At 51.3% G+C, this 60,608-nt stretch overlaps 1 protein-coding gene and 4 non-coding genes across 5 annotated transcripts; 1 reads left to right on the forward strand and 4 right to left on the reverse strand.

Annotated features, from left to right (window-relative positions):
• Positions 1 to 8,820: 8,820 nt before the first annotated feature.
• On the forward strand, positions 8,821 to 56,977 carry LOC132565781 (arf-GAP with Rho-GAP domain, ANK repeat and PH domain-containing protein 1-like; the record flags this gene model as incomplete). Its single annotated transcript, XM_060230508.1, has 14 exons — positions 8,821 to 8,995; positions 22,449 to 22,583; positions 24,133 to 24,268; positions 25,927 to 26,029; positions 26,686 to 26,881; positions 29,059 to 29,104; positions 29,718 to 29,881; positions 32,474 to 32,686; positions 36,441 to 36,546; positions 43,585 to 43,732; positions 47,198 to 47,284; positions 51,470 to 51,538; positions 53,416 to 53,533; positions 56,864 to 56,977. Coding segments are annotated over 14 exons (1,810 nt in total), but the record flags the coding sequence as incomplete, so codon positions are not given.
• On the reverse strand, positions 33,236 to 33,307 carry TRNAT-GGU (transfer RNA threonine (anticodon GGU)). The gene has a single exon. It is a non-coding gene; the product is annotated as a tRNA-Thr (tRNA).
• On the reverse strand, positions 33,373 to 33,444 carry TRNAT-GGU (transfer RNA threonine (anticodon GGU)). The gene has a single exon. It is a non-coding gene; the product is annotated as a tRNA-Thr (tRNA).
• On the reverse strand, positions 33,510 to 33,581 carry TRNAT-GGU (transfer RNA threonine (anticodon GGU)). Its single transcript has one exon. It is a non-coding gene; the product is annotated as a tRNA-Thr (tRNA).
• TRNAT-GGU (transfer RNA threonine (anticodon GGU)) lies at positions 34,001 to 34,072 on the reverse strand. The gene has a single exon. It is a non-coding gene; the product is annotated as a tRNA-Thr (tRNA).
• Positions 56,978 to 60,608: the final 3,631 nt, after the last annotated feature.

The following is a 60,608-nucleotide window of genomic DNA, read 5'->3' on the forward strand; positions in this document are numbered from 1 at the left end:
TCCCTTCCCTTCCCTTCCCTCCCTCCCCTTCCCTTCCACTCCCCTTCCCTTCCCCCTTCCCCTCCCCTTCCCTTCCCCTCCCCCCCTTCCCCTTCCCTTCCCTTCCCCTCCCCTACTCCCCTTCCCTTCCCTTCCCCTCCCTTCCCTTACCCTCCCCTTCTCTTCCCTTCCCTTCCCTTCCTTCCCCTCCCCTTTCCCTTCCCTTCCTCCCTTCCCTCCCCTTCCTCCTTCCCTTCCCTTCCCTCCCTTCCCCTCCCTTCCCTTCCTTCCCTTCCTTCCCCTTTCCCCTTCCCTTCCCTTCCCTTCCCCTTCCCCTTCCCTTCCTTCCCTCCTTCCTTCCCCTTCCTTCCCTTCCCTTCCCCCTCTCCCTTCCCTTCCCTTCCCTTACCCTTCCCCCTTACCTCCCTTCCCTTCCCTTCCCCTCCTTCCCTTCCCTCCCTCTCTTCCCTTCCCTTCCTCCTTCCCTCCCTTCCCTTCCTTCCCCTTCCTCCCCTTCTCCCTTCCCTTCCCTCCCTTCCCTTCCTTCCCTTCCTTCCCTTCCCTTCCCCTTCCCCTTCCCTTCCCTTCCTTCCTTCCCTTCCCTCCTCCTTCCTCCCTTCCCTTCCCTTCCCCTTCCCCTTCCCTTCCTTCCCTTCCCTTCCCTCCCTTCCTTCCCCTTCCCTCCCCTCCCTTCCCTTCCACTCCCTTCCTTCCCCTTTCCCTTCCCTTCCTTCCCTCCCCCCTTCCCCTTCCCTTCCCTTCCCCTCCCCTTACCTCCCTTCCCTTCCCTTCCCCTCCCTTCCCCTCCCCTTCTCTTCCCTTCCCTTCCCCTTCCCTTCCCCTCCCCTTCCCTTCCCCTTCCCTCCCTTCCCTTCCCTTCCCTTCCCTTCCCTTCCCCTTCCTTCCCTTCCCCTCCCCTCCCCTTCCTTCCCTTCCCTTCCCTTCCCCTTCCCTTCCCTTCCCTTCCCCCTCCCCTCCCCTTCCCTTCCACTCCCTTCCCTTCCCTTCCCTTCCTTCCCTTCCCCTCCCCCCTTCCCCTTCCCTTCCCTTCCCTCCCTTACCTCCCCTTCCTTCCCTTCCCTCCCTTCCCTTCCCTCCCCCTTCTCTTCCCTTCCCTCCCTTCCCTTCCCCTCCCTTCCCCTTCCATTCCCTTCCCCTTCCCCTTCCTTCCCTTCCCCTCCCTTCCCTCCCTCCTTCCCTTCCCCTTCCCTTCCTTCCCTTCCCTCCCCTTCCCTTCCCTTCCCTTCCCCTTCCCCTTCCTTCCCTTCCCTTCCCCTTCCCTTCCCTTCCCCTCCCTCCCCTTCCCTCACTTCCCTTCCCCTTCCCTTCCTTCCCTTCCCCTTCTCCTCCCCTCCCTTCCCTTCCCCTCCCTTCCCTTCCCCTATCCCTCTCCCTTCCCTTCCCCCCTTCCCCTTCCCTTCCCTTCCCCTCCCCTTACCTCCCCTTCCCTTCCCTTCCCCTCCCTTCCCTTCCCTCCCCCTTCTCTTCCCTTCCTTCCCTTCCCTTCCAACTCCCATCCCTTCCCCTTCCCTTCCCTCCCACCCCTTCCCTTCCCTTCCCTTCCCTTCCTTCCCTTCCCTCCCCTCCCTTCCTCCACTCCTTCCCTTCCCCTTCCCTTCCCTTCCTTCCCCTTCCCCCTTCCCCCTCCCCTTCCCTTCCCTTCCTTCCCTTCCCTTCCCTTCCCTTCCCCTCCCTCCCTTCCCTTCCCTTCCCCTTCCCTTCCTTCCTCCCCTTCCCTCCCCTTCCCTCCCTTCCCTTCCCCCTCCTCCCTTCCCCTCCCTTCCTTCCCCTCCCCCTTTCCTTCCCTTCCCTTCCCTTCCCCCCTCCCCTTCCCTTCCCTTCCCTTCCCTTCCCCTCCCCTCCCTTCCCTTCCCTTCCCCTTCCCTTCCCTTCCTTCCCCTCCCCTCCCCTTCCCTTCCACTCCCCCTTCCCTTCCCCTTTCCCTTCCCTTCTTCCCTTCCCTCCCCCTTCCCCTTCCCTTCCCTTCCCCCCCTTACCTCCCCTCCTTCCCTTCCCCTCCCTTCCTTCCCCTCCCCCTTCTCTTCCCCTTCCCTTCCCTTCCCCTCCCCCTTCTCTTTCCCCTTCCTTCCCTTCCCTTCCCCTCCCCTTCCCTTCCCTTCCCTTCCCTTCCCTTCCCCTCCCTCCCTTCCCCTCCCCCTTCTCTTCCCCTTCCCTTCCCTTCCCCTCCCCCTTCTCTTCCCCTTCCCTTCCCTTCCCTTCCCTCCCCTTCCCTCCCTTCCCTTCCCTTCCTTCCCTTCCCTTCCCTTCCCTTCCCCTTCCCTTCCCTTCCTCCCTCCCCTTCCCTTCCCTTCCCTTCCCTTCCCCTTCCCTTCCTTCCCTTCCCTTTCCCCTCCCCTCCCCTTCCCTTCCACTCCCCTTCCCTTCCCCTTTCCCTTCCCTCCCTTCCCCTCCCCCCTTCACCTTCCTTCCCTTCCCTCCCCTTACCTCCCTTCCCTTCCCTTCCCCTCCCTTCCCTTCCACTCCCCTTCTCTTCCCCTTCCCTTCCCTTCCCTTTCCCCTCCCCTTCCCTTCCCTTCCCTTCCCTTCCCTTCCCCTTCCCTTCCCTTCCCTTCCTTCCCCTTCCCCCCTTCCCCTTCCCTTCCCTTCCCCTCCCCTTACCTCCCCTCCCTTCCCTTCCCTCCCTTCCCTCCCTCCCCCTTCTCTTCCCCTTCCCTTCCCTTCCTTCCCCTCCCCTTCCCTTCCCTTCCCTTCCCTTCCCTTCCCCTTCCCTTCCCTTCCCTTCCGTCCTCCCCTTCCCTTCCTTCCCTTCCCCTTCCCCTTCCCTTCCCTTCCCTTCCCCTCCCTCCCCTTCCTTCCACTCCCCTTCCCTTCCCCTTCCCTTCCCTTCCCTTCCCCTCCCCCCTTCCCCTTCCCTTCCCTTCCCCTCCCCTTACCTCCCCCTTCCCTTCCCTTCCCCTCCCTTCCCTTCCCCTCCCCCTTCTCTTCCCTTCCCCTTCCCTTCCCTTCCCTCCCCTCCCCTTCCCTTCCTTCCCTTCCTTCCCTTCCCCTTCCTTCCCTTCCCTTCCCTCCCCTCCCCTCCCCTTCCTTCCCTTCCCTTCCCTTCCCTTCCCTTCCCTTCCCTTCCCTCCCTCCCCTCCTCCACTCCCCTTCCCTTCCCCTTTCCCTCCCTCCCTTCCCCTCCCCCCTTCCCCTTCCCTTCCCTTCCCCTCCCCTTACCTCCCCTTCCCTTCCCTCCCCTCCCTTCCCTTCCCCTCCCCCTTCTCTTCCCTTCCCTCCCTCCCTTCCCCTCCCCTTCCCATCCCTTCCCCTTCCCTCCCCTTCCTTCCCTTCCTCCCCTTCCCTTCCCTTCCCTTCCCTTCCCTTCCTTCCCCTTCCCTTCCCTTCCCTTCCCTTCCCCTTCCCTCCCCTTCCTTCCCTTCCCTTCCCCTTCCCTTCCCTTCCCTTCCCTTCCCCTTCCCTTCCCTTCCCTTCCCTCCCCTCCCTCCCCTTCCCTTCCACTCCCCTTCCCTTCCCCTTTCCCTTCCCTCCCTTCCCCTCCCCCCTTCCCCTTCCCTTCCTTCCCTCCCCTTACCTCCCCTTCCCTTCCCTTCCCCTCCCTTCCCCTCCCCCTTCTCTTCCCCTTCCCTTCCCTTCCTTCCCCTCCCCCCCTTCCCTTCCCTTCCCTTCCCCTTCCCTTCCTTCCCTTCCCTTCCCTTCCCCTTCCCTTCCCTTCCCCTCCCCTCCCCTTCCTTCCCTTCCCTTCCCTTCCCTTCCTTCCCTTCCCTTCCCCTCCTCCCCTTCCCTTCCACTCCCTTCCCTTCCCCTTTCCCTTCCCTTCCCTTCCCCTCCCCCCTTCCCTTCCCTTCCCTTCCCTCCCCTTACCTCCCCTTCCCTTCCCTTCCCTCCCTTCCCTTCCCCTCCCCCTTCTCTTCCCCTTCCCTTCCCTTCCCTTCCCCTCCCCTTCCCTTCCCTTCCCTTCCCCTCCCCTTACCTCCCCTTCCCTTCCCTTCCCTCCCTTCCCTCCCCCTTCTCTTCCCCTTCCCTTCCCTTCCCTTCCCCTCCCCTTCCCTTCCCTTCCCTTCCCTTCCCTTCCCTTCCCTTCCCTTCCCTTCCCTTCCTTCCCCTTCCCTTCCCTTCCCCTCCCCTCCCCTTCCCTTCCCTTCCCTTCCCCTTCCCTTCCCTTCCCTTCCCTTCCCCTCCCCTCCCCTTCCCTTCCACTCCCCTTCCCTTCCCCTTTCCCTTCCCTTCCCTTCCCCTCCCCCCTTCCCCTTCCCTTCCCTTCCCTCCCCTTACCTCCCCCTTCCCTTCCCTTCCCCTCCCTTCCCTTCCCCTCCCCCTTCTCTTCCCCTTCCCTTCCTTCCTTCCCTTCCCTTCCCTTCCCTTCCCTTCCCCTCCCCTCCCCTTCCCTTCCCTTCCCCTTCCCTTCCCTTCCCTTCCCCTCCCCCTCCCCTTCCCTTCCACTCCACCTTCCCTTCCCCTTTCCCCTTCCCTTCCCTTCCCCTCCCCCCTTCCCCTTCCTTCCCTTCCCCTTCCCTTCCCTTCCCTTCCCCTTCCCTCCCCTCCCCCTTCCCTTCCCTTCCCCTTCCCTTCCCCCTTCCCTTCCTCCCTCCCCCTCCCCTTCCCTTCCCCCTCCCCATTACCTCCCCTTCCCTTCCCTTCCCCTCCCTTCCCTTCCCCTCCCCCTTCTCTTCCCCTTCCCTTCCCTTCCCTTCCCCTTCCCTTCCCTTCCCTTCCCTTCCCCTCCCCTCCCCTTCCCTTCCCTTCCCTTCCCTTCCCTTCCCTTCCCCTCCCCTCCCCTTCCCTTCCACTCCCCTTCCCTTCCCTTTCCCTTCCCTTCCCTTCCCCTCCCCCTTCCCCTTCCCTTCCTTCCCCTTCCCTTCCCTTCCCTTCCCTTCCCCTCCCCTCCCCTTCCCTTCCCTTCCCCTTTCCCTTCCCTTCCTTCCCCTCCCCCCTTCCCCTTCCCTTCCCTTCCCCTCCCCTTCCCCTTCCCTTCCCTTCCCTTCCCTTCTCTTCCCCTTCCCCTTCCCTATAATATCCTTTTTGAGGTGCGGCGACCAGAACTGCACACAGTACTCCAAATGAGACCGCACCATCGATTTATACAGGGGCATGATGATACTGGCTGATTTGTTTTCAATTCCCTTCCTAATAATCCCCAGCATGGCGTTGGCCTTTTTAAAATTGCAAGTTGCCCTTCAAAGACTAGGCAGGAGGTGATCTCCTTGAATTAATTAATTTAATTTTTAGATTTATACCCCACACTCACCTGCAAGAGGGCTCAGGGCAGCTCACGGCAATAAAACAACAGTTTAAAACGATATCATAAAAACAGACATTACGAAACAGCAGCAGCAGCACAGTAAAGAGCCTTACAGACATAGGCAGTAAACAGCATGCGGCTGATGGCTAACAGCATTACGTAACACCATCGTGGTGAAATGCTGGAGGAAGTGATGACTTTCAAAGGACGCCCACTGGATTAATGAAACGTCTGGCAGAAGAGCCGCGTCTTACAGGCCCTGCAAAACTTCGATAAGTCCAGCAGGGCCTGGATCTCCAGCGGTAGCTCATTCCACCGGGTAGGGGCCTGGACCAAAAAGGCCCTGGCCCTCGTCGAAGCCGGCTGGGTGTCCTTAGGACCAGGGACTATGAGAAGATGTTTCGCAGCAGACCTCAGAGCCCAGGGGGGTTCATACGGGGAGAGGCAGAAGACCTCAGCCTGAGACCCTGGAATGTTGTAGAGAGAGGTGTTTTTTTAGTGGTAGAGCCTCTGCTTAACATGCAGAAAGTTCCAGGTTCAGTCCCCAGCATCTCCAGTTAAAAGGACCAGGCAGGAGGTGATGGGAAAGACCTTGACCTGAGACCCTGGCTCAGTGGCAGAGCCTCTGCTTGGCATGCAGAAGGTCCCAGGTTCAATCCCCGGCATATCCAGCTCAAAGGACCAGGCAGGAGGGGATGGGAAAGACCTCAGCCTGAGACCCTGGAGAGAGTGGCTGCCAGTCAGAGTAGGCAATATTGACTTGGATCGACTGATGGCTGGATTCATCTCTCCATGTGTGTATGTGGGGGGAGGCCCTCCAGTTGCCTGAATGACACCCCCCCCCCCCCCCGGTCTGCACAAGCTGCCCTTCCTAAGAGACCCAGTCTGGAGTCATGGTGAAGTGCGCGGACTCTTATCTGGGAGAACCGGGTTTGATTCCCCCCTCCTCCACTTGCAGCTGCTGGAATGGCCTTGGGTCAGCCAGAGCTCTCTTTTCTGGGAGAACCGGGTTTGATTCCCCACTCCTCCACTTGCAGCTGCTGGAATGGCCTTGGGTCAGCCATTGATCTCGTGGGAGTTGGCCTTAAAAGGGCAGCTTCTGGGAGAGCCCTCTCAGCCCCACCCACCTCACAGGGTGTCTGTTGTGGGGGAAGAACATAAGAGAAGCCATGTTGGATCAGGCCAATGACCCCTCAAGACCAACACTCTGTGTCACATAAGGACACAAGAGAAGCCATGTTGGATCAGGCCAATGGCCCATCCAGTCCAACACTCTGTGTCACATAAGAACATAAGAGAAGCCCTGTTGGATCAGGCCAGTGGCCCCTCCAGTCCAACACTCTGTGTCACATAAGGACACAAGAGAAGCCATGTTGGATCAGGCCAATGGTCCCTCCAGTCCAACACTCTGTGTCACATAAGAACATAAGAGAAGCCCTGTTGGATCAGGCCAGTGGCCCCTCCAGTCCAACACTCTGTGTCACATAAGAACATAAGAGAAGCCCTGTTGGATCAGGCCAGTGGCCCCTCCAGTCCAACACTCTGTGTCACATAAGGACACAAGAGAAGCCATGTTGGATCAGGCCAATGGCCCATCCAGTCCAACACTCTGTGTCACACAGGGGCCAGGAGCTTGGGGGTGCTGTTGGAGCCTTCCCTAAAGATGGAGGCTCAGATAGCAGCCGCTGCCAAGTCCGTGTTTTTTCATCTTAGGCGGGCAAGGCAGTTGGCCCCCTTTTTGGAGCGCGACGACCTAGCAACAGTGATCCATGCCACGGTCACCTCGAGGTTAGACTACTGTAATGCCCTCTACATGGGGCTGCCCCTGTCCCGAACTCGGAAATTGCAGCTGGTGCAGAATGCCGCGGCCCGGCTGTTATTGGGTCTCCCAAAGCGGGAACACATTCAGCCGGGTCTTCGGACCCTGCACTGGCTTCCAGTAATATACCGAGTCCGGTACAAGGTGCTGGTTATCACCTTTAAAGCCCTATATGGCTTGGGACCTGTCTACCTGAAGGACCGTCTTTCCCCGCACGTTCCCCAGAGAGTACTGAGGTCGGGAACACAAAATCTCCTTACTATCCCTGGGCCGAAGGAAGCCCGTTTGAAGTCCACCAGAGAAAGGGCTTTCTCTGTTATGGCCCCTACATGGTGGAATCAGCTGCCGGAAGAGGTGAGGGCCCTGCGGGACCTTGTTCAGTTCCGCAGGGCCTGTAAGACGACCCTCTTCCGGCTAGCCTATAACTAGCTTGAGAATTTTAATGTAACTTGCTGGATTTCTTTTATATACAGTTGAAATATTTATTAATGTGTATTAATAACTAAGGTTTTATCTGTTTTATCTGTTTTATCTGGTTTAAATACGGATCCCTTTATATGTTTAACTATTGTAATTTTGTTGGATCTACTATTGGAAGCCGCCCTGAGCCACTTGTGGGAAGGGCGGGATATAAATCTTAAATAAATAAATAAATAAATAAATAAATAAATAAATAAAGTGCCATCCGGAGGTCCACCAATGGGGCCAGGACACTGGAAGCCCTTCCACTGGTGCCCCCCCCAAGCACCAAGAATACAGAGCATCACTGCCCCAGACAGAGTTCCAACAATACGCTGTGGCTAATAGCCTCAGATGGACCTCTGCTCCATATGCTTATCCAATCCCCTCTTGAAGCTGGCTATGCTTGTGTCAAACAGGCCAAAAAAACCCAGGTGTCATCAGGAGGTCCATCGGTGGAGCTGGGACACTAGAAGCCCTCACACTGTTGTGTCTCCCAAGCACCAAGAATACGGAGCATCCTTGCCCCAGACAGAGCGTTCCAACGATAAGCTGTGGCTAATAGCCACTGATGGACCTCTGCTCCATAATCTTATCCAATCCCCTCTTGAAAGCTGGCTATGCTTGTAGCCGCCACCACCTCCTGTGGCAGTGAATTCCATGTGAAGAAGGTAAAGGAGATTGATTCAGAGAGAAGGGTGGGGTATAAATCTACTGTCTTCTTCTTCCTTCTTGGCCGTTCAGAGAGGGCGGCTTCTGCAATGAATGCTGGTTTCATTTAGAGGTTGAGCAACTTTTCCGGGCCAGGTTGGGGGAAGGAAAGGGCCTGGGGTGTGTGTGTGTGTGTGTGTGTGCGCTAATGTCCTTTTTTTTTTGGTGTGTGTTCTGTCAGCGACTGTGGCAGCCCCAAAGAAGCAGGATCAAATTACACCGCCCCCTTCTCTCCCTCCTGGGGCTTTTCTATTTTCCGCTCCTGCGGAAGTCTGGTCCCCACCCCAGGCCCTTCTGGCCAGCAACCGGGGCCGGCTTGGGGCCTCTGGAATTCCACCCGTGGGCTGGCTGGACTCCGTTCTCCCAATAAAGGGACCTGCACTTCCCCTCTGGCCGCCTGACCTCATCCAGGGCTGCTCTTTCCAAACCTCTCCACTTTCTTTCCAGGGCTTTATCTGGTCAGGGGGAGGGCGGGTCCTCCTCCTTGGCCCCCTCCCCAGAGCTCACAGCTGGTACTTGCTGAAGAATGTAGGATTGCAGCTCTCCTGGGGGATGCTTTGGTTTCCCCCCCCCCCCCCGTCTGAATCTGCTGGTTTTCGGTTTCCTGCTCCGCGCTCCGTCTCTCTGACTCTCCTCCGTCACATCTCCGCAGGCTCTGTGTGCGGCGGTGACCACCAGCGATCTGGCCGAGACGCTGTCCCTTTTGTTCTGCGGGGCCGAAGTGAGCTGTGATTCGGGGGAGCCCGGCCACCCCACCCCCCTCGCCCTGGCGGAGGAGGCCGGCCAGAGGCTGCAGATGGAGTTCTTGCTGCACAACAAGAACTCAGGTGAGAGGGAAGGAGGGCTTGCACTTCATGGGGAGAGGGAAGGTGAGAGGGAAGGAGGGTTTGCGCTTCACGGGGAGTGTGTTGTGTGCGTTGCGTTGTGTGCGTGTGTTTGTTGCAGCAGAGCCAGAAGTGCCTGAAAAGAGAGCGGTTGTGGAATCCGGTCTCGATGTGAGCCGAAACACCAGAGCTGAAAGTCTTCAGAGGCAGCGTTCCGTTCCTCTGGTTATCTTGGGGAAGGAGACCAGAGATGGCCTGTCTCCTGGAGAGCCAGTTTGGTGTAGTGGTTAAGTGTGTGAACTCTTATCTGGGAGAACCGGGTTTGATTCCCCACTCCTCCACTTGCACCTGCTGGAATGGTCTTGGGTCAGCCATAGCTCTCTTATCTGGGAGAATCGGGTTTGATTCCCCACTCCTCCACTTGCACCTGCTGGAATGGCCTTGGGTCAGCCAGAGCTCTCTTATCTGGAAGAACCGGGTTTGATTCTCCACTCCTCCACTTGCACCTGCTGGAATGGCCTTGGGTCAGCCATATCTCTGGCAGAAGTTGTCCTTGAAAGGGCAGCTGCTGGGAGAGCCCTCTCCAGCCCCACCCACCTCACAGGGTGTCCGTTGTGGGGGAGGAAGGTAAAGGAGATTGTGAGCCGCTCTGAGACTCTTCAGAGTGGAGGGCGGGATATAAATCCAATTCTTCTTCTTCTTCTTCTTCTTCTTCTTCTTCTTCTTCTTCTTCTTCTTCTTCTTCTTCTTCTTCTTCTTCTTTCATGCTTGTCAGCTTTCTGGGGCCAGTGGCTCAGTGGCAGAGCATCTACTTGGCATGCAGAAGGTCCCAGGTTCAATCCCCGGCATCTCCAGCTAAAAGGATCAGGCAGGAAGTGACGGGAAAGACCCTGAGACCCTGGAGAGCGGCTGCCAGTCTATAAGCATCCCCGGGGCAGAGCGGTAAAGCTGCAGTACTGCAGCCCTAAGCTCTGCTCACGGCCTGAGTTTGATCCCGGCAGAAGCTGGGTTCAGGTAGCCAGCTCCAGGTTGACTCAGCCTTCCATCCTTCCGAGGTCGGTCAAAGGAGTCCCCAGCTTGTTGGGGGGAAAGTGTAGAGGACTGGGGAAGGCAGTGGCAAACCACCCCGTCAAAAGCCTGCCGTGAAAACGTTGGGAAAAGCAACGTCACACCAGAATTGGAAATGACTGTTGCTTGTACCTTTACCTTTTTTTTTTAAGCGGAAGGGCTATGGTTTAGCGGTAGAGCCCCTGCTTGGCATGCAGAAGGTCCCAGGTTCAATCCCTGGCATCTCCAGTTAAAGGACCAGGCAGGAGGTGATGGGAAAGAACCTCAGTGGCTCAGTGGCAGAGCCTCTGCTTGGCATGCAGAAGGTCCCAGGTTCAGTCCCCGGCATCTCCAGTTAAAAGGACCAGGCAGGAGGTGATGGGAAAGACCTCTGCCTGAGACCCTGGAGAGCCATGGAGAAGGTCCATAGCTCAGTGGCAGAGCCTCTGCTTGGCATGCGGAGAGTCCCAGGTTCAATCCCCAGCATCTCCAGTTAAAAGGACCAGGCAGGAGGTGATGGGAAAGAACCTCAGTGGCTCAGTGGCAGAGCCTCTGCTTGACATGCAGAAGGTCCCAGGTTCAATCCCCAGCATCTCCAGTTAAAAGGACCAGGCAGGAGGTGATGGGAAAGACCTCAGCCTGAGACTCTGGAGAGCTGCTGCCAGTCTATAAGCATCCCCTTTAAGGCGAGGGGCTATGGCTTAGTGGTAGAGCACTGCTCGGCATACCGAAGGTCCCAGGTTCAATCCCCAGCATCTCTGGTTAAAAAGGACCAGGTTTAAAGTGATACGAAGGACTTCCATCTGAGAGTTTAGAGAGCTGTCACCAGTCAGAGTAGACAATAATGACCTAGATTGGGGTGGCCAAACTACAACTCGGGAGCCACGTGTGGCTCTTTCACACATATTGTGTGACTCTTGAAGCCCCCCATCAGTCAGCTTAGAGAAGGCATCTGTCTCCTTTAAATCACTTCTCTAAGCCAAGCCAGCTGGCAGCTTGGAGAATGCATTTAAAGTTGTTTTCTTCCCACCTCTCCTCCATGTGTTTCCATCCTTCCTTCCGTCTTGCAGCTGTCAAACTTCTGATGTTTATTCTGTGTGGCTCTTACATTGAGCAAGTTTGGCCACCTTGACTTAAATGGATCTGTGATCTGATTCAGTATCAGGCAGTTTCATGTGTACATTATTTGGAGAGAAACTGTGGTTTAGTGGTTGACCACTGGCATGCAGAATGTCCTGTGTGATGGGAGAGACCTCTGCCTGAGACCCTGGAGACTGGCTGCCAGGGAGGGTCCATCTAGTCCAGCCTCCTGTCTCACACAATGGCCACCCAGTTCCTCTGGAGGGCCAACAACAAGGCAGAGAGGCCAAGGCCTTCCCCTGAGAAGAACATCAGAAGAGCCCTGCTGCCTCAGACCAGGGAGGGTCCATCTAGTCCAGCCTCCTGTCTCACACAGTGGCCACCCAGTTCCTTTGGAGGGCCAACAATAGGGCAGAGAGGCCGAGGCCTTCCCCTGAGAAGAACATCAGAAGAGCCCTGTTGGGTCAGACCAGGTCGGGTCCATCTAGTCCAGCCTCCTGTCTCACACAGTGGCCAACCAGTTCCTCTGGAGGGCCAGCAACAGGGCAGAGAGGCTGAGGCCTTCCCCTGAGAAGAACATCAGAAGAGCCCTGCTGGGTCAGACCAGGGAGGGTCCATCTAGTCCAGCCTCCTGTCTCACACAATGGCCAGCTAGTTCCTCTGCAGGGCCTACAACAGGGCAGAGAGGCTGAGACCTTCCCATGAGAAGAACCTCAGAAGAGCCCTGCTGAGTCAGACCAGAGAGGGTCCATCTAGTCCAGCCTCCTGTCTCACACAGTGGCCAACCAGTTCCTCTGGAGGGCCAACAACAGGGCAGAGAGGCTGAGGCCTTCCCCTGAGAAGAACATCAGAAGAGCGCTGCTGGGTTAGACCAGGGAGGGTCCATCTAGTCCAGCATCCTGCCTCACACAGGGCCAGCCAGTTCCTCTGGAGGGCCAACAACAGGACAGAGAGGCCGAGGCCTTCCCCTGAGAAGAACCTCAGAAGAGCCCTGCTGGGTCAGACCAGGGAGGGTCCATCTAGTCCAGCCTCCTGTCTCACAAAGTGGCCAACCAGTTCCTCTGGAGGGCCAACAACAGGGCAGAGAGGCCGAGGCCTTCCCCTGATGTTGTCTCCTGGCTCTGGGATTCAGAGGTTTAGCGCCTCTGAATGTGGAGTTTCCCTTCAGTCACCGTGGCCAGTAGCCACTAAGAAACCTCTCCTCCATGTATCTGTGTAATCCCATTTTAAAGGATTTTATTCCTGCGTATTCGCACACTCTCAGCCTAGCTTACCTCATAGAGCTGTTGTGAGGATAAAAGGGAGGAGGGGAGATTGATTTCAGTTGCCCTCGGTTGCTGTGGGGCAGAAAGAAGAAGATTGAAGATTTATACTCTACCCTTCTCTCTGAATCAGAGACTGAGGACAGTTTACAATCTCTTTTTCCTTCCCCTCCCCACAGCAGACCCCCTGTGAGGTGGGTGGGGCTGAGAGAGCTCTGACAGAAGCTTCCCTTTCATGGACAACTCCTACAAGAGCTATGGCTGACCCAAGGACATTCCAGCAGCTGCAAGTGGAGGAGTGGAGAATCAAAACCGTTTCTCCCACATAAGAGTCCGCGCACTTAACCTCTACACCAAACTGGTGGAAATGAAGTAAACAAGTATTAAATCCAGGCCTGCAGGAGTGAAATGGACAGACATGCCGGGGCAAGCCAGGAGAGGAATTGTCCAGTGTGAAGGGTGTGGCAGAGGTGGACAAGAACACACAGCCTCATGAACAGCCCAGCGTCTCAGATCTATGCACGAAGCTGCCGTTTACCGAATCCAGCTCTTGGTCTCTCAAAGTCAGTGGAGTGTCTCTCCAGGGTCTCTTTGGCTTTTTGCACAGATCGGAGCTTGCTATGCTGTAATGAAAAAGCCAGAAAGTTGCTGTGGAAAAGGGGCAGGGACTGTGGCCTCTATCTACAAATTGGAATTTCCCCCCCGGGCGTTTATTTTGGAGTGCTGTCCCCTGGCACGTTTCCAAAAATGGGAGAACCGGTTTGAAGGGCTCTTTTGGTTGTTGCAAGGGCGAGCTTACCGGCAGGGGCTGTGTGGCTTCCTCTCTCTGCCCTCACACGGAAGCGACCCCTTCTTCCTTCTTAAAGTGTGGTGCCCAAAACTGAACACAATACTCCAGGTGAGGTCTCACCAGAGCAGAGCAAAGAAGATAAAGGAGATTTTAAGCTGCTCCTAGATTTTGATTCAGAGACAAGAATGGGGTATAAATCTGCAGTCGTCTTCTTATCTGGGAGAACCGGGTTTGATTCCCCACTCCTCCACTTGCAGCTGCTGGAATGGCCTTGGGTCAGCCAGAGTTCTCTTATCTGGGAGAACCGGGTTTGATTCCCCACTCCTCCACTTGCAGCTGCTGGAATGGCCTTGGGTCAGCCAGAGTTCTCTTATCTGGGAGAACCAGGTTTGATTCCCCACTCCTCCACTTGCAGCTGCTGGAATGGCTTTGGGTCAGCCATAGCTCTTTTTTCTAGGAGAACCGAGTTTGATTCCCCACTCCTCCACTTGCAGCAGCTGGAATGGCCTTGGGTCAGCCAGAGCTCTCTTATCTGGGAGAACCGGGTTTGATTCCCCACTCCTCCACTTGCAGCTGCCGGAATGGCCTTGGGTCAGCCAGAGCTCTCTTATCTGGGAGAACCGGGTTTGATTCCCCACTCCTCCACTTGCAGCTGCCGGAATGGCCTTGGGTCAGCCAGAGCTCTCGCAGGAGTTGTCCTTGAAAGGGCAGCTGCTGGGAGAGCTCTCTCAGCCTCACCTACCTCACATGGTGTCTGCTGTGGGCCGTGTGTCCCTCTTAAGCTGAGCTGGCGTCAGCTAGCTCACAGTTTTTTAGCCTCCAGCTCACACATTTTTGTCTTCGCTCTGGAAGGATGACCCCAGAGCACACTCATTGATGCAGTCGCTCACGGCTTTCATGCCAGTAGCTTACAAAGTAGAATTTTTGCTCAGAAGACTGCAGAATATTGGTTGTGGGGGAAGAAAAAGAAGATATTGGATTTATATCCCGCCCTCCACTCCGAAGAGTCTCAGAGCGGCTCACAATCTCCTTTCCCTTCCTCCCCCACAACAGACACCCTGTGAGGTAGATGAAGATATTGGATTTATATCCCGCCCTCCACTCCGAAGAGTCTCAGAGCGACTCACAATCTGCTTTCCCTTCCCCCCACCCACAACAGACACCCTGTGAGGTAGATGAAGATATTGGACTTATATCCCGCCCTCCACTCCGAAGAGTCTCAGAGAGGCTCACAATCTTCTTTACCTTTCTCCCCCACAACAGACACCCTGTGAAGTGGGTGGGGCTGAGAGAGCTCTTACAGCAGCTGCCCTTTCAAGGACAACCTCTGTCAGAGCTATGGCTGACCCAAGGCCATTCCAGCAGCTGCAGGTGGAGGAGTGGGGAATCAAACCCGGTTCTCTCAGATAAGAGTCCGCACACTTAACCACTACACCAAACTGGCTCAAGAAGGTAAAGGAAGTTGTAAACCAGTCTGCGTCTCTGATTCAAAGAGAAGGACGGGGTATAAATCTGCAGTCATCTTCTTCTTCTTCCTCTTCATCTTCTTCCCACACAATAGCTGGCAACATGGACCTGAGAGGTGAGAATTGTTGCTACCCAGCACCTGAGGATTTCCCTGTTGTAGATCCCACCAACAGAGAACGCACCCATACAGGCAGTTACCAGTTTTGTCCTTTTGCAGGACTGGGTCGAGATACCTGCTGTGGAACTCAACGGCTGGCCCCTGGGTGACGGCATTCCCTCCTCTGGCCCATTGTTTCAAAAGGAGGCTGCGTAATTCATCCCGCATCATCCTGGGTCATTGCCTGGGACTGGGGTGGGTGGGTTTCAAGCGAGGCAGCGCTCCCCCCTCCCCAGTCTTGCCTAATGCAAAATTCTTCCAGGGAAAAGGCTACCCAGTTTTGTAGCCAGCGTTCCCTCTAAGCTGAGTTAGTGTGAGCTAGTCAGGGGGGGGGGGGTTGTAGCAGGAACTCCTTTGCCTATTAGGCCACACACCACCCCCCCGCCCGATGTAGCCAATCCTCCTGGAGCTTACAGTAGGCCCTGTAAAAAAGCCCTATAAGCTCTTGGAGGATTGGCTACATCGGGAGGGGTGTGTGGCTTAATAGGCAAAGGAGTCCCTGTTACAAAAGAAGTTTTTTTAGCCACTGGCTTACAGATTTTTTGTCTTCGTTCAGGAAAATGGCTCCAGAGCAAACTAATCCGTGCAGTAGCTCACAGCTTAAACTGGTTAAATCAGGGGTGGCCAACGGTAGCTCTCCAGATGTTTTTCGCCTACAACTCCCATCAGCCCCAGCCATTGTCCATGCTGGGGCCAGCTTTATATACAGATTCAGTTCCTGTGCTAAGACGCCATTGGATCATTTAAACCAGCAGGGGGCTCCGGATTGGTCCGAGGACGCATGGGTTCGGATCCTGCCTCCCATTGTCTCAAGCTCTGTTCTCCTGGCTCCAATGAGCCAGGCAGGAACCAACACCCAGGATTCCTGATACAGAACAGAGAGAGAGAGGTTCACCCACTCCTCTCGGCCTCCGTCCAATTGTTCTTTGCACACTGTTATTTTTGCATAGCGTGAAGCGTGAATTATTTGGCCGGAGACCAAAAACCCTCTTTCTCAGCAGGGTGGGGACAGCGGTTGGATCTGAGGCAGACAGGCCAAAAAAACAAAACAAAACGTTACGCTGGCTGAATGTGGCGTGAAGTTTGGGTGGGGGCTCAGCAGACATCTGGTTTTGGTTGTCTCTCTCTTTTTCACTCTCTCTCACGTCACTGTTTGCTTTGGCTTCTGCGGGCCCAGGAAACGGGCAGGTCGGTGGATTAGAGAGCATCCTGTAGTCTTGTCTTACTTGGCGTTTGTGCCAAACAGGAGGGTGGGGTGGGGGCAACTCTTTTATATTTTGTGTGTTATACGCTGGCTGGGGGTGGGGACACATTAGACCAGGGACGGCCAAACTTGCTCAGCGTAAGAGCCACAGAGAATAAACATCTGATATTTGAGAGCTGCAAAGGCAGGCAAATAGGTCGGGGGGGGGAGGGAGAGGGGGAAAGAAAGCAACTTTAACTTAATGGATTCTCCAAGCTGCTGGCTGGCTGGCTTGGCTTAGAGAAGTGATTTAAAGAGACACATGAACATAAGAGAAGCCATGTTGGATCAGGCCAATGGCCCATCCAGTCCAACACTCCGTGTCACACAGTGACCAGAAAAAAAAATACCCAAGAGCCATCAGGAGGTCCACAAGTGGGGCTAGAAGTCCTTCCACTGTGCCCCCCCAAAAGCACCAAGAATACAGAGCATCACTGCCCCAGACAGAGAGTTCCAACACTACGCTGTGACTAAGAGCCACTGATGGACCCCTTCTCCATATGCTTATCCAGTCCCCCCTTGAAGCTGGCTATGCTTGTAGCCGCCGCCACCTCCTGTAGCAGTAAATTCCATGTGTTAATCACTCTTTGGGTGAAGAAGGACTTCCTTTTATCTGGAAGTATTGTTCTTCTCAGGAGAAGGCCTCAGGGCTCTTCTGAGGTTCTCAGGGGAAGGCCTTGGCCTCCCTGCCCTGTTGTTGGCCTTCCAGAGGAACTGGTTGGCCACTGTGTGAGGCAGGAGGCTGGAGTTCTCTTTTTTTTTTTTTTTCTAAATGTATAAATTTTTATTGAATTAATCCACCTTATAAAGACAAAAACATATAGACATACAATACACATTTGTATACACATACATATATCTCACAATCGTCTCAACACTTTCAATCCCCCTCCACCTCCCAGACATCCTCCCAAACACACCGGGAGTGACCAGAGAGTAATATTTTACTTTCCTCTTATTCCAACAATATACCTTTACTTTTTACCCAACTATATATCGGTTCCCAACTCTCTTTACATTTTTGTATGTTTCCATCACGTAACCTTGTGGTCATTAAATCAAGTTCCGCAGCTTCTGTAAGTTGAACAATAAATTCTTCCCTGGAAGGTATTTTTGGTAGCTTCCAGTATTTTGCATATAATATTCTTGCAACTGTTACAATATACATTAACACCTTAGTTGTTTCAGGTGGGAGATTTTCCCTGCAAACATTTAAGAGATAAAGCTCTGGGGAGTGTCTAAGTCTAATTTTCAAAATCTTCTGGGTCCAAATGCTAATTAAAGACCAATACTTTTTGGCATGTTCACATTTCCACCATATGTGGAAAATTGACCCTTTAACCTTTCTACATTTCCAACACTTGTCAGAGTAACTGGGATACGCTTTAGCTAGTCGTTCCGGCGTCAAATACCAGCGATAGATCATTTTATAAAGATTTTCTTTATACAAAGCTGGTTTGATCAATTTTATGTTCCGTCTCCATATTTTCTCCCAGTCATCTAAAGATATGCTGTAACCGAAGTCTCTCAACCATTTAACCCAAGATTCTTTCACCACCTCTCCTTGCATTTTTTCCCTGAGCAGCCACTCGTAAATTTTAGAGATTAATTTCTGATCTATTTGAATAATTTGGTCAAGGTCATTTAATTTTCTAGAAAAGCCTATTTCTTTATCTTTTTGGTATCTTGATTTTATTTGACACTTCAGCCACCAATCCAAATTGTCCATTTCTTCTGCTCGGAGGTTATTTTGTCCATCTAATAGATTTTGGTAGCATAAATTGTTCCAAGTGTAGAGATTCGGGTGGGTAGAAGCCTCTACCGGTGATAGCCATGATGGGGTATAAGAATAGAACTTTCTAATTTCTAACCATACTCTATAAAGGGATCTTCTGATCTCATGTCTCCAGAAGGAGCTATTTTGTGAGGGACTTTGGTACCAAAGGTAGCCGTGCCATCCTTTCTCCAGACCTGCCCCTTCTAATGCTAGTATTCTTTTATTTTTCAAAGTGAACCAATCTACTAACCAGACTATTCGACTAGCCATATGATAGAGGTTCCATTCTGGCAAAGTAAGTCCGCCTCTAAGTTTGCTATCTTGGAGTACCTTAAGTCTAATTCTAGGTTTTTTGTTCTGCCAAATAAACTGTAAAATTATTTTGTTGACCCGCTGAAAAAATGACTTTGGGAGCAAAATGGGAATCATTTGAAAGAGGAATAATATTCTTGGCAGCACATTCATTTTAATAGTGGCTATCCTGCCCAGGAGTGAGATTTGTAAGTCTTTCCATCTGTATAAATCTTGCTGTATCTCTTTCACTAGTTTCTCATAATTATTTCGGTATAAATCTTTCAAATCTTTGGTCATTTGGATTCCTAAATATCTTACTTTTTTCCCTTGTAAAAATTCCGACTTTGTTTCAAATTGGCTAATTTGTTCATTATTCATATTTTTAGTAAAAAAATTTGTCTTCTGAGCATTAATCTTAAGTCCCGCTACTTGCCCATATTGTTTAAACGTTTCTTTCAAATATGCAATAGAAGTATTGGGATCTTCCAGCACACATAGCATATCATCTGCGAATGCTTGAATCTTCAACTCCTCTCCCTTGATTTTTATGCCTCTTATTCTGTCTTCGTCTCTTATTCTTTGCAATAATGGCTCTAAAGTTAAAGCAAACAAAAGAGGCGATAACGGGCACCCTTGTCTTGTTCCTTGTGCCATTTCAATCATATCCGACTTAATGTTGTTGAAATTGATTCTTGCCTTTTGTTTAGTATAGATGGTTTCCACTAAATTGCAAAAATTTTCTCCGCAGCCCACAGCCTTTAATGAATTCATGATAAATTTCCAGTTCACATTATCGAAGGCTTTCTCTGCGTCGACGAAGATAAACGCTACCTGCTTCTCTGGATGTTCTTTATAAAATTCAATAGCGTTTAGTAAAAATCTTAGATTTTGCCTCATTTGTCTACCTGGTATAAAACCTGTTTGGTCTTCATGGACAATAGTTCCTATAACCTTCTTAAGTCTATTAGCCAACACACTGGCAAAAATCTTATAATCGGCATTCAACAAAGAGATAGGTCTGTAATTTCTCACTTCTGCTGGATCTGTATCTTCTTTATGGAGTTCTCACAGAGGATGGCAAAGATGGATGGCAAAGAATGGGAGAGAATGGCTGTGTTGTATCCTGCCTCACACAGTGGCCAACCATTTCCTCTGGAAGGCCAACAACAGGGCAGAGAGGCCGAGGCCTTCCCCTGAGAAGAACCTCAGAAGAGCCCTGCTGGGTCAGACCAGGGAGGGTCCATCTAGTCCAGCCTCCTGTCTCACACAGTGGCCAGCCAGTCCCTCTGGAGGGCCAGCAACAGGGCAAAGAGGCCAAGGCCTTCCCCTGAGAAGAACCTCAGAAGAGCCCTGCTGGATCAGATCAGAGAGGGTCCATCTAGTCCAGCCTCCCGTCTCTCACAGTGGCCAGCCAGTTCCTCCAGAGGTCCAACAACAGGGCAGAGAGGCCGAGGCCTTCCCCTGAGAAGAACATAAGAAGAGCCCTGCTGGATCAGACCAGGAAGGGTCCATCTAGTCCAGCCTCCTGTCTCACACAATGGCCACCCAGTTCCTCTGGAGGGCCAACAACAGGGCAGAGAGGCCGAGGCCTTCCCCTGAGAAGAACCTCAGAAGAGCTCTGCTGGGTCAGACCAGGGAGGGTCCATCTAGTCCAGCCTCCTGTCTCACACAGGGGCCACCCAGTTCCTCTGGAGGGCCAACAACAGGGCAGAGAGGCCGAGGCCTTCCCCTGAGAAGAACCTCAGAAGAGCCCTGCTGGATCAGACCAAGGAGGGTCTGGCTGATTTTGTGGGACCGATTTTGCACTAGGGCTTGTTCCAGGTGAAGAGCCCTTTTGCCCCCAGGCGCTTCCCTCTGTTTTCGCACAAGTTAGCGCCCCGCTTTTCTGAGGCAAACAGAATCCGCTTGGAAAAGGATCTCGCTTGCTGAGGAAAAGCGGCGCATGAACTCACAGCTCCGGGGCAGCTTGTGCGAAAACAGAGAGAAGCGCCGGGAGGAAAAGGGCTCTGCACCCGGAACAGGCCCAAGGGCCAAATTGGGCTTTATGTGCTACCCTCAGCAGTTACAGAGGTTAAATGTAAAAAGCATCCCTATGAAGAAAGACTGTATCTGTAATGCGAGGAGGTTAGAGACGAGGGAACGTGTGCTTTTTGAGTGTAAGCTTTACCAGAGCATTTGAGTGGTTTATATATGGACGTATGAAGCTGCCTTATACTGAATCAGACCCTCAGTCCATCAAAGTCAACATCGTCTACCCAGACTGGCAGCGGCTCTCCAGGGTCTCCAGCTGAGGTTTTTCACAGCTATTTGCCTGGACCCTTTTTTGGAGATGCCGGGGATTGAACCTGGGACCTTCTGCTTACCGAGCAGATGCTCTGCACTAAGCCACCGTCCCTCCTGACTGGCAATGGCTCTCCAGGGTCTCAAGCTGAGATTTTCCACGCCTACTTGCCTGGACCCTTTTTAGTTGGAGATTTTGGGGATTGAACCTGGGGCCTTCTGCTTCCCAAGCAGATGCTCTACCACTGAGCCACAGCCCCATTCATGGCTCTCCAGGGTCTCCAGCTGAGGTTCTTCATGCCTACTTGCCTGGACCCTTTTGAGTTGGAGATGCCGGGGATTGAACCTGGGACCTTCTGCTTCCCAAGCATATGCTCTACCACTGAGCCACAGCCCCATTCATGGCACTCCAGGGTCTCCAGCTGAGGTTCTTCATGCCTACTTGCCTGGACCCTTTTGAGTTGGAGATGCCGGGGATTGAATCTGGGACCTTCTGCTTCCCAAGCAGATGCTCTACCACTGAGCCACAGCCCCATTCATGGCTCTCCAGGGTCTCAAGCTGAGGTTTTTCACGCCTACTTGCCTGGACCCTTTTTAGTTGGAGATGCCGGGGATTGAACCTGGGACCTTTTTCTTACCAAGCACATGCTCTACCACTGAGCCACCATCCCTCCCAAATATAACGTCAATCTCTAGCCAGTTTCTGAGGAGAAAAATCAGATTTTATTTTAATGAGCTTTTCGCAGATGGAGACCAGGAAATTACCTCAAACGTGGCATCGTTTACAGTTCACACCATAAGACCTCAGGAACAGCTGATAGGTGGAAATACTTAAATTATTCTAATATTTCAGACCTGAAAATTTTGGAAATTATACGCTCACTTCTAAATTGTGTTTCTCTGGAGCTGCACATTTTGCTATATGGATGTTAGGTGTTGCTCGTTGTTATTTGATGGGTCTTTGACTGTATTAAACATTGAGACGAGATGAGATCCGTCTCCATACAAAATGAGATTCATTAGGGCTTGTAGAATCTTTCGGGATCAAGTGCCGTGTTCTACTGGAGAAAGTTTTCCTTCCAGACGTTTCGTTCTCAGCTGCGGAGAACATCCTCAGTGGCGTTGCAGCCGGAGCACGCGCTCTGACCTTCTTGGCTGCTGTGCATTGAGCAGCCAAGAAGGTCATTGAGCAGCCAAGAAGGTCTGACCTTCTTGGCTGCTGTGCATTGAGCTGCTGTCCTTTCCCTTCCTCCCCCACAACAGACACCCTGTGAGGTACAGCAGCTGCCCTTTCAAGGACAGAGTCTCAGAGCAGCCTACAATCTCCTTTCCCTTCCTCCCCCACAACAGACACCCTGTGAGGTGGGTGGGGCTGGAGAGGGCTCTCACAGCAGCTGCCCTTTCAAGGACAACCTCTGCCAGAGCTATGGCCGACCCAAGGCCATTCCAGCAGCTGCAAGTGGAGGAGGGGGGAATCAAACCCGGTTCTCCCAGATAAGAGTCCGCACACTTAACCACAACACCAAACTGGCTTTTCTACACCAAACAGGTAAAGGAGATTGTGACCACTCTGAGATTCAGAGCATAGGGCGGGATATAAATCCAATATCTTCTTCTTCTTCGTTTCTGTTCCTGCCACTTGGACGGGGTCTGCTGGGCCTGTCCGGAAACTCCACCTGGTTAATGTCATGCCTCGCAAATCCTTTTCCTCCTGCCTCTTTGCTCACAACAAATTGGCTGGCTCCAGAAGGAGGCCGCTAACTGCACCCCCCCCTCCTGTTGAATAGAGGGATTAGACGGGATTGACCCAGCGGGGCCTTTGTCTTTGCACCAGCATTGTTGGCCGGATTTGCTTCGGAGCCCCAGAGACGGCCGCTTCTGTTTCTCTCCCGCCTGGATCCTTTGGGGGAACGCCTCTCCGAAAGTCTTCTTTCTCGTCTTCTCGATGTAATGCTTTGGAGGCGTTGCTTGCTCCCAGCCGAGCGGGCAGCTGCCACCGCCGTGCCCCTTCAACCCGTGGCTAACCCGCCCCCCTCCCCCCCGTGTCTCATGTTTGCAGAGATCCCGCGTCTGGACGCCGACGCCGGCAGTCAGAACCTCTACTCCGTAGCCCTGCCGTGCGTCACCCACAATGGCTTCCTCTTCAAGACGGCTTCCATGGCCAAGCCGGCCTATGAACGGAAACCCCGAGAAGGTAAGAAGTCAGGAATGGAACATTATGGGGCCTTGCGGGCAGATTCTCAGGGAGCCAGCGTGGTGAAGGGGTTAAGAGCTGCGGACTCTGATCCAGAGAACCAGGTTTAATTCCCCTCTCCTCCTCTTCCTCCTTCACATGCAGTCAGTTCTGGTTCTCTCAGAGCTCTCTCAGAGCTCTCTCAGGCTCACCTGCCTCACATGGGGACTGTTGTGGGTAGAGGAAGGGAAGGAGATTGTAAGCTGCTTTGAGACTCCACAGGGTAGAGAGAGGAAAGGGAAGGTCCCCTGTGCAAGCACCAGTCGTTTCCGACTCTGGGGTGACGTTGCTTTCACAGCGTTTTCACGGCAGACTTTTTACGGGGTGGTTTACCATTGCCTTCCCCAGTCATCTACGCTTTCCCCCCAGCAAGCTGGGGACTCATTTGACCGACCTCAGAAGGATGGAAGGCTGAGTCAACCTCAAGCCGGCTACCTGAAAAGCCAGCTTCCAACAGGGATCGAACTCAGGTCGTGAGCAGAGGGCTACGACTGCAGTACTGCAGCTTTACCACTCTGCGGCGCAGGGCTCCTTCAGTGTAGATAGCAAAGGAAAGGTCCCCTGTGCAAGCACGAGTAAAGTACTGCAGCTTTAACACTCTGCGTTACGGGGCTCTTAGGGTAGAGAGAAGCAGAGTATAAAAACCAGATCTTCTTCTTCAGTTTGGAGAGCCAGTTTGGTGTAGTGGCTAAGTGTGCGGACTCTTATCTGGGTGCACCGGGTTTGATTACCCCCTCCTCCACTTGCAGCTGCTGGAATGGCCTTGGGTCAGCCAGAGCTCTCTTATCTGGGAGAACCAGGTTTGATTCCCCACTCCTCCACTTGCAGCTGCTCTATTATCGTGGTCTGTAATATTCTCCACAGTGTTTTCATCCCATAGTTTACTGAACCGTAATGAAAAGGATGGAGCCTTTTAAGTCTTCTTCCTGGAAACTATTGTTGTTTTAACAGGGGTGAGGAACCTCTGGCCCGCGGGCCATAAACGGCCCCCCAGATCCCTCATTCCGGCCTGGATTAGACAGAAAAGATCCTGGGAAATGTAGGCTCTTTTGTAACTCCTAGGCAGGCTTCTCTGGAGCCTGCAGGCCTCACTAGGCCCAGGATCATGACACCCTCCCTCAGTAGCCACATTTCACCTTCCAAAAGGTGAATGACAGCTGTCAGGAATTTCTTATGCACCCAGGGCCATTAAACACAGGAGTCGGGCATGAGGAAGTGGGTGAGGCCAGCATAAGAACATAAGAGAAGCCCGCAGTCGACGTTTCTCCAAGCTAAAGAGCCCCAAGCGTTTTAACTTTTCTTCATAGGGGAAGTGTTCCAGACCTTTAATAATTCTAGTTCCCCTTTTCGGCACTTTTCCAAATGCTAGAATATCTTTTTTGAGGTGCGGCGACCAGAATTGTACACAGTACTCCAAATGAGACCACACCATCGATTTATACAGGGGTATGACAATACTGCTCCTTCTCTTTCATTCTCCTTCTCTGCTTCTGTCCCTTTGCTTGAGTAGAGTTCAGTCGCCGCTGGTGTCGACTTCATGATGGCCTTTTCAGCTATTACGAGAATGAGCACTCCACTGTGCCCAGCGGAGAAATCCGAATGCAGCAGATTGTGTGCCTGGTCAATCACCCCCCGGACACTCATGGGTAAGCCACCCCTCCTCCAGCCTGTGGGGGAATGGTCCTACATAAGAACATCAGTGAAGCCCTGTTGGATCAGGGCAAGGGCCCCTCCAACACTCTGTGTCACATAAGAACATAAGAGAAGCCCTGTTGGATCAGGCCAGTGGCCCCTCCAGTCCAACACTCTGTGTCACATAAGAACATAAGAGAAGCCATGTCGGATCAGGCCAATGGCCCCTCCAGTCCAACACTCTGTGTCACATAAGAACATAAGAGAAGCCCTGTTGGATCAGGTGAATGGCCCCTCCAGTCCTACACTCTGTGACACATAAGAACATAAGAGAACCCATGTTGGATCAGGCCAATGGCCCCTCCAGTCCAACACTCTGTGTCACATAAGAACATAAGAGAAGCCCTGTTGGATCAGGCCAATGGCCCATCCAGTCCAACACTCTGTGTCACATAAGAACATAAGAGAAGCCCTGTTGGATCAGGCCAGTGGCCCCTCCAGTCCAACACTCTGTGTCACATAAGAACATAAGAGAAGCCATGTTGGATCATGCCAATGGCCCATCCAGTCCAACACTGTGCCACATAAGAATATAAGAGAAGCCCTGTTGGATCAGGCCAGTGGCCCATCCAGTCCAACACTCTGTGTCACATAAGAACATAAGAGAAGCCCTGTTGGATCAGGCCAGTGGCCCATCCAGTCCAACACTCTGTGTCACAGAAGAACATAAGAGAAGCCATGTTGGATCAGGCCAATCGCCCATCCAGTCCAACACTCTGTGTCACATAAGAACATAAGAGAAGCCCTGTTGGATCAGGCCAATGGCCCCTCCAGTCCAACACTCTGTGTCACATAAGAACATAAGAGAAGCCCTGTTGGATCAGGCCAGCGACCCATCCAGTCCAACACTCTGTGTCACATAAGAACATAAGAGAAGCCCTGTTGGATCAGGCCAGTGGCCCATCCAGTCCAACACTCTGTGTCACATAAGAACATAAGAGAAGCCCTGTTGGATCAGGCCAATGGCCCATCCAGTCCAGCACTCTGTGTCACAGAAGAACATAAGAGAAGCCGTGTTGGATCAGGCCAATGGCCCATCCAGTCTAACACTGTGTCACATAAGAACACAAGAGAAGCCCTGTTGGATCAGGCCAATGGCCCCTCCAGTCTAACACTGTGTGTCACATAAGAACATAAGAGAAGCCCTGTTGGATCAGGCCAGTGGCCCATCCAGTCCAACACTCTGTGTCACATAAGAACATAAGAGAAGCCCTGTTGGATCAGGCCAGTGGCCCCTCCAGTCCAACACTCTGTGTCACATAAGAACATAAGAGAAGCCCTGTTGGATCAGGCCAGCGACCCATCCAGTCCAACACTCTGTGTCACATAAGAACATAAGAGAAGCCCTGTTGGATCAGGCCAGTGGCCCATCCAGTCCAACACTCTGTGTCACATAAGAACATAAGAGAAGCCCTGTTGGATCAGGCCAGTGGCCCCTCCAGTCCAACACTCTGTGTCTCATAAGAACATAAGAGAAGCCCTGTTGGATCAGGCCAGCGACCCATCCAGTCCAACACTCTGGGTCACACAGAGTCTCCATCCCCTCTGTAAAGGGCGTATCCCAAGATTCTCTTCTCCCCTGACCGCCTCCCCTTTGCCATCTTTTTTGCAGTGTCGCGAATACATTTGAGGTGTACGTAGACTCAGAGCGACTCTACCTGTTCGGACTGGACAGCCCGGAGGCCGTTCGGGAGTGGACTAAGTGCCTGGCAAAGGTGAGTGGGTCCCTCTGAGGGGTGGCACTACAGAATGGCTGGCAGCGGGTGGGCTGGTTTGGGCTTTCTCCCCCCCGCCCTCCTCTCTGGACTTATGCTTGAAGTGCACTTAGGCAAATGTTATATCAGGCATGGCCAAGCTTGTTTAATATAAGAGCCACACAGAATAAATGTCAGATGTTTGAGAGCCGTGAGGGAGGAAGGAAGGAAGGAAGGAAAAGGGGAGGGACAGTGGCTCAGTGGTAGAGCATCTGCTTGGTAAGCAGAAGGTCCCAGGTTGGTGGGGGGCGTGGAGGGAGCAACAGTGGGAGGGCTTCTAGTGTCCTGGCCCCACTGGTGGACCTCCTGATGGCATCTAGGGTTTTTTTGGCCCCTGTGTGACACAGAGTGTTGGACTGGAGGGGCCATTCACCTGATCCAACATGGCTTCTCTTATGTCTGGGGTAGTGATGCTCTGTATCCTTGGTGTTTGTGGGGGCAAGAGTGGGAGGGTTTCTAATGTCCTGATCCCACTGATGGACCTCCTGATGTCACCTGGTTTTTTTGGCCACCGTGTGACGCAGAGTGTTGGACTGGATGGGCCATTGGCCTGATCCAACATGGCTTCTCTTATGTTCTTATGTTAAATTCTTCTTGTCTGTCTCCTCCCCCTCCAGTCTTTCATCCCTTCCTCTGCGGAGGGTCTCCTGAGCAAAGACTTTGAGCGCCTCGGGCGACTTCACTACAAGGGTGGCCTGAACCTGGAGCGGGCGAAGGAAGGCTGGTTCGCCTTGGTTAACTCCACCCTCTATGCCTACCTGGACGGCAGTGAGAAGGAGGAGGTCATCCACCTGCGGAAGCTCCAGGAGCTCTGTGAGTAGCCCTCTCCCCACAGCCCGTTGGGGATCGGGCCCTAGAGACAACCCCTTGGCATGTAACTATTAGACACAGCTTATTGTTGGAACTCTCTGTCTGGGGCAGTGATGCTCTGTATTATTGGTGCTTGAGGGGGCCACAGTGGGAGGGCTTCTTGTGTCCTGGCTCCACTGATGGACCTCTTGATGGCACCTGGGGTTTTTGGCCAGTGTGTGACACAGAGTGTTGGACTGGATGGCCTGATCCAACATGGCTTCTCTTATGTTCTTATATCTGGGGTAGTGATGCTCTGTATTATTGGTGCTTGAGGGGGCCACAGTGGGAGGGCTTCTTGTGTCCTGGCTCCACTGATGGACCTCTTGATGGCACCTGGGGTTTTTGGCCAGTGTGTGACACAGAGTGTTGGACTGGATGGCCTGATCCAACATGGCTTCTCTTATGTTCTTATATCTGGGGTAGTGATGCTCTGTATTATTGGTGCTTGGGGGGCCACAGTGGGGATTGGATAAGCATATGGAGCAGAGGTCCATCAGTGGCTATTAGCCACAGCGTATTGTTGGAACTCTTTGTCTGCAGCAAGTGATGCTATGTATTCTTGGTGCCTTGAGGGGGTAGGAGGCGGGCAACAGTGTGAGGGCTCCTAGTGTCCTGGGCCCACTGATGGACCTCCTGATGGCGCCTGGGTTTTTTTTGGTACCTGTGTGACACAGAGAGAGTGTTGCACTGGATGGGCCATTGGCCTGATCCAACATGGCTTCTCTTATGTTCTTATGTCTGGGGCAGTGATGCTTTTTCTTCTTGGTGCTTGGGGGGGGGCACAGTGGGAGGGCTTCTAGTGTCCTGGTCCCACTGATGGACCTCCTGATGGCGCCTGGGTTTTTTGGCCACTGTGTGACACAGAGTGTTGGACTCGATGGGCTTTTGGCCTGATCCAACATGGCTTCTCTTAATGTTCTTATGATCTGATGATCAAGTGAGTAGAAGCTGCCATCTGCTGTTAGAGGTCCAAAAATCATTCCCCAAGACAACAGAACCAAAATGCTACAACCGCCCCCCCCCCCAATTATAAGGCAGGTCTTATACATTAATATGCCCCCCTACCAGCTCCTCCCCAAAAAACCTCAGTAGCCTGATCTGCCATGATGTTAGTGAAGTAGACCAAGTCCTATGAGGAAAGGTTGAAGGAGCTGGGGATGTTTAGCCTGGAGAGGAGGCGGCTGAGAGGTGATAGGATCACCATCTTCAAGGACTTGAAGGGCTGTCATATAGAAGATGAGGGGTCTGGAGACCAAGTCCTATGAGGAAAGGTTGAAGGAGCTGGGAATGTTTAGCCTGGAGAGGAGGTGGCTGAGAGGTGATAGGATCACCATCTTCAAGTACTTGAAAGGCTGTCATATAGAGGATGAGGGGTCTGGAGACCTACGAGGAAAGGTTGAAAAAGCTGGGGATGTTTAGCCTGGAGAGGAGGCAGCTGAGAGGTGATAGGATCACCATCTTCAAGTACTTGAAGGGCTGTCCTAGAGAGGATGAGGGGTCTGGAGACCAAGTCCTATGAGGAAAGGTTGAAGGAGCTGGGGATGTTTAGCCTGTTGAGGAGGCGGCTAAGAGGTGATAGGATCACCATCTTCAAGTACTTGAAGGGCTGTCCTATAGAGGATGGTGTGGAATTGTTTTCTGTGGCCCTGGAAGGTAGGACCAGAACCAACAAGTTGAAATTCAATGAAAAGAGTTTCTGGCTCAACATTAGGAAGAGCTTCCTGACCATTAGAGCGGTTCCTCAGTGGAACAGGCTTCCTCCTTGGTAGGTGGTGGGCTCTCCTTCCTTGGAGGTTTTTCAACAGAGGCTAGATGGCCATCTGACAGCAATGAGGATCCTGTGAATTTAGGGGGAGGGGTTTGTGAGTTTCCTGCATTGTGCAGGGGGTTGGACTAGATGACCCTGGAGGTCCCTTCCAACTCTATGTTCTTATTGTGTGTGTGTGTATATATATATATATATATATATATATATATATATATATATATATATATATATATTTGGCCGCTGTGTGACACAGAATGTTGGACTGGATGGGCCATTGGCCTGATCTAACATGGCTTCTCTTATGTTCTCTTATGTTCTTATGTTCTATGATTCTATGAAGGAATGTTTCACGTTTCTGTTTGCTTTGCAGCTATCCAGGGTGACAACGAAGTCTTGGTCCTGGTGGAGAGGAGAAGGTTAGAAAGCTGGGGGTGGGGGTGCTGATTGGAACTGGGGGAGGAATTAATGACCTGTGATGGTGTAGGGTTGCCATCTTCCAGGTGAGACCTGGAGAGCTTTCAGAATTACAAATGATCTGCAGATAATAGAGATTGGTTCCCCTTTCAGAAAATGGCTGCCTTTGGGGGTGGAGCATACGGAATTCCATCTAGTGAGGTTCCTCTCTTCTCCAAACTCCCCTTCCCCAGGCTCCACCCCCAGACCTCCATAAATTTCCCTAAACAGAGTTGGCAGCCATCTTGTGGGTCCCTTTTGGTCGCTCTTCCCGGGAAACCTGAGCCACACTGAAGCCTTTCTCACCTCCCGGACACAGAAAGGGTGCTGCTCTTGCCATTGTCTGTCCGTCTGTCTGTCTCCCTCCCCCAGTCAGGCCCTTCCCCGCAGTTCCTAGGTGAAAGGAAAGAGCCCACAGGCAATGATGGCATGGTCATTGTCCAGTCAGTCCTGAGCAGAGGAAGAGCCATCCAGCTCTGCCGCTCTCAGTGCTGCCAGAACGGGTGTCCTTCTTCTGTCCTGTATTTCTCCGCTCACCTTTTCCTCTTCCTCCTCTCCCCCCCCCCCCCCGCCCAGGACGCTGTACATCCAAGCAGAAAGGAAGCTGGACTTCTTGGGATGGGTCGGCGCGATCCAGAAGGCGGCGGGGTGCTCCGGAGACACTTTGTCCGAACAGCAGCTGACGGATTTAGATGTCCCCATCATTGTGGATCGGTGCATCGATTATATCACCCGGTGTGGTGCGTGAGCGTCTTTGAGAGTCAGGGTGCAGCCCGCCCAGGTAGCCTCTCTGTGCCCCGCCCCTAACAGGAAGTGACCGCCCAGGTAGCCTCTCTGTGCCCCGCCCCTAACAGGAAGTGACATCAGCAGCTGATTGCAGGAATCTCTCAGAGCTGAACCTGAGTATAACTGAAAGGATGAATTGGGGGTGGGTGGGGAGGGAATGACTCACTCATTTTTGTTTTTATTATTTTGTGTGTGTGTGTCTGCACCTCCTAGTCACTTTGAACTTTGGTGGCCGATCCCTACTGGGGGACTGGAAGATATTCAGAGAGGTGGCTGAATAAAGCCTGCCCCCACCTCCTGACTGGGTATTTGAAGGACAATGTCCCATCCAAGTACTGACCACAGTTGACCCTGCTTAGCTGCCAAGATCTGCCTGGGCTATCTGCATGAGGGTGAATCTCTTTCTTAACAACATAAGAGAAGCCCTGTTGGATCAGGCCAGTGGCCCCTCCAGTCCAACACTCTGTGTCACATAAGAACATAAGAGAAGCCCTGTTGGATAAGGCCAGTGGCCCCTCCAGTCCAACACTCTGTGTCACATAAGAACATAAGAGACGCCCTGTTGGATCAGGCCAGTGGCCCCTCCAGTCCAACACTCTGTGTCACATAAGAACCTAAGAGAAGCCCTGTTGGATCAGGCCAGTGGCCCCTCCATTCCAACACTCTGTGTCACATAAGAACATAAGAGAAGCCCTGTTGGATCAGGCCAGTGGCCCCTCCAGTCCAACACTCTGTGTCACATAGGAACATAAGAGAAGCCCTGTTGGATAAGGCCAGTGGCCCCTCCAGTCCAACACTCTGTGTCACATAAGAACATAAGAGAAGCCCTGTTGGATAAGGCCAGTGGCCCCTCCAGTCCAACACTCTGTGTCACATAAGAACCTAAGAGAAGCCCTGTTGGATAAGGCCAGTGGCCCCTCCAGTCCAACACTCTGTGTCACATAAGAACATAAGAGAAGCCCTGTTGGATAAGGCCAGTGGCCCCTCCAGTCCAACACTCTGTGTCACATAAGAACATAAGAGAAGCCCTGTTGGATCAGGCCAGTGGCCCCTCCAGTCCAACACTCTGTGTCACATAAGAACATAAGAGAAGTCCTGTTGGATCAGGCCAGTGGCCCCTCCAGTCCAACACTCTGTGTCACATAAGAACATAAGAGAAGCCCTGTTGGATCAGGCCAATGGCCCCTCCAGTCCAACACTCTATGTCACTTAAGAACATAAGAGAAGCCCTGTTGGATCAGGCCAATGGCCCCTCCAGTCCAACACTCTGTGTCACATAAGAACATAAGAGAAGCCCTGTTGGATCAGGCCAGTGGCCCATCCAGTCCAACACTCTGTGTCACATAAGAACATAAGAGAAGCCCTGTTGGATCAGGCCAGTGGCCCCTCCAGTCCAACACTCTGTGTCACACAGTGGCAAAAAACCCCCAGGTGTCATCAGGAGGTCCACTAGTGGGGCCAGGACACTAGAAGCCCTCCCACTGTGCTCCCCCCCCAAGCACCAAGAATACAGAGCATCACTTGCCCTTGACGGAGAGTTCCAACAATACGCTGTGGCTAAGATCCACTGATGGACCTCTGCTCCAGATGTTGATCCAATCCCCTCTTGGAGTACCACCCATTAAAGTTAGAAAGTCTTCTTCTGGAATAGGCCAGGCCATGGAGGAGAGCTCCTTGCTGCTAGATTCTTTCCTGGCCACAATCATAAACCAACTTTTTAAAAGACTAAAGCTCAATTTATATATTTTGATCAGCTGCATAAAAAACCTTTCATGCGGGGTGACATGAGAGAGGTTTACAAGATTATGCATGGGATGGAGAAAGTAGAGAAAGAAGTACTTTTCTCCCTTTCTCACAATACAAGAACTCGTGGACGTTCCATGAAATTGCTGAGCAGTCGGTTCAGAATGGATAAAAGGAAGTCCTTCTTCACCCAAAGAGGGATTAACATGTGGAATTCACTGCCACAGGAGGCGGTGGCAACTACAAGCATAGCCAGCTTCAAGAGGGGGTTAGATAAAAATATGGAACAGAGGTCCATCAGTGGCTATTAGCCTCAGTGTGTGTTTGTGTGTGTGTATAATTTTTTGGGGCGGCCACTGTGTGACACAGAGTGTTGGACTGGATGGGCCATTGGCCTGATCCAACAGGGCTTCTCTTATCTTCCTATGTGATTAAGCAGAGGCTAGATGGCCATCTGACAGCAATGTGGATCCTGTAAATTTAGGGGGAGGTGTTTGAGAGTTTTCTGCACTGTGCAAGGGGTTGGACTAGATGACCTTGGAGGTCCCTTCCAACTCTAGGATTCTCCTTCCTTGGAGGTTTTTAAGCAGAGGCTAGATGGCCATCTGACAGCAATGAGGATCCTGTGAATTTAGGGGGAGGTGTTTGTGAGTTTTCTGCACTGTGCAGGGGGTTGGACTAGATAACTCTGGAGGCCCCTTCCAACTCTAGGATTCTATGATTCTCACCACCGTTTTTAAAATTGAATCCGTCTCCTGTCCTCGTGGCTCCTGTTCCGAGACCCCTCTGCTGTCTCCCCCCAGGACTGACCTCAGAAGGGATCTACCGGAAGAGCGGGCAGAACTCCAAGATCACGGGACTCCTGGAGACACTCCGGAAAGATGCGCGCAGGGTCCGTCTCAAAGAAGAGGAGCATCACGTGGATGACGTGGCCAACACGCTGAAGCGGTTCTTCCGGGAGATCAGCGACGGGCTCTTCACCAAGGACTGCTCCCAAGCCTGGCTCAGGGCAACAAGTAAGGGATTTGGGTCCCTCGAAGCAGAGAGGGCCCATGGCGCAGCGGGGAGAGCATTTGCCTTCCCTGCAGAGGGTCCTGGGTTCAATCCCCAACATCTCCAGTTAAAGGGACCAGGCAGGAGATGGTGCTAAAGCCCGCTGACAGAGACCCTGGAGAGCCATGAATGGGGCTGTGGCTCAGTGGTAGAGCATCTGCTTGGGAAGCAGAAGGTCCCAGGTTCAATCCCCGGCATCTCCAATTAAAAAGGGTCCAGGCAAGTAGGCGTGAAGAACCTCAGCTGGAGACCCTGGAGAGCCGCTGCCAGTCTGAGTAGACAATACTGATCTTCATAGACCAAAGGCTTGATTCAGTAAAAAAAATTAGAGCAAACTGTGTGGCATTATAGAAATTATTATTAACTCTCTGTGAACATATGAAGCTGCCTTCTACTGAATCAGACTTCCCCCTGGGTCCATCAAAGTCAGTCTTGTCTACTCAGACTGGCCGCTGCTCTCCAGGGTCTTAAGCTGAGGTTTTTCACGCCTGCTTGCCTGGACCCTTTTTAGTTGGAGATGCCAGGGATTGAACCTGGGACCTTCTGCTTACCAAGCAGATGCTCTACCACTGAGCCACAGCCCCATTCATGGCTCTCCAGGGTCTCCAGCTGAGGTTTTTCACGCCTACTTGCCTGGACCCTTTTTAGTTGGAGATGCCAGGGATTGAACCTGGGACCTTCTGCTTACCAAGCAGATGCTCTACCACTGAGCCACAGCCCCATTCATGGCTCTCCAGGGTCTCCAGCTGAGGTTTTTCACGCCTACTTGCCTGGACCCTTTTTAGTTGGAGATGCCAGGGATTGAACCTGGGACCTTCTGCTTACCAAGCAGATGCTCTACCACTGAGCCACAGCCCCATTCATGGCTCTCCAGGGTCTCCAGCTGAGGTTTTTCACGCCTACTTGCCTGGACCCTTTTGAGTTGGAGATGCTGGGGATTGAGCCTGGGACCTTCTGCTTCCCAAGCAGATGTTCTACCACTGAGCCACCATCCCTCCCCTGATAACAGAACATCTGAAGCTGCCTTCTACTGAATCAGACTTCCCCCTGGGTCCATCAAAGTCAGTCTTGTCTACTCAGACTGGCACCGGCTCTCCAAGGTCTCCAGCTGAGGTTTTTCACGCCTATTTGACTGGACTCTTTTTAGTTGGAGATGCCGGGGATTGAACTTGGGACCTTCTGCTTACCAAGCAGATGCTCTGCCACTGAGCCACAACCCCAAACACGGCTCTCCAGGGTCTCAAGCTGAGGTTTTTCACGCCTGCTTGCCTGGACCCTGGAGATGCCAGGGATTGAACCTGGGACCTTCTGCTTACCAAGCAGATGCTCTACCACTGAGCCACAGCCCCATTCATGGCTCTCCAGTGGCTCCAGCTGAGATTATTCATGCCTACTTGCCTGGACCCTTTTTAGTTGGAGATGCCGGGGATTGTACCCTGGGACCTTCTGCTTCCCAAGCAGATGCTCTACCACTGAGCCACAGCCCCATTCATGGCTCTCCAGTGGCTCCAGCTGAGATTATTCATGCCTACTTGCCTGGACCCTTTTTAGTTGGAGATGCCGGGGATTGTACCCTGGGACCTTCTGCTTCCCAAGCAGATGCTCTACCACTGAGCCACAGCCCCATTCATGGCTCTCCAGGGTCTCCCGCTGAGGTTCTTCATGCCTACTTGCCTGGACCCTTTTGATTTGGAGATGCTGAGGATTGAACCTGGGACCTTTTGCTTACCAAGCAGATGCTCTGCCACTGAGCCACCGTACCTCCCGTTTTCTTAAAGGTGTAAACTCTTTTTTCTTAAAGGTGCAGTAACAAATAACCAAAATTTATACAGAAATCTCACTAAAGTCTCTATAAGAAAGTCTCTATGTCCAGTATAATTGCAAATACACTTGAATCCAAGGTGTCTTCTTCAGAAGTTGCCTTAGGGCGGCTAACAACAGTTTAAAACCACATAAAATATCTAAAAAAAACAGATTATACAATAAAAGCAATTGGATACGATAAGACTTGTTTCTGAAGTCTGGGATTCGTTGAAAGGGTTAATCCTCTCCATTGGATCCCTCTAGCGCCACCTGCTGGCTCCTTGACTAGGAAAAGAAGAAACTTTATTTTTATTTTCTCCTTTGCTTCTGGCATCTCCTGCTCTTGAGAGCTCACAAGAGCGCACGACTCACCGGGGTTTTCAGATCTGGCGCACACCTCCCTTGTTTTGATAATGCTGTGCAAGGAGAAGGCCAACGCCATGCTGGGAATTATTAGGAAGGGAACTGAAAACCGATCAGCCAGTATCATAATGCCCCTGTATAAATCGATGGTGCGGTCTCATTTGGAGTACTGTGTGCAGTTCTGGTCGCCGCACCTCAAAAAGGATATTATAGCATTGGAGAAAGTCCAGAAAAGGGCAACTAGAATGATTAAAGGGCTGGAACACCTTCCTTATTAAGAAAGGTTGAAACGCTTGGGGCTCTTTAGCTTGGAGAAACGTCGACTGCGGGGTGACATGATAGAGGTTGACAAGATGATGCATGGGATGGAGAAGGTAGAGAAAGAAGTACTTTTCTCCCTTTCTCACAGTACAAGAACTCTTGGGCATTCAATGAAATTGCAGAGCAGCCGGGTTAGAACAGATAAAAGGAAGTCCTTCTTCACCCAAAGGGTGATTAACATGTGGAATTCACTGCCACAGGAGGTGGCGGCGGCTACAAGCATAGCCAGCTTCAAGAGGGGGTTAGATAAAAATATGGAGGGTCCATCCAGTCCAGCCTCCTGCCTCACACAGTGGCCTGCCAGTTCCTCTGGAGGGCCAACAGCAGGGCAGAGAGGCCGAGGCCTTCCCCTGAGAAGAACCTCAGAAGAGCCCTGCTGGATCAGACCAGGGAGGGTCCATCCCGTCCAGCCTCCTGCCTCACATAGGGGCCAGCCAGTTCCTCTGGAGGGCCAACAACAGGGCAGAGGCCGAGGCTGAGGCCTTCCCCTGAGAAGAACCTCAGAAGAGCCCTGCTGGGACAGACCAGTGAGGGTCCAGCTAGTCCAGCCTCCCGTCCCACACAGTGGCCACCCAGTTCCTCTGGAGAGCCAACAACAGGGCAGAGAGGCCGGGGCCTTCCCCTGAGGAGAACATCAGAAGAACCCTGCTGGGTCAGACTAAGGAGGATCCATCCAGTCCAGCCTCCCGTCTCACACAGTGGCCAGCCAGTTCCTTTGGAGGGTCAACAACAGGGCAGAGAGGCTGAGGTCTTCCCTTGAGAAGAACATCAGGAGAGCCTTGCTGGATCAGACCAGGGAGGGTCCATCTAGTCCAGCCTCATGTCTCACACAGTGGCCAGCCAGTTCCTCTGGAGGGCCAACAACAGGGCAGAGAGGCTGAGGCCTTCCCCTGAGAAGAACCTCTGAAGAGCCCTGCTGGGTCAGACCAGGGAGGGTCCATCTAGTCCAGCCTCCTGTCTCACACAGGGGCCAACCAGTTTCTCTGGAGGGCCAGCAACAGGGCAGAGAAGCTGAGGCCTTCCCCTGAGGAGAACATCAGAAGAACCCTGCTGGGTCAGACCAAGGAGGGTCCATCTAGTCCAGCCTCCTGTCTCACACAGGGGCCAACCAGTTTCTCTGGAGGGCCAGCAACAGGGCATGATTCGGTACCAGGCAGCTTCTTGTGTCTACGTGTGATATCTCCCCCCCTCTTTGCAGTCCTTTTCATCGTGATTCTTTCTTCCTTTCAGCCATCGAAGATAGCAGAGAAAAGATCAGCCAGTACCAGACACTCCTGAGCTGCCTTCCAGTTGTCAACCGAGCTACAGTGAAGGCTTTGATCAATCACCTGTACCGGTAAGGATGGATGGGGGGGGTTGGGGAGTGCTGTGGGTATGACATAGAGAGAAGAATGTTCAGGGATCCTCCTGTAGGAATAGAGCAAAAGGTCTTCTTGACCGCCTCTCCCCATATATCGTTGCGGTCTGCTACGTAGCATAGGGTTGCCAAGTCCAATTCAAGAAATATCTGGGGACTTTGGGGGTGGAGCCAGGAGACATTGGGGTGGAGCCAGGAGCAAGGGTGTGACAAGCATAATTGAACTCCAAGGGAGTTCTGGCCGTCACATTTAAAGGGGCAGCACACCTTTTTAAATGTCTTCCTTCCATAGGAAATAATGAAGGATAGGGGCACCTTCTTTTGGGGCTCATCGAATTGGTTCCCCTGGTCCAATCATTTTGAAACTTGGGGAGTCCTTTGGGGAGAGGCACTAGATACTATACTGAAAATCTGGTGCCTCTACCTCACAAAACAGCTCCCCCAGAGCCCCTGAAACTTCCAGATCAATTCCCCATTATACCCTATGAGAATCGATCTCCACATAGGGAATAATGAAGTGCTCAGCAGACGTTTCCCTCCCTTTTCCCTCCTCCCCCCTCCCCCCCATTTCTGGCAACTCTGAAGCGAGGGATTGGCCTCTCTACTCACGAGTTGCTGCCAACTTCTTCACAGCAACACAGACACACCATCCCAAGAGGAAGCCTTTCAATTGGAGACTGAAGCCTCCGGAGGTGGAAAGGCACATGGTCCTCTGGGGGCGGGGCTTCCCCCACCGGCCAGCTGACTGGGGGCGGGAAGGAGTCTGGGAAAGCGGAAGAGCCCCCGCTGGGACCTGGGGATTGGCAAGCCTAACTCAGCACCTCTTGACCACCCCTGGCCTGAAGGACGTCCTGGTGGAACAGCTCCCTACAGAGATCTGGGCCCTACCTGCCATTTTGTAGGGCCTGTAAGACGGAGCTGTTCCACCAGGCTTTTGGTTGGGGTAGCGGATGTCCTATTCCACCAACTATTCCATCAGTCGGCCTCCCTTGTTGTGACATCATGCTTTATAGGTTTGTTGAGGTGCTGAATCTTATTTCAGCATCATCACCACTTCTTGGGCCAAAACCTGCTGTATTTTGTGAAATGTGCCCTTTCCGCCGGTGATGCACCTTATTTAGTTTTATCGCTCTGCTGTTTTGGTTTTATTGTATTGTTTTAAATTTGACTTGTTGGTTTTATTGTCTAATTCAAGAGTGGGAAACCTTTTTTCTGCCAAGGGCCATATGGATATTTATAACATCATTCGCGGGCATTTAAAAATTATCAATTTAAAAAAAAGTGCTCTGCTGAGGAAGAATGATTCAGGCCAGCAAAATTAATGCTATAATTGTTTTTCTATTTGAAGTCATGTGGGGAGAGCCTAATCTGGCCCACACACACACACACACACACACACACCCCTGGCCAGCCGCCCTAGGCAAATGCATAAGTCCAGGGCTTTTTTGTAGAAAAAGTGCAGCAGGAACTCAGTAGCACAAAAAAGTGGCAAAAAAACAGGGGCCATCAGGAGGTCCATCAGTTGGGCCAGGTCTCCAGAAGCCCTCCCACTGTTGATCCCTCCCCAAACACCAAGAATACAGAGCATCACTGCCCCAGTCATAAGAACATAAGAGAAGCCATGTTGGATCAGGCCAATGGCCCATCCAGTCCAACACTCTGTGTCACATAAGAACATAAGAGAAGCCATGTTGGATCAGGCCAACGACCCATCCAGTCCAACACTCTGTGTCACAGAAGAACATAAGAGAAGCCATGTTGGATCAGGTCAATGGCCCATCCAGTCCAACACTCTGTGTCACATAAGAACATAAGAGAAGCCATGTTGGATTAGGCCAGTGGCCCCTCCAGTCCAACACTCTGTGTCACATAAGGGTATAAGAGAAGCCATGTTGGATCAGGCCAGTGAACATAAGAGAAGCCCTGTTGGATCAGACCAGTGGCCCCTCCAGTCCAACACTCTGTGTCACATGAGAACATAAGAGAAGCCCTGTTGGATCAGGCCAGTGGCCCCTCCAGTCCAACACTCTGTGTCACATAAGAACATAAGAGAAGCCCTGTTGGATCAGACCAGTGGCCCCTCCAGTCCAACACTCTGTGTCACATGAGAACATAAGAGAAGCCCTGTTGGATCAGGCCAGTGGCCCCTCCAGTCCAACACTCTGTGTCACATAAGAACATAAGAGAAGCCATGTTGGATCAGGCCAGTGGCCCCTCCAGTCCACACTCTGTGTCACATAAGAACATAAGAGAAGCCATGTTGGATCAGGTTTATGGCCCATCCAGTCCAACACTCTGTGTCACACAGTGGCCAAATAACAGGGGCCATCAGAAGGTCCATCAATGGGGCTAGATCTCCAGAAGCCCTCCCACTGTTTCCCCTCCCTCCCAAGTACCAGGAATACAGAGCATCACTGCCCCAGACAGACAGTGGTGGACTGGGTCTGAAAATATTGGTTGCCAGGAGACAAAGGGGTCCACCCACAATTATGTTAGTTTAAAACAATTTTTATTTAGTAACATATGGTAACAATATCTATTTCTTGCATCATTAATAACTTCTTTTTATCTATCCTATATATTACTTCCTAACCACCCCTCCCCCCCCGTTACTTGACCCCCGCCGGTGTTATTTACTTAAATTACTAATATTTAAAGGTAACCTTAACTAATAAAAACAAATATTAATATCCTTCTTCCTTCTAATACTTAATCATTATCAAAAATTGTCCAATGTCCTTTTACTTTCCACTCTTTTTCTACATAACTTCTAAACTTTTTCCACTCCATCTTAAAATCTTCTAAATCATAGTCTCTTAAACTTCTTGTTAATTCGTCCATTTCACTCCATGCCATAACTTTTACATTCCAATCCCATTTCTCTGGTATTTTTTCTTACTTCCACAACAGCGCATACAATGTCCTAGCAGCTGAAAGCAAGTACCAAATTATAGTTCTATCTTCTTTTGGAAATTTTTCCATTTGTAATCCCAACAGAAAAGTCTCTGCAACTTTCTTAAATTCATATCCCAAGATCCTAGAAATTTCTTGTTGAATCATCTGCCAATACTTTTTTGCTCTTTCACAAGTCCACCACATATGGTAGAACATAAGAGAAGCCATGTTGGATCAGGCCAATGGCCCACCCAGTCCAACACTCTGTGTCCAAATTTTTTTTATATATATATAAGAAAGAACCTTCATGTTTTTTACATTTCCAACATCTATCTGGCATCTTATTGTTCATCTTTGCCACCTTTTTAGGAGTCATGTACCATCTATACATCATTTTAAAACAGTTCTCTTTAATACTGTGTCATGTCAAAAGCTTAATAGAATTCTTCCACAAATATTCCCAAGTTTCCATCTGTATTACTTTATTTGCATTAATTGCCCACTTTATCATTTGAGCTTTCACTATTTCACCTTCTGTAGACCATTTTAAAGGTAATTTATATAGTTTTGAAATTAATTTTTCATTATCTCCAAGCAGAACTCTTTCCATTTCTGTTTGCTCTTTTCTTATTCCTTCAGTTTTAATATCCTTTTCCACCAAGCTCTTTATTTGTTGCATTTGAAACCAATCATATTTATTATTCAATTCTTCAGCAGTTTTAAATTCTATTTTGCCACTTTGTATTTTTAATAGTTGGTTATATGACAACCACTTTTCTTCACCCATCTCAGCTGTTATTTTTATTACTTCTGCTGGCACTATCCATAACGGCTTTCTTTCATCCCCATATTTAACAAGTTGTTTCTTATATAATGGTGAGAAAAAAAATCCATCTTTTTTCCCCCCATAATACATATAAGCGTGCCAGCCAAATTTATTTCCATGACCTTCCAATGCTAAGAGTTTTGTGTTTAACAGCATCATCCATTCTTTTATCCACACTAAACAAACTGCTTCATGATATAATTTTAAGTCTGGTGATTGAAATCCACCTCTCTCTTTTGCGTCTGTTAAAATTTTCATTTTAATCCTTGGTTTCTTCCCAGCCCACACAAACTTTGAGATTTTTCTTTGCCATCTATTAAATTGTTTACTGTCTTTCACAATCGGAATAGTTTGAAACAAATACATTATTCTTGGCAGAATATTCATCTTAATTGCAGCTATTCTGCCCAGCAATGACAAATTAAGTTTATTCCATTTTATCATATCTTCATCCATTTTACGCCATAGCTTCTCATAATTGTTTTTAAACAAATCAATATTCTTAATTGTTAACTCCACACCCAAATATTTTACCCTCGAGGTAACTTCACAACCCGTTAGCTTCTGCAATTTCTTTTGTTTATTTACTTGCATATTTTTACATAGAAATTTTGATTTTTCTTTATTAATATAAAGTTCCGCCAATTCTCCATATTCTTGTATTTTAGCTAACAACAAAGGTGTTACTTGTATAGAATTTTCATTTATAAACATCATATCATCTGCAAATGCTCTATATTTTATAAGTAAATCCTTTTACTTTTAATCTTTCTATTTCTTTGTTTTCTTGGATTTACATCAGTAAGATTTCAAGAGTCATTATAAACAACAGTGGGGAAAGCGGACAGCCTTGTCTTGTACCTTGCTAATTATCATGTCTTCTGTAAGATCTGCATTTATACATAGCCTCGCACGTTGTTCAGTATATATTGCTTTTATCATCCTTATAAAGTTTTCCCCCAACTCCATTTTCTCCATTACTGCAAACGTAAAGTCCCAATTTAAATTATCAAATGCTTTCTCTGCATCCGCAAAGCATAATGCTACTTCCTTTTCTGGATGTCTTTCATAATATTCTACAATATATTTACAACAGTTCTAATATTGTCTCTTATTTGCCTTTTGGGGGAGAAACCCCGCTTGATCCTCTTTTATAAAATTTGTCAAATATTGTTTAAACCTTTCTGCCAAGATTCTTGTATATATTTTATAATCATTATTTAATAGTGAGATTGGTCTATAATTTTTTACATTCATGACATCTCTATCTTCTTTTGGAATCAACGAAATAACAGCTTCCTTCCGTGTATTTGGTATTTTCCCTTTTATTCTTATCATGTCCATCAATTTCTGAAGTTTCGGTATTAACTCCTGTATGAAGGTTTTAAAAAATTTAGCTGTATATCCATCTGGCCAGGTGCCTTTCCATTTTTCATTGCATTGATTGCTGCTTCAATTTCTATTTTTTCAATTGGATCATTCAAAACTTTTTCCGTATTTTCTGTTAAGGGTGCTATTTTAATATTTTGTAAAAACGCTTCCATCTTTTATTTCTTTAACACCCTTAAATAATTTAGCATAATACTTAAAGAATTCTCTTTTTATTCCTTCTTGATCTACCACCTCTCTTCCATCAACCACAATTTTATTAATAATTTTGCTTACTCTCTTTTTCTTCAGTTGCCAGGCCAAATATTTTCCAGGTTTATTTGCTCCCTCGAAAGATTTCTGCTGTAATCTTTTCAGATTCCATTCCAGTTCTTTATTTAACAAATGTCTCATTTGCATTTGTAATATTGTAATCTCCCTCATTATTTTCTTTTTCCCTGGCCTTTTTCTCCGTTTCCCTTCTTTTTTCTTTATTTCAGTTTGAATGTCCAGCATCTGTTTTTCTTTTGCCCTCTTGTCTTTATTATTCAATGTAATCAATATTCCTCTCATTACTGCTTTATAAGCATCCCATACCGTCTGAAATTCTATATCGTCTTTATCGTTTATTTGGAAGAAAGCTTTAGTTTCGTTTTCTAGAGATGTCACTATTTCTTTATTCTGTAGTAAATCTTCATTTAATCTCCATCTTCTCAACTTTTTAGACAATTTTGTAATTCACATTATTGGGTTATGATCAGCTCCTATTTTAGGTAAAATCTCCATTTTCTTTGTTAGAAGGCCTAAATCCTTAGTGCCCCATAACATGTCAATTCTGGAAAAAGTATTATGTCTTGCTGAAAAAAAGGTATAGTCCCACACTTCAGGATTAAATTTTCTCCATATATCTTCCAGGTGTTCTTGTTTCACCAATTCAAAAAAAGACTTTGGCAATTTTTCTTCCTTATTATTTTTTTCCCCCCAGACCTATCCAGTGTATTCTTAATTGTTCCATTAAAGTCCCCCATTATCAAAACTTGATCATATGTCACTTCATCAAATTGTTGTATAACGTCTTTTAAAAAAAGCATCCTTTGTTCCATTTGGTGCATACAGTCCCAATAACAATGTTTTTTTGCATTTAATATTATTTCTACCGCTACAAATCTTCCATCTTTATTTTTAAACACTAATTTCGGGTCCAATTCTTGTTTGATATAAAAAATCACTCCCCTTTTCTTCTGTTCGGCCAACGAATGAAATTCTAGTCCCAATTGCTTATTTCATAAAAATTTGTAATTTGTAATTTTGTTTTTTAATCCAATGAAACGTTGCCTTTCTTTTTTGTGGTGAATTTAGTCCACTTACATTCCAAGATAATAATTTGTAATCCATCATGGTGCAAATTCTTTATGTTCTTCACAAAATCTACGCAATTCTGCCCACCCACAACTATGAGACTAACGTTTAATCTTTCTAATAAATAAATAAATAAAATTTTCAAAAAAGACATCAGTGGGAAAAAGGTTCAATAAAACTTTTGCAAAATAAATGTGTGCATGTGTGTGTGTGTGTGTGTAGTAATTACAGTGTACATATATTGTACATTTTACTGGCAGTCTGCAGTAGATAGTAAATGTAAATCCAGACTGCATTTCCTCCAGGGGAGCTGATCTCTGCCAGCGGGAGATCAGTTGTAAAAGCAGGAGATCCCGAGGCCCCACCTGGACGCTGGCAACCCTAAATACAATGTAAATTTCAGTTGCATTACAGTAATATTGGAATGTCTATATTTTCAAGCCACTAAAAGGACATCAACGAAATCTGCGCCTTGTTGTTGTCCTTAGTGGACCTCCCTTTGGAAAGCTCTTCCTGTTGGCAAAAACGGTGGTCCCGCAGTGGTCCAAAGGTATTCTGCTTCCTTGCAGCATCCAGCGCTTCTCTGATGAGAACCAGATGAACACGCACAACCTGGCCATCGTCTTCGGGCCAACACTCTTCCAGACGGATGGCAAAGACTACAAGGCAGGACGAGTGGTGGAGGATCTCATCCGGTACTACGTGGACATATTCAGTGTATGTTTGGGAAATGGGAAAGGCCTTGATTTTCATCTGTGAGAACAAAGAAGGGGTGCTGTGATGAAGGGAAACACAAGCAGCCAAAGGGGAGCCTGGACAGCCAGGGAGCTGCTGGAGGGAGATCCCACGTGGCCAGTATGCAGTTGGAGGGGAAGCCAGGGTGCAACTGGAGGAGTCTGGGCAGCCAGGGAGCAGTTGGAGAGAGATCTCACGTGGCCAGGGTGCAATTGGAGGGGAAGCCAGGGTGCAAATGGAGAAGGAGTCTGGACAGCCAGGGAGCCGCTGGAGGGAGATCCCACATGGCCAGGGTGCAGCTGGAGGGGAAGCCAGGGCAGCCAGGGAGCAGCTGGAGGGAGATCCCATATGGCCAGGGTGCAGTTGGAGGGGAAGCCAGGGTGCAACTGGAGAAGGAGTCTGGGCAGCCAGGGAGCAGCTGGAGGGAGATCCCACATGGACAGGATGCAGTCGGAGGGGAAGCCAGGGTGGAACTGGAGGAGTCTGGGCAGCCAGGGAGCAGTTGGAGAGAGATCTCACGTGGCCAAGGTGCAATTGGAGGGAAGCCAGGGTGCAACTGGAGGAGTCTGGGCAGCCAGGGAGCCACTGGAGGGAGATTCCACGTGGCCAGGGTGCAGTTGGAGGGGAAGCCAGGGTGCAAATGGAGAAGGAGTCTGGACAGCCAGGGAGCCGCTGGAGGGAGATCCCACATGGCCAGGATGCAGCTGGAGGGAAGCCAGGGCAGCCAGGGAGCAGCTGGAGGGAGATCCCATATGGCCAGGGTGCAGTTGGAGGGGAAGCCAGGGTGCAACTGGAGAAGGAGTCTGGGCAGCCAGGGAGCAGCTGGAGGGAGATCCCACGCGGCCAGGGTGCAGCTGGAGGGGAAGCCAGGGCAGCCAGGGAGCAGCTGGAGGGAGATCCCATATGGCCAGGGTGCAGTTGGAGGGGAAACCAGGGTGCAACTGGAGAAGGAGTCTGGGCAGCCAGGGAGCAGCTGGAGGGAGATCCACATGGCCAGGGTGTAGCTGGAGGGGAAGCCAGGGCAGCCAGGAAGCAGGTGGAGGGAGATCCCATGTGGCCAGGGTGCAGTTGGAGGGGAAGCCAGGGTGCAACTGGAGAAGGAGTTTGGGCAGCCATGGAGCAGCTCGAGGGAGATCCCACGTGGCCAGGGTGCAGCTGGAGGGGAAGCCAGGGCAGCCAGGAAGCAGCTAGAGGGAGATCCCACGTGGCCAGGGTGCAGTTGGAGGGGGAGTCAGGGTGCAGTTGGAGAGGGAGCCAGGGGGCAGGAGGGAAGGTGTGGTTAAGCTCTTCTTGTATGTCCAGGGCCTCTGGGAATCCTAGCTAAGCATATGTGTCTGAAGTAGCACCCAAAAGCGTTTAAGATTATTGGAAAGTGGAGCTGAGTTGGGGTGTGGGATAGGAGGGAGGGAGGGGCAGCAGTTCTCTGAATCTGACCAGTCTTGGATGTGCCGATAAACGACCCACTGTGGTGACTTGTTTGTTGGTGAAAAGACTCTGCACACGCTCATAGGTACACTCCTCTTTACCACCCCACATGCTCCATGATGGAGACTGTGCTGTGTAGACTAGCCTTGAGCCTGGGAAAATACCAGGAGATATGGGGGTAGAGAGTTTCATGAGGGGAGGGACCTCAGTCGAGCATAGTGCCACACAGTCCACTTTCCGAAGCAGCCATTATCTCCTGGAGAAGTGGGGGAAATATTTTAAATGAGGGATGGCCAAACTTCCTTAACGTAAGAGCCACATAGAATAAACAGATGCTGGAGAGCCACAAGACATGAATGTCAGATGCTTGAGAGCCACAGGACAGGAAGGAGAGAAGGCAGGGCAGGCAAACAGATGGGGAAAGGGGAGGTTCCAAGAAAGGAACTTTAGATGCATTCTCCAAGCCGCTGGCTGGCTTGGCGAAGTGGTTTAAAGAGAGAAACGCCTTCTCCAAGCTGGCCAATGGGGTAGCGGGGGCTTCGAGAGCCACACGCTATGCGTGAAAGAGCGTGTGTAAGCCGCTCTGAGATTCAGAGTGGAAGGCGGGATGTAAATCCAATATCATCATCGACATCTTCTTTTCCACCTGCAGCTGCTGGAATGGCCTTGGGTCAGCCATAGCTCTCGCAGAGCTGTCCTTGAAAGGGCAGCTTCACGGAGAGCTCTCTCGGCCCCACCCACCTCACAGGGTGTCTGCTGTGGGGGAAGGAGATTGCAAGCCGCTCTGAGGCTCTGAGATTCAGAGTGCAAGGCGGGATATAAATCCAGCATCATCATCGACATCTTACAATTTCGAGCCACAGTTTGGCCACCCGTGTTTTAAATAAATGAAAGCGGTAGAAGAAAGCCAGAGTCGGGGAGCACCTTAAAGGCTAACAGGATTCCAGCCTCTCCACAAATGTTGTTGGCTTTTAAGGGGCTCCTGGACTCTGGCTCTTTTCTGCTGCTGCAGACTGAGCCGCCCATCTCGATCTGTGCCCCTGGACGGCACCACCTTTCGAATGGAAATCCATCCCCCTTGAGATACAAGGAGAGAAGGACTCCCATTCTAGCCGCGGCTCACGAAAGCTCCTCCCCTGAGGCCACCGTTTTTGTTAGCCTTGAAGGTGCTGCTGGACTCTTCCTCTTTGAGAGCCAGTTTGGTGTCGTGGTTAAGGGTGCAGACTCTTATCTGAGAGAACAGGGTTGGATTCCCCACTCCTCCACCTGCAGCTGCTGGAATGGCCTTGGGTCAGCCAGAGCTCTCTTATCTGGGAGAACCAGGTTGGATTCCCCTCTCCTCCACTTGCAGCTGCTGGAATGGCCTTGGGTCAGCCAGAGCTCTCTTATCTGGGAGAACCGGGTTTGATTCCCCCCTCCTCCCCTTGCAGCTGCTGGAATGGCCTTGGGTCAGCCATAGCTCTCTTATCTGGGAGAACCGGGTTTGATTCCCCACTCCTCCACTTGCACCTGCTGGAATGGCCTTGGGTCAGCCAGAGCTCTCTTATCTGGGAGAACCGGGTTTGATTCTCCACTCCTCCCCTTGCAGCTGCTGGAATGGCCTTGGGTCAGCCATAGCTCTCTTCTCTGGGAGAACCGGGTTTGATTCCCCACTCTTCCACTTGCACCTGCTGGAATGGCCTTGGGTCAGCCAGAGCTCTCTTATCTGGGAGAACCGGGTTTGATTCCCCACTCCTCCACTTGCAGCTGCTGGAATGGCCTTGGGTCAGCCATAGCTCTTTTCTCTGGGAGAACCGGGTTTGATTCCCCCCTCCTCCACTTGCAGCTTCTGGAATGGCCTGAAGGAGGGAGCTCTGACGGTGACCCTTCTAAAATAAATGTGAGGTTGTTTTAGTCTGCAGATCAGTGGCAATTGTGGGAGGTCTCCGAGGAGGTTGGCAACTGTGCTCTCAGTGCGGTCCAACGTGGCTCTTCGTGGCCTTCCCTGTCGGGTGAGCTCTTCGACATTCTGTTTCCCAACAGGTAGATGAGGAAGAGATGAGGCGGCAGCAAGAGGAAATCGCGGCCATTATGAGGATGCGGATCGCGGGCTCCTCCAGTGGGGCGCAGGTAGGCCAGCTTTCGGAAGCAAGAACCGGATCCTCCACGCCAGGCAGGCCAGGGCTCATGCCCCTCCGTGCAGATGCTGAGAACTCGGCCGTTGTGCTTGGATTGGGCACATTTCCAGCAATGCTCCCTCTAAGCCAGGGGTGGGGGACCTCCGTCCCGAGGGCCGTATGTGGCCCTCGAGGTCACTTGGTGTGGCCCTCGGGGATTGTTGGGCCAAACCGAGCCACGTGGCAGCCTCCCTGGGGCCTGGCTGGCCAGCGAGGATCGTGGGGCCCAGCCGCGCAGTGCAGCAGCCTCCCCAGGGCCAGGCAGGGATCACAGGGCCCAGATGTACTGTGCGGCAGCCTCCCTGGGGCCTGGCTGGCTGGCCAGAATTGCTGCAGGGCCTGGAAAAGTTACTGTCACCGTTCAGTTTGCACTTGTTTTTCCCATATGGTGTGGCCTAGTAAGCTAATAAGTGTATGACCTAATATGCTAATATTAAGGGATATGGTCTAATATGCTACTGAGTTCCTGCTGGGCTTTTTCTACAAAAAAGCCCTGGATTTACGCATTTGCCTAGAGCGACGGGCCATGTGTGTGTGTGTGGGCCAGATTAGGCTCTCCCCACATGACTTCAAATAGAAAAACAATTATTTGCATTCATTTTGCTGGCCTGAATCATTCTCCCTCGGCGGAGCGCTGCTTTTTAAGTTGGTAATTTTTTATGGCCCGGAATGATGTTATAAATATCCATATGGTCCCCACCCCTGTTCTAAGCTGTGGTGTCTTCTGTGAGCAGAAATTCTTCTTAGTGAGCTCCTGCTAGAGATGTAAAATTTCTGGAAATGTTGAAGCTCAGAAAAGAACCCATTTTTTCCCCATTTTTTGGGGGGGGTGGGTGGGTGGGTGGGTAGCAAATTTTTGGAAAAATTGAAGAAAAAAAATGCTACAGTAGCATTTCTTTTTTCTTTTCCAGACTGAAAGTCATTCTGTTACTTTAGGAACATAAAAACGTGACTATGGACGATTTTACTTGGCATGAAAGTCATTCTATTACTTTAGGAACATAAAATATGAGTATGGACAATTCTCCTTGGCATGAAATTATCGCAGCTATCATATTAAAAAATATAGCGTCTCCAAACAATTGTTACAAACAGAATGTACTTTTAAAATAATATTTATTTGTAATGTAACAAATGGAGCAACGATCTCCGGAACTGTTTACTAGTTTATGTGGAACAGACAAAAAACCCGTCCACAAAACAATTTTTAAAAGTCCAAAAGTAACAATTATTCATATTTCCTCTCCACAGTATTAAGTAAAAATTTAAAAACTCATTCTCATAAAAAGAATTAAAGAGGGGGGAAGTGTATAGAAGGGAGTGGAGGACTAAGTTTCAATGAATGGACGTGACCTAGGACTTGCTTGTCCTCAGTGCACAGAAATCAGAATAATCTGATGCCATGCCTATTTTTTAGAAACGATTTGGAAAATATTTGAACACCTTGTCTTAAAATATTTTATTCAGCATGCCCTGTGCTGCAGAGTGGTAAAGCAGCAGTACTGCAGTACTGTGGTCTGAACTCTCTGCTCACGACCTGAGTTCGATCCCAGCGGAAGCTGGTTCAGGTAGCCGGCTCCAGGTTGACTCAGCCTCCCATCCTTCCGAGGTCCGTAAAATGAGTCCCCAGCTTGCTGGGGGGAAAACGTAGATGACCGGGGAAGGCAGTGGCAAACCAGCCCGTAAAAAGTCTGCTGTGAAAACATTGTGAAAGCAACGTCACCCCAGAGTCGGAAATGAGTGGTGCTTGCACAGGGGACCTTTCCTTTCCTAAAATAAAACGTTCCATAATCAATTTCTTTTCTTTCTTTTCCTATTTTTCCAATTTTTCAACAACAAAAAAAACCACCCCCCAAAAAACTTTGGGAAAACCCTCTGGTTTTCTCCCGAATCTTGCATTTTTTCCCGGGCCTTCACATTTCTAGCTCCTGCATAAATTAGTTTGCTCTTGGGCTATTTTTTCCTGAGCGAAGACCGAAATACGTGAGCCAGAGGCTAAACAACTGTGAGCTACCTCATGCTAACTCAGCTTAGACGGAACACTGGCCTCCAGCTGCCTCCGCGGGTACAAAACCTAAGGACCAGCATGGCGTAGTGGTTAAGACCGGCAGGCACTAATCTGGAGGACTGGATTTGATTCCCCACTCCTCCTCCATGTGCAGCCAGCTGAGTGACCTTCGATCAGTCACAAGTTCTCTCAGAATCTCTCTCAGTCCCGCCTGCCTCACAAGGGGCCTGTAGTGAGGAGAGGAAGGGAAGCCAATTGTAAGCTGCTTTGAGACTGCTTAAGGTAGAGGAAAGCTAGGTATAAAAACCTACTCTTCCTCACAGGCAATGTCAGGATTTTGAGAGAATTGTCAAATTCAGGGGCAGCTAACCGCCAATGTTCAGGCTGACCCCATTCCAGAAATTTCTGAGGAAATCCAAATGCGCAGCTTAGCTCTGAGGTGCATCTGGAAGGACTCATAAGAACATAAGAGAAGCCATGTTGGATCAGGCCAATGGCCCACCCATTCCAACATTCCGGGTCACACAGTGGCCCAAAAAAACAAATGCCATCAGGAGGTCCATCAGTGGGGCCAGAACACTAGAAACCATCCCACTGTGCCCTCCCAAGCACCAAGAATACAGAGCATCACTGTCCCAGACAGAGAGTTCCATCTATACATCCTTGTGGTTAATAGCCACTGATGGACCTCTGCTCCACATGCTTATCCAATCCCCTCTTGAAGTTGTCTATGCTTGAACATAACAACCTAAGATGAGCCCTGTTGGATCAGGCCAATGGCCCCTCCAGTCCAACACTCTGTGTCACATAAGAACATAAGAGAAGCCGTGTTGGATCAGGCCAGTGGCCCCTCCAGTCCAACACTCTGTGTCACATAAGAACATAAGAGAAGCCCTGTTGGATCAGGCCAGTGGCCCCTCCAGTCCAACACTCTGTGTCACATAAGAACATAAGAGAAGCCATGTTGGATCAGGCCAGTGGCCCCTCCAGTCCAACACTCTGTGTCACACAGGGGCCAAACAACCTAGGTGCCATCAGGAGGTCCATCAGTGGGGCCAGGACACCAGAAACCCTCCCACTGTTGCCCCCCCCAAGCACCAAGAATAAAGAGTATCACTGCCCCGGACATAAGAGAAGCCATGTTGGATCAGGCCAGTGGCCCATCCGTCCAACACTCTGTGTCACATAAGAACATAAGAGAAGCCCTGTTGGATCAGGCCAATGGCCCATCCAGTCCAACACTCTGTGTTGCGCAGTGGCCAAAAATCCAAGTGCCATCAGAAGGTCCATGTCAGCCTGACAGTCCATCAGTGGGGCCAGGACACTAGAAGCCCTCCCACTGTGCCCCCCGCCCCAAGTACCAAGGATACAAAGCATCACTGTCCCAGGCATAAGAACATAAGAGAAGCCCTGTTGGATCAGGCCAATGGCCCATCCAGTCCAACACTCTGTGTCACACAGTGGCCAAAACACCAAGTGCCATCGGAAGATCCATCAGTGTGGCCAGGACACTAGAAGCCCTCCCACTGTTGCCTCCCCACAAGCACCAAGAATACAGAGCATCACTGCCCCAGAAATAGGAACATGAGAGAAGCTATGTTGGATCAGGCCAATGGCCCATCCAATCCAACGCTCTGTGTCACACAGTGGCCAAAACCCCCCAAGTGCCATCAGAATGTCCATCAGTGGGGCCAGGACACTAGAAGCCCTCCCACTGTGGCCCCCCTCAAGCACCAAGAATACAGAGCATCACTGGCCCAGACATAAGAACATAAGAGAAGCCACGTTGGATCAGGCCAGTGGCCCTTCCAGTCCAACAGTGGGCAAAAAACCTGGGACCAGGACACTGCAAGCCCTCCCTCTGTGCCTCGCCCCAAGTACCAAGAATACAGAGCATCGCTGCCCCAGACGAGTTCCATTTATACCCTGAGGCTAATAGCCACTGTGGAAGGATTTGTTTGGGGCATCCCTGCAGAGTTGGAATCAGCAGCTTCCTTAAGCCCTGGATTCGAATCCGGTAGCTCCTCAGAGACTAACAAGATTTTGGGGGTGTGAAGTATGGGGAGTCTGAGCACCTTCCCTGAGACCTTTAACCCCATTTCCTTCTTCCAAATCCCTGTCTCCTTCTAGCAAGCTGGCGACTTCATCTGCACGGTCTACCTGGAGGAGAAGAAGACAGAAGCCGAGCAGCACATTAAGGTGGATGTCTGTGTGCTCCGTTTGGTGTAGTGAGAGCCAGTTTCCCTGAGAGCCAGTTGGTGTAGTAGTGAAGTGTGCGGACTCTTATCTGGGAGTACCGGGTTTGATTCCCCCACTCCTCCACTTGCAGCAGCTGGAATGGCCTTGGATCAGCCACAGCTCTCTTAGGAGTTGTCCTTGAAAGGGCAGCTTCTGTCAGAGCTCTCTCAGCCCCACCCAGCTCACAGGGTGTCTGTTGTGGGGGAGGAAGAGAAGGTGATTATAAGAGAGCCACTTTGGTGTAGTAGTTAAGTGTGTGGACTCTTATCCGGGAGAACCGGGTTTGATTCCCCACTCCTCCACTTGCACCTGCTGGTCTTGGGTCAGCCATAGCTCTAGCAGAGGCCTTGAAAGGGCAGCTGCTGTGAGAGCCCTCTCAGCCCCACCCACCTCACAGGGTGTTTGTTGTGGGGGAGGAAGGGAAAGGAGATTGTGAGCCGCTCAGAGACTCTTCGGAGTGGAGGGCGGGATATAAATCCAATATCTCCTTCATCTTCTTTTTCACAGGGTGTCTGTTGTGGGGAGGGGAAGGAAATTGTTTGTCACTGATGGACCTCTGCTCCATATGCTTATCCAGTCTCTTCTTAAAACTGGCTATGCTTGTAGCCACCGCCACCTCCTGTGGCAGTGAATTAATCCATGTGTTGATCACCCTTTCAGTGAAGAAGGGCTTCCTTTTATCCGTTCTAACCCGACTGCTCCGCAGTTTCACGGAGTCCCCACGAGTTCTCGTGACCTTCTATTAGAAGGCAACGTCATGTGTACATGTCTTCTAAGCCCCAAATGTTCTTACCTTTCCTGGTTGTGAAAGCTCTCCAAATTGCTTGCTCCTTGCAGTTGTCTTCCTCTTTCCGTTTCCCCAGCCCTCGCCTTTTCCAAAAGCTGTAACACTGTTGATTGATACCAAGGCATTCTAATAATGTAGTGGAAAGGAAAGGAAAGGTCCTCTGTGCAAGCACCAGTCGTTTCCGACTCTGGGGTGACGTTGCTTTCACGTTTTCACGGCAGAGTGGTGGAGCAGCAGTACTGTGATCTGAACTCTCTGCTCACGACCTGAGTTTGATTCCGGCGGAAGCTGGATTCAGGTAGACAGCCCGAGGTTGACTCAGCCTTCCATCCTTCTGAGGTCGGTCAAATGAGTCTCCAGCTTGCTGGGGGGGAAGTGTAGATGACTGGGGAAGGCAAGGGCAAACCACACCGTAAAAAGTCTGCCGTAAAAGCAACGTTACCCCAGAGTCGGAAACGACTGGTGCTTCCACAGGATACCTTTCCTTTCCTGTCTACACTGAAGGAGCCCCATGGCGCAGAGTGGTAAAGCTGCAGTACTACAGTCGGAGTCCTTTGCTCACGACCTGAGTTCAATCCCAGTGGAAGCTTGCTGGGGGGAAGGTGTAAAAGACTGGGAAGGCAACGGCAAACCACCCCGTAAAAAGTCTGCCGTGAAAACATTGTGAAAGCAATGTCACCCCAGAGTTGGAAACGACTGGTGCTTGCACAGGGGACCTTTCCTTTCCTTGCTATTGCCTTCCCCAGTCAACTACACTTCCCCCCCAGTGAGCTGGGGACTCATTTGACCGACCTCAGAAGGATGGAAGGCTGAGTCAACCTGGAGCTGGCTACCTGAATCCAGCTTCCGCTGGGACCGAACTCAGGTCGTGAGCAGAGGGCTCCGCCTGCAGAACTGCAGCTTTACCGCTCTGCACCACGGGGCTCTTAAAGGGCGCGACGCAGGAGTATTTCAGTTCCCCAAGAGGTGGTGAAGCCAAGATCCCAAGATGCCTTTGTCGAGAGGCCCGGGCTGCTGCAGAGAGCTCACATTCACTTTCCCCCTTACCCAGATTCCGGCCACCATGACGGCAGAAGAACTGACTTTTGAAATCCTGGACCGAAGGAAAATCATCACGAAGGAGAAAGATTACTGGAGCTGCTTTGAAGTCAGCGAGCGGGACGAGGCAGGTGAGCGACAGCAGAGCTCTCCTGTGGCCCCCCGAAAGTCCTGGCTCTTTAAGCGGTGTCTCTTCTAGGGCTCGGCCAGCTGATCCAGTTTGGTGTAGTAGTTAAGTCAGCAGACTCTTACATGGGAGAACCGGGTTTGATTCCCCACTCCTCCGCTTGCAGCTGCTGGCATGGCCTTTGGTCAGCCATAGCTCTCTTATGTGGGAGAACAGGGTTTGATTCCCCACTCCTCCACTTGCAGCTGCTGGAATGGCCTTGGGTCAGCCAGAGCTCTCTTATCTGGGAGAACCGGGTTTGATTCCCCACTCCTCCACTTGCAGCTGCTGGAATGGCCTTGGGTCAGCCAGAGCTCTCTTATCTGGGAGAACCGGGTTTGATTCCCCACTCCTCCGCTTGCAGTTGCTGGAATGGCCTTGGGTCAGCCATGGCTCTCTTATCTGGGAGAACCGGGTTTGATTCCCCACTCCTCCACTTGCAGTTGCTGGAATGGCCTTGGGTCAGCCATGGCTCTCTTATCTGGGAGAACCGGGTTTGATTCCCCACTCCTCCGCTTGCAGCTGCTGGAATGGCCTTGGGTCAGCCAGAGCTCTCTTTTCTGGGAGAACCGGGTTTGATTCCCCACTCCTCCGCTTGCAGCTGCTGGAATGGCCTTGGGTCAGCCAGAGCTCTATTATCTGGGAGAACCGGGTTTGATTCCCCACTCCTCCACTTGCAGCTGCTGGAATGGCCTTGGGTCAGCCACAGCTCTCTTATCTGGGAGAACCGGGTTTGATTCCCCACTCCTCCACTTGCAGCTGCTGGAATGGCCTTGGGTCAGCCATAGCTCTCTTATTGGGGAGAACCGGGTTTGATTCCCCACTCCCCCACTTGCAGCTGCGGAATGGCCTTGGGTCAGCCAGAGCTCTGTTATCTGGGAGAACCGGATTTGATGCCCTCACTCCTCCACTTGCAGCTGCTGGAATGGCCTTGGGTCAGCCATAGCTCTCTTATCTGGGAGAACCGGGTTTGATTCCCCACTCCTCCACTTGCAGCTGCTGGAATGGCCTTGGGTCAGCCAGAGCTCCCTTATCTGGGAGAACCGGGTTTGATTCCCCACTCCTCCACTTGCAGCTGCTAGAATGGCCTTGGGTCAGCCAGAGCTCTCTTATCTGGGAGAACCGGGTTTGATTCCCCACTCCTCCACTTGCAGCTGCTGGAATGGCCTTGGGTCAGCCAGAGCTCTCTTATCTGGGAGAACCGGGTTTGATTCCCCACTCCTCCACTTGCACCTGCTGCAATCGCCATGGGTCAGCCATAGCTCTCTTATCTGGGAGAACCGGGTTTGATTCCCCACTCCTCCACTTGCAGCTGCTGGAATGGCCTTGGGTCAGCCAGAGCTCTCTTATCTGAGAGAACTGGGTTTGATTCCCCACTCCTCCACTTGCACCTGCTGGCATGGCCTTGGGTCAGCCAGAGCTCTCTTATCTGGGAGAACCGGGTTTGATTCCACACTCCTCCACTTGCTGCTGCTGGAATGGCCTTGGGTCAGCCATAGCTCTCTTATCTGGGAGAACCGGGTTTGATTCCCCACTCCTCCACTTGCAGCTGCTGGAATGGCCTTGGGTCAGCCAGAGCTCTCTCTTGCAGTGCTGTCCCTGAAAGGGCAGCTTCTGGGAGATCTCTCTCAGCCCCTCCCACCTCACTGGGTGTCTGTTGTGGGGGAGGAAGGGAAAGGAGATTGCAGGCCGCTCTGAACCTTTGTCCTTGAAAGGTGCCAGGTTCAATCCCCGGCATCTCCAGTCTCAAAGGAGCAGGTAGAAGGTGAATTGGGACCCAGGAGAACTACTGTTGATTGGTGCAGCCAATGCTAACCTTGAAGGACTGATGGTCTGATTCAGCAGAAGGCAGATCCATGCGTGTGTTCTGCCCGAAATCTTGAAGCTAGAATTAGGCAGGGCCTTTTTTGTAGAAGGAACTCCTTGGCATATTAGGCCACACCCCTCTGATGTAGCCAATATCCTCCAAGAGCTTACAGGGCTCTTCTATCTCACAGGGCCTTCTGTAACCTCTTGGAGGATCGGCTGCATCAGAGGGGTGTGGCCTAAGATGGAAAGGAGATCTTGCCACAAGAAAAGCCCTGGACTTCACTCCGTCACATATCACCTGGAGTCTGTGTTCAGTTTTGGGCACCGCATTTTAAGAAGCATCTAGACAAGCTGGCCCAGGTCCAGAGGAGGGCGACGAAGATGGTGAGGGGTCGGGAGGCCAAGTCCTATGAAGAAAGGTTGAAGGAGCTGGGGATGTTTAGCCTGGAGAGGAGGTGGCTGAGAGGTGATAGGATCGCCATCTTCAAGTCCTTGAAGAGCTGTCCTATAGAGGATGGGGTGAAATTGTTTTGGTGTGGAGATCAAGTCCTATGAGGAAAGGTTGAAGGAGCTGGGGATGTTTAGCCTGGAGAGGAGGCGGCTGAGAGGTGATAGGATCACCATCTTCAGGTACCTGAAGGGCTGTCCTAGAGAGAATGGTGTGGAATTGTTTTCTGTTGCCCCGGAAGGTAGGACCAGAACCAAGGGGTTGAAATTAAATCAAAAGAGTTCCCGGCTCAACATGAGGAAGAACTTCCTGACAGTTGGAGCTGTTCTGCAGTGGAACAGGCTTCCTCGGGAGGTGGTGAGCTCTCCTTCCTTGGAAGTTTTTAAGCCGAGGCTGGATGGCCATTTGACAGCCATGAGGTTCCTGTGAATTTAGGGGGAGGTATTTGTGGGTTTCTTGAATTGTGCAGGGGGTTGGACTAGCTAACCCTAGAGGTCCCTTACAACTCTAGGATTCCATGATTCTCCTTTGGAGGTTCTTCCACAGAGGTTAGATGGCCGTCTGACAGCAATGAGGATCCTGTGAATTTCGGGGGAGGTGTTTGGGGGTTTCCTGCATTGTGCAGGGGGTTGGACTAGACGACCCTCGAGGTCCCTTCCAACTCTCGGCTTCTGTGATTCCTTGCGCTTGGCTCCACATCTTGTGGCAGCCACATTGTGGTTGCCCCCACCACTCTGTGTTGGAGTTCCAGAGGTGCCTTCAGGCTCAAAAAGGGTTGGGACTGAGGTTTCCAGGGGGAGCGATTTCTGTAGTCTGGAGACCAGTCGGAGCAGCGGGGGATCTCCGGGTTGTGGCTGCAGGTTGGCGACCCTAAGGTGGGCACAGTTGATGAAGCTGCACCGGCCTGAAACCTGTTGCAGAGCTGCAGGAGACGCTGGGCCTTTCTCACCAGTCATGCGGAGCAACGATGGGGCTGGCTGACCCGACTTGCGCAGCCCCTCTAAAGCATTTCCCCTTCCCCTTTCTCCTCTCCTGCAGAGCGGCCTTTGCACTACAGCGAGAAGGTCCTTCCCATTGTGCACAGCTTGGGGAAGGACAGCTACCTGGTGGTGAAGAGACAAGTGGCCATGGAACACATGCTGGTCTACACAGGTAAGGCGGGAAGGCGGCAGCGTCAGGGGAAAGCGTCGGCTTGAATGTAGAGCTTTCCGCTGTCGCCACGGCTAGTTCTCCAGAGCCGCTTGTCACTTGTGTCGATATTCACGCTTCCTGTGCCTACAGTTCCCTCGGCTCGCCTGCCACCCTGGTAGCACGGCAGAGGAGCAAACGAGGAGCTTGAAGGCCTCCTTCAGATCCAGAGAGCCAGTTTGGTGTAGTGGTTAAGTGCGTGGATTCTTATTTGGGAGAACTGGGTTTGATTCCCCACTCCTCAACTTGCAGCTGCTGCAATGGCCTTGGGTCAGCCAGAGCTCTCTTATCTGGGAGAACCGGGTTTGATTCCCCACTCCTCCACTTGCAGCTGCTGGAATGGCCTTGGGTCAGCCAGAGCTCCCTTATCTGGGAGAACCGGGTTTGATTCCCCACTCCTCCACTTGCAGCTGCTGGAATGGCCTTGGGTCAGCCAGAGCTCCCTTATCTGGGAGAACCGGGTTTGATTCCCCACTCCTTCACTTGCAGCTGCTGCAATGGCCTTGGGTCAGCCAGAGCTCTCTTATCTGGGAGAACCAGGTTTGATTCCCTACTCCTCCACTTGCAGCTGCTGGAATGGCCTTGGGTCAGCCAGAGCTCTCTTATCTGGGAGAACAGGGTTTGATTCCCCACTCCTCCACTTGCACCTGCTGGAATGGCCTTGGGTCAGCCATAGCTCTCTTCTCTGGGAGAACCAGGTTTGATTCCCCACTCCTCCACTTGCAGCTGCAGGAATGGTCTTGAGTCAGCCAGAGCTCTCTTATCTGGGAGAACCGGGTCTGATTCTCCACTCCTCCACTTGCAGCTGCTGGAATGGCCTTGGTCAGCCAGAGCTCTCTTATCTGGGAGAACAGGGTTTGATTCCCCACTCCTCCGCTTGCAGCTGCTGGAATGGTCTTGGGTCAGCCAGAGTTCTCTTATCTGGGGGAACCAGGTTTGATTCCCCCCTCCTCCACTTGCAGCTGCTGGAATTGCCTTGGGTCAGCCAGAGCTCTCTTATCTGGGAGAACCGAGTTTGATTCCCACCCCTCCACTTGCAGCTGCTGGAATGGCCTTGGGTTAGCCTTAGCTCTTGCCGAGTTGTCCTTGAAAGAGCAGCTGCTTCAAGAGCTCTCTCAGCCCTACCCACCTCACAGGGTGTCTGTTGTGGGGGAAGGAGATAAAAAGATTGTAAGCCACCCTGACTCTCTGAGATTCAGAACTGAGGGTGGGAATACATCTAATATCTTTTTTCTAGAGAGCCAGTCTTGTGTAGTGGTTAAGAGTGTGAACTCTTATCTAGGAGAACTGGGTTTGATTCCCCACTCCTCCACTTGCAGCTGCTGGAATGGCCTTGGGTCAGCCAGAGCTCTCACAGGAGTTGTCCTTGAAAGGGCAACTTTTGGGAGAGCTCTCTCAGCCCCACCACCTCACAGGGTGTCTGTTGTGAGGGAAGAAGATAAAGGAGATTGTAAGCCACTCTGAGACTCTGATTCAGAGAGAAGGGCAGGGTATAAAGCTACGGTCTTCTTCTTCTCCACTTGCAGCTGCTGGAATGGCCTTGGGTCAGCCATAGCTATCGCAGAGTTGTCCTTAAAAGGCAGCTTCTGGGAGAGCTCTCTCCGCCCCACCCACCTCACAGGGTTTCTATTGTGGGGGAAGAAGATAAAGGAGATTGTAAGCCACTCTGAGACTCTGATTCAGAGAGAAGGGCAGGGTATAAAGCTACGGTCTTCTTCTTCTCCACTTGCAGCTACTAGAATGGCCTTGGGTCAGCCATAGCTATCACAGAGTGTGTGTGTGTATATATTGTGCCACTGTGTGACACAAAGTGTCGGACTGGATTGGCTATTGGCTTGATCCAACATGGCTTCTCTTATGTTCTTATGTGACACAGGGTGTTGGACTGGATGGGCTATTGGCTTGATCCAACATGGCTTCTCTTATGTTCTTAGGTGTGAGCTGGAAGCTAAAAATCTGTGAGCTAGCTCATGCTAACTCAGCTTATCGGGAACACTGACTGGAACTAGTCTCTGCGTCTCCCAGTCTCAGTTTTGAGCCTGGCTAGCTTTGGGTTAGCGGCACAGCATCCTGTGAGAGAGCGCCCATCTCTTGTGATAGCTTCTCCCCTGCAGAGAGAGTCTGGCTTGTTTGTCTGATGGGAGCAGCAGGAAGGTAACTGGCGGTTAGTGATGGCGGATGCCGCATGAGGCAGTGCGTGGGCACACGAGGCCCCGGGGGCACCGTGGAAATAATTTATCGGCTGGCAGAACTAGAAAGCACTTTGGGTGCTGGAAATGGCAAATTAGCATTTTCTGACAAGAGACACACACACAGCGCTCTTATTTCGAAACTGTCTGCACAAGGGTGTCTCGCCTTGTCTTTCCACCCACCCTTCCCACTGACAGTCGAAACTTTTCTGTCCTTTAGATATGTTCTTATGAGTCTTGAAAAGCTGTTGGGACATTCCCCAGGAATTCTGCGGAATAGATGAGTACACCCTGCCCTCTTCCATGGCGTGTGTTAATTGTCGGCCTTGTGTTTACGAAGAATACTAGCCAAATATCATGCAGAGGACCTTAGAAGAGCTCTTCTGGATCAGACAGTGAGGGTCCAGCTAGTCCAACCTCCTGTCTCACATAGTGGCCAGCCAGTTCCTCTGGAGGGTCAACAACGGGGCAGAGAGGCCGAGGCCTTCCCCTGAGAAGAACCTCAGAAGAGCCTGCTGGATCAGACCAGGGAGGGTCCATCTAGTCCAGCCTCCTGTCTCACACAGTGGCCAGCCAGTTCCTCTGGAGGGCCAACAACAGGGCAGAGAGGCCGAGGCCTTCCCCTGAGAAGAACCTCAGAAGAGCCCTGCTGGATCAGACCAGGGAGGGTCCATCTAGTCCAGCCTCCTGTCTCACACAGTGGCCACCCAGCTCCTCTGAAGGGCCAACAACAGGGCAGAGAGGTCGAGGCCTTCCCCTGAGAAGAACCTCAGAAGAGCCCTGCTGGATCAGACCAGGGAGGGTCCATCTAGTCCAGCCTCCTGTCTCACACAGTGGCACCCAGCTCCTCTGGAGGGCCAACAACAGGGCAGAGAGGTTGAGGCTTTTCACTGAGAAGAACCTCAGAAGAGCCCTGCTAGATCAGACCAGTGAGGGTTCATCTAGTCCAGCCTCCTGCCGCACACAGTGACCAACCAGTTCCTCTGGAGGGCCAACAACAGGACAGAGAGGCTGAGGCTTTCCCCTGAGAAGAACATCAGAAGAGCCCTGCTAGATCAGACCAGTGGTCCATCTGTTCTAGCATCCTGTCTCACACAGTGGCCAGCTATTTCCTCTGGAGGGCCAACAATGGGGCATAGAAGTCAAAGTCTTCCCTGAGAAGAACATCAGAAGAGCCCTGCTGAGTCAGACCCGGGAGGGTCCATCTATTCCAGCCTCCTGTCTCACAGTGGCCAACCGGTTCCTCTGGAGGGCCAACAACAGGGCAGATAGACTGAGGCCTTCGCCTGAGAAGAACATCAGAAGAGTCCTGCTGGATCAGACCAGGGAGGGTCTATCATCTAGTCCATCACCCCATCTCACATAGTGGCCTACCAGAAAGACAGTTTGGTGCAGGGGTTTAGAGC

The sequence above is a fragment of the Heteronotia binoei genome, unplaced genomic scaffold (assembly GCF_032191835.1).
Source record: "Heteronotia binoei isolate CCM8104 ecotype False Entrance Well unplaced genomic scaffold, APGP_CSIRO_Hbin_v1 ptg001672l, whole genome shotgun sequence".
NCBI lineage: Eukaryota > Metazoa > Chordata > Lepidosauria > Squamata > Gekkonidae > Heteronotia > Heteronotia binoei.